The 71,716-nt window shown below is 42.9% G+C and overlaps 2 protein-coding genes and 1 long non-coding RNA gene across 4 annotated transcripts; 2 read left to right on the top strand and 1 right to left on the bottom strand.

Annotated features, from left to right (window-relative positions):
• The first annotated feature begins 5,931 nt into the window (after positions 1 to 5,931).
• ARPC5 (actin related protein 2/3 complex subunit 5) lies at positions 5,932 to 9,889 on the top strand. Its single transcript, XM_019530980.1, has 4 exons — positions 5,932 to 6,199; positions 6,741 to 6,813; positions 7,829 to 8,005; positions 8,586 to 9,889. Exons 1-4 carry the CDS (start codon positions 6,057 to 6,059, stop codon positions 8,646 to 8,648), a joined length of 456 nt encoding a protein of 151 aa, XP_019386525.1. The 5' UTR covers positions 5,932 to 6,056; the 3' UTR covers positions 8,649 to 9,889.
• A 39,702-nt stretch (positions 9,890 to 49,591) lies between these two features.
• Positions 49,592 to 52,363, top strand: LOC109307208. Its single transcript, XR_002100201.1, has 2 exons — positions 49,592 to 52,080; positions 52,126 to 52,363. It is a non-coding gene; the product is annotated as an uncharacterized LOC109307208 (long non-coding RNA).
• TSEN15 (tRNA splicing endonuclease subunit 15) lies at positions 52,284 to 67,426 on the bottom strand. Of its 2 annotated transcripts, none has more exons than XM_019530978.1 (4): positions 67,312 to 67,426; positions 64,249 to 64,330; positions 63,034 to 63,169; positions 52,284 to 53,031 (listed from the first exon to the last, which is right to left on the bottom strand). In XM_019530978.1, exons 1-4 carry the CDS (start codon positions 67,402 to 67,404, stop codon positions 52,827 to 52,829), a joined length of 516 nt encoding a protein of 171 aa, XP_019386523.1. In that variant the 5' UTR covers positions 67,405 to 67,426; the 3' UTR covers positions 52,284 to 52,826. The 2 variants fall into 2 exon arrangements, with proteins under 2 accessions (XP_019386523.1, XP_019386524.1); XM_019530979.1 differs by lacking the exon at positions 67,312 to 67,426 and adding an exon at positions 67,160 to 67,221.
• Between the last annotated feature and the right edge of the window lie 4,290 nt (positions 67,427 to 71,716).

Raw genomic sequence — 71,716 nt, 5'->3', positions numbered from 1 at the left:
GCTGCCTCAGAGGCTCAGACCCCGCCTTCCCCACCGGTCAGGGCTGGGGGTTTCCCCCCCGTTTTTGCAATCGGCTCTTGCAGGCTGGAGCTATGCCAGCTTGCAAGAGCTCTTTGCAAAAGCAGAGAATCTGCAGATTTCTCTGCTACAAAGAGAAATCCATGTTTTCTCTGTTTTTCCATGGGATATGGAGTGGCAACCATGTGAGAAGAGGCTCAAAAAGTCTTGGAAAAGTGACTGAAGATAATATGGTGTCAGTGAAATCATTAACAGAAAAAGTGGACAGGGAGCTGTTATTTACTGTCTCCTGATGCAAGAATTTAGGGCCACCTCATTGAATTATCCAGCAGCAGGTTTAAAACAACCAAAAGGAAGTAGTTTTTTCACACAGAATTAATTAGTGAAACACATCACCACAGGATGTTGTGGAGGCCAGGAGTATAACCAAGTTCAGAAAAAGATTGGAACAACCCTGTATAACTTTGTCAATCTGGGGCTGTTAGTCACAGGACTTAGGGATGTACATATGCATGGTGACTACATAGCATCATGATAGAGGATGCATTACTCTATTCTGTTTCTTCTACTCTTTCTCTAAAACATCCGCTACTTGCCACTTGTGGAGGCAGTGTTCTGGAATAGCTGGATCTCTGGTCTGACCGATATGGTAAATTGTTACATTCTTATGCATCATATCTATACACAATAATGGGAATTATTCATGTATGTCTGTGGGAAAGCAAGGCGAGAGACTGACAAACCTCAAAAGCTGTACCAACTGCTTAGCTGAAATTTATCCACTCAAATAGGCATTTCTTGTGTGTGTTACACTAGGAGAGAAACACTGTTAGAAGTGGCCCAAATGCAGCAATAAAAAAAGAATGCAAGAAAAGTACAAAGTGATAAAAGCCAGTTTGTTTTGTGGAAAGGTTGTCTTTGGGACAGGACGTTTGTGTTTTGCCTGGGTCTCCCATCCTTTGCTTGCCGTAATACTGGATCAAATTGGAGGATTTTAATACAGAAATTGTTACGATTGTCCTAGGTTTTGCATTGCAAGGATACAATTTAACCCAAGAGAGACTGGAAGGTTGACTTACCTGAGCCAGGCAAGGCAGTCACATAGATCTCCCAGGGCTGTAACGGGTAACCCCGAACTGCTCCAGCAAACCTTGTATTTGGTAGGCCAACTGTAGCAGCAATAGCAACAGCAAGCTGCGTGGCAAATTGCCCTAGAAGAAAAATGGCTACCGCAGCAGGCCTGGACTCAGAGAAACCAACTGGAACTGAAAGTCCCAAAGATGATGCCCCAAAACAATCCAGAAGCTTTCCTGGAAAGCTTTGAATGAGCAGCCCTAGCATCAGGGTTGGATAGGATCTGCTGGGCAGGCCAATTAGGTGTGCTCCTAACCAGAGAGCTCAAGCAGCATTGCCCATTGGGCAATGAATCTGGGAGAAACCATGGACCATAAGAAAGAAATATTGTATCGGCTGGACATCAATCTGGAAAGATACTGACAGACGCTACAGGCTAAGAAAAAGAAAGAGGATAATTCCCCGTGAATACTGCTTCAAAACCTAGTCGACCTACTAGACAAGTGACTGCGACCCCAGGAGCTAAGGTGTATATATGTGATCAGATCCTGCTGGAACAGTTTCTCCTAGACCTTGATGAAAACACGCAAAGGTGTGTGAGATGCCATTGACCAAAATCATCATCAGAAGCTTTGCAACTGTCTGAGGATTTCGACAGTGCACAAGGAGAAAGCAACAGGGAAAGGACCTCAACCTCAAAAGCTGGACCGAATCATCTTCAAAGAGAACCAGAATGTAAAGAATCCCGAAAAGCTCACTGGACACAAGGAAGCCATTTGGTGTGTTTTTGGTGTGGCAAGCTGCGATACATGGTAAGGGAGTGCAACAGTATGCCTCGACCAGGACTTCTTTCAGTAGATTCACACTTTGAAGCACAGATGCCTAGGAATGACACAAAGGATAATGATCACATAGAAATGATGGACTGTAGCATAGGAAAGAGTAACTGGGAAGAGAAGAAGGAGAAACCCACCATTTGAGCCAAAGTGGAGGGTAAGAGAATTCAAGCCATTATTGATACTCCTTGTGTTTGTCAGCCAATCAGAGCGTGAATAAAGCGTTATGGACAGACAGGCTTAGGCTTATATATTAGACTGTATTACATAAATGTATACATTACAGAGACGCACACAGATTTTCCAGCACACCAAACATGATGCTGGAAAGGCAGGTGGCCACTCTTCTGGCTTTTAAGGAGATAGGTGCAGGGGTTTCTGGGAAACTGCACTGTCATGGAATAGGGTCCCTAGAGATGGCTGTGATATGCCTAGGGCCCTGTGACCATGCTAACGCTGCCCTGCAGGCACCTTCTCTTGTCGCTGGCTGCCACATCTTGTTGGAAGAGATAATAGATAGGGAGGCTGTCCTTGAGCTTCAGTTCAGTCATGGTCCAAATGGACCCCACTAAACTGTCTAGGTTCTCGGACCCCTTGCTGGGACCTGCTCTAAGTAGGTGCCTCAAGGTGCACAGCAACAGAAGCAGACTCAACTGAGACACTTGCCTCCATAACTTCTACCTCAACCTCCTCCGAAGTGCCTTCTGGGGAAAGAGACCTGGCTCTAAGGGCAACTTAAGGGGTATGGAGCACAAACTCAGCTGATTCCCCCTCCTTCCCCAGCATTTCCCTTGCTATGGCACTCAGATGCAGCTCCAGCTCTTCCTCTGGCACTGGAAGGCTCAGGCTGGAAATTAAAATTGGAAATTAAAATTGGGTTGGAGGAGACTGCAATGCTGGTGCTGCTTGTTGATGCCGTGGTGGTGGTGCTCAGCATTGCTAGGAAAATCAAATCTGTTCATGTCAAGTTGACCAAACTCCCAGAAGTCTTTTTGAGATGACTGAAAATTGGCAGTGATTGTGGCCTAAGGTTAACCCCAGTAAAACGCCAGGGAACATGGAACATTTAAAACAATGGAACAATAGAACCTTAAAATAAAATGATAGCATGGTAATTTTTCGGAGTAATTAATTTGGGGATGGGAAAAAAACAGGAAAATATTCTCAAGGTGCAAGGATGTGCTATTGTATTCTTAGGATCTATGAGCCAAAATATTATATAACAAGCTTGGCTAGCATTAATAAAGGTGACATCACTAAAGGGTTAAATAGTCTAAGCAAGTAAAATCAGTGTTCGCTGTTCACTGTTCGTTGTATGGATTTCTGAGGGAGACACCTGCATGGCTCTCTAGAGGAGGACCAAGCCTTCGGACTTGGAACAACAGCGTAACCCAGGAAGCTTTCCCAGAATGGCTGGATGAGGGAAATAACTCCTGCGTAATAGCTCTAGACAGACTGTGAAGTGGTGAAGAGTCACGATAACACATGCAGTCTTTGGTAACTGTCTGCTTATATTCTGGCAATCCCAGTAAAGTTGACTACTCATATTCTGGCAACCCCATTGATGAATTGCTTTGTGCTTAGTAGATGTTTTGTAGTCAATAAAGCTTCTGACCGTTTGTCAGACGAGTGCTGGTGGTAAATCACAGAGTTCTCCTAACCCACAGAGAAGTAGGGGTTAAATGAGTTACAGCCCAATACTTGGGGTTGTTGTTATTATGGCAGGTATTATTGGAGGGGATGCAGACACTGCTCCTATCTCCCTGGTGCTGCTAGTAGCAGAAGCGGCATGGCTGCTAGTTGTTGGAAAGAGACTGCCTCTAAGTTTTGGCGGGGAGGGGAATTTAGAACTCTTCCTCTACCCCCTTTTCATCTGAAACAGTGAAACAGGTTTGGCAAAACGGAATGGAACAGCAAAACAAAACACTGTCCTTTTGAAATGGCAAATCAAATCAAAACAAAACATTGCCATTTTGTACAACCCCTTGATATCCACAATAACAAACGATTGCCGAGTTAACACTTCCCCAGTCCCACTTTCCCACTCTTGGCCAACTGAGAACCTTACCCCATCTTAGCATACTTTTCAGTTACTTTTTAGGAGTCCCTCACTCCCAGATGGGTGAAAATCCTTATAAACCCTGTTCACTTCACCACCCCTCATTCCACTAGCTGGCTTCTGCCATGACAACAACGGCTTATGGAGCTAGCTGGCCCCTTCCTATTTCCCAACGTGAAGCAAGAGAGGAGAACACAGGGCAGATGGCAGGGGTGGTAAAAGTGAAAACAAATCTCCACTTTTGTACTTCAAGCCAGAGAAACACAGAACAGAACAAACTCTCGAAAGTAGTTAAGATTCTTATTCCCAGGCTTCTGAATAACTAGGTGATGCTGCTTTCCCCAACTTGGCTCCAGGAACCCCATGTGGCAATGATATACGAGGAAGGAGCTGGCTTAGCTGGCTGTGGAGCACTACAAGTCACCACTACTTGCATCAGAGATGAAGCAGTATCTCTTCAAAAAAGGGGGCAGTCTGCACTACTAGACATGTTTAGGCAAAGGCCTTTGCTTTTACAGGCAAACTTGGACTGAACAGAGCCCTTAAAAAGCATATGTATAGGATAACCACCAGCTGTTCACTAATCAGAATGCTGCACTTACCTGAGGAGTGATGCCACACCAGAAATTAGGCAAACATTCCCTTGTAGCTTTTGCATTAGTCATGAATTAGAAAAAAATGCTCTAATTGTCATGAATCTCTTCTGCAAATAAATGTGGATTTTTGTTCTTTAAACTGAATAGCATCTCTTTAATCATATTGTAAATCACCATGAAGAAAATGTTGAAGACAGCTCACTTTCTGGCTGGAAAGTATTGGAATATTTAAAACCAGGGACAGAGTTCTAATAAGGGTTGGAGAAATGGAGCATGATTTCCCTGACTCTCCGCAAATGAAGCACCAAGCTTCCTTGAACGTTAAATGTTCCTGTAAGAATTCTTGGCTGGACAATGAATGTACTGCAGGCATCCCACCACTAGGTGGGTGGGGGCTTGGCTCAGTGGCGGGGCACATGTGATACTGGGCCACTCCCAGGGCAGGTGCTGGGATGATCAGCTCATCCAGGGCTGCATGGGGGTACACCCGTCACTAAAGCCCCCCAGCCCACCACATGCGTCCCACTGCCAGGCGGACAAGGTATAAGGTAGGGGAAGGGGAGGAGCACATTAGATGGCGGGGGCAGTGATATGCCTGTCCCCTGTCCCACCTGCTAGTACCTCTCGCTCTGGATCTGCGGCCCCTGCTGGTGCCCGCCCCGCACTTCAGACCACAGCTCCTTCCCATCCAGGCCCTGCCAGCACCCCACACTCCCAACCTGCAACTGCCTCTGCCCTGCACAGACTAGGGAGGGGCACATGCCCCTGTGCCTCTGCTGGGGTGTGTACAGCAGCAGGAGCTCCCACACACTCCAGGTCCGTCCCTCCCACCGCTCAGCTGGGCCAGGGCCCCCTTCACCCCCCCACCCCACTCCCTCCCGGGGGGGGGGGGGGCTCAATCGGCTCCCCCATGAAGTGGTCTGTCAGGTGGGGGTGTGGCAGGGGGAGATCCTGGGTTGCCCCTTTACTTCAAGAAGTGATCTTCACCTTAAAAAGGGTGGAAACCACTCACGTAGCGCATGTAAAAGCGACACAGACGTCCGCCACCCGGCGCCCCCCAGCCCTTCCCCCACAGGTGACTCGGCTAACGAGCGCCCGTTTTGCCCAAGCTCCCTCCTGCGCGCCTCTCGTGGCGGCCTGAGTTCAGGGCGAGGGACGGGGCTAGACCCCACCCCAAAGTCTCGTATCTGCCGCGGGAGCCGGCGGAGCAGGGAGCGGGGCCCAGGGCCTGGCACCGCCCAACCGCCAACAGCCTGCGAGCCCCGACTCTTCCAGGACCAGGCCTTTTCTGCGCATGCGCGCACCGAGGGAGCCGGCGGCTGGAGGCGGGTGCTTCGGTACAGCGCGTGCGCGGAAGTGCGAGGCGGAAGCGGCTGCAGGAAGCGACGGCGCGGGACGCCGGCAGCGCCCTGCAAGAACGGAGCGAGCGGCGCGGCCGCGGCAGGGGCAGGGGCAGGGGCAGGGCGCAGGGCGATGGCGAAGAACACGGTGTCGTCGGCGCGCTTCCGCCGGGTGGACGTGGACGAGTACGACGAGAACAAGTTCGTAGACGAGGAGGACGGCGGCGACGGCCAGGCCGGGCCGGACGAGGGCGAGGTGGACTCGTGCCTGCGACAATATCCTTCGGCGCTTGGCGAGGAGCCGCGGGCCTGGCGGGGGCAGGGAGGGGGCGCGCTTCGCGGGGGCGGGATCATGCGCGGCCCTCTCCTTTTATGGGGAAAACGGCTGCAAGGGGCGGGGCTGCGGCCCTCGGCTCCTCCCCCGTCTCCATGGCGACGGAAGCAGCGTGGCCCTGCCGGATGTGGGGTTTTTCCCACAGAGGCGGCTCACCTGAGGGGAGTTGGTGCCAGCATAGCCATAGAGGGACGCACCAGCCTTGGTGCTCGCCCACCTTGTGGGCAGATGGCTCTGCCGAGGCTCCTAGAGATTTCCAAATGCCCAAGTTGTGAGTGCAGCAGTAATGGGCCAGCCCCTCAGCTCCCAGCAGCTCTTTCCACTGGCTGCCTCACAGGGAGCCCCCATAACCTCCCCTGCGCTCAATGCCGCCTCAGAGATCCTCCACCGGAGGGCTGTGGGGGGAGCAGGTTATTCATGCCTTGGGGTCAGCTGCTGCCTTCCAGGTGCTTGTTTCCCCTCTTTGCCTTAACCTGTGTTCACAGGGAACATGATGGCTGCGCTGCAGGCTGCTCTGAAAAACCCACCCATCAACACCAAGAGCCAGGCAGTGAAGGTGAAGTAGGAAACAGCTGTTCACCCTCACGCTCGCTTGTGAATCCTCTCCTAATACTCTAATACCTCCCCCACCGTCCATCTCCCTCCCTCCCTGCGTCTCTCTCTGTGCATGTACAGCTTATTTACGTGCTGCCCTCTTAGCTAAGCTGTTCCCTGCAAGCCTAATCTTACCAAAGAGAAGTACAAATTGATCGGCCGCTGCATAGTCAGCATATCTCCCTTCCAGTGCAGACTGCAAATGTCAGTGTTCCCACATTGAACAGTGCTTTGAATATATCATATGCTCCTACAATTTGGCTGTCAAAAGGCTCCCCAAAGCAAATTTTGAATGGATAATGATCCCTTGCAGATACCCAATGCAGAGGTGAAAGATGTGCGGTAGGTGTAGAAATCGTTCAAATTATACCACTGCCCGCTGCTGTGTTTAAAGTAGACTACTCCACTATCATTTCAAATTGGAGTTCATTGGCTGTACCAGATTCCCCAGTCAATTGATAAAGAATTTTTTTCCCCTCACAGTCAGCCACATGAATTTATGCGAGACTTGAGAATGCAGACATCACCACAAAGATGGCCTCGCAGGTAGTTTTGTAGCCTCAGCAAACAGAAGCAGAACTTGGAGAACAGACACAAAACCCAGAAGAAGACAGAGCTGTTGCTCTCTTCATTTGGTTTGTTCTGAGACTGGCTCCATTATAATCAACTGATAAGACCAAGTTTAAGTAACTTGAGTACTCTTAAAGCTAAATTTGTATTACTTATCTTTAGGTTCATTTAGAATTGTAGATATGTGGCAAAGCCAGCTGAGTTAATGTTCTTCTGTTGTATGCATCTGTTATATAGTATGATTTGCAGCTTTGTGTTTCAGCTGTCTTAAATGTGTTTGTCAGTAGTTGAAAATGAAATGTGGTACCTCCTGGAGTGAAGAGATCTTTAACATTTGGGCACATGCCATATGAGTATGGGTAGGTTTGGTTCCCAGTAGTGACCTTTTTTCCTTCACTTCTTTACAGGATCGGGCAGAAAGCATTGTCTTGAAGGTCCTCATCTCTTTCAAAGCCAACGATATTGAGAAGGCAGTACAGTCTTTAGACAAGAATGGAGTCGACCTGCTAATGAAATACATCTACAAGGGCTTTGAAAGCCCCTCTGACAACAGCAGTGCAGTGTTGTTGCAGTGGCATGAAAAGGTATGTTTATAGGGGAGGAGTCCTGGTGGTCTGGAAATTCACATGAGTGGACACCTTTGTATATAGGACTTGGTCTTTTGGTTGAGTCCAATAACAGCCACTGTTTCTTCCTCCTGAAATACTACTGTCTGTATGACAGCAGGAAAGACGAGGTTCTACATGGAAAAGTGTGAATCATATACAAATGTACTACCATATCTTTGAATATAGCCTTTAGAGCATCTGATGTTTGATGGCATTTGATGAGACGATGAAGGTGAAGAAGTAGTCTACCCTAAAAATTAAAGCAGAAGATTTAAATGGGAATAGAATGCAGAAGTTTTGATGCCCCTCCTCCACCACTGACTCTTAAAGAATTAAGAGCTTGCTTCTGCAAGCTCTCCAGTGCCACTTCCCCATCTGTAAAATGAATGTAGTAATACTTCTATATTTCACAGTGCTACTGGTTTAGTGTTCCTAAAAGCTTTTGGAGATGCTGAGAGGAAGTGCACTGTGGAATTTCAAAATACTTTTAGCAGTTAATTGTTCCAGTTTGAGTTTACCTTGGCTCTTATTTATTGTTATTTTTCTGTTTTTTCAGGCCCTTGCTGCTGGAGGTGTAGGGTCCATTGTCCGTGTCTTGACTGCCAGAAAAACGGTTTAAGTCCAGCAACAAGTGGCTGTCTGCTATTGGTGTGGGAAATGGTGGTACAAAGACCAAAAGAACCAAATGTCGTCGCTGCCCTGTGGGTAGCATCTGTCTCTCTCAGCTTGCCTTCTTGCTGCTGCTTTCATATCTGACAAAATATGCATATCTCATTTCCTTTTGTTAACCTTTGGATAGTATAGAGGTGCAATTTAATTTCTAATGGGAATATTTGGTACTCGGCATTTCAGTGGCATCACATACAGTATATACACATGGATAGTTATACACAATTTTTGTGTATGATGGTTTGAGTTCATGTAAATAATTGTGGCAGATTTTTGACCTTACTCTCCATGCAGAGGCTGAGGGACTTAAAGGCAGTGTATTAATTCTCTAGCTAGCCCCACAGTGTTTGATGTAATATAGATATATGTTTGAGAAGTTGACAGCTATTATTAAAGGTAAGTGGATCATTCTCTTGGTCAGTTCTGAGCTCTACAGCAGTGAGTTGGGTGGAAGTAGGGAGGCTCTGTCTTCCCTCAGAACCTGATTATTCATTCAGTAAGTTGATATTTTTTTTTCCTTTCTCATAAGAATTTCACATCTATGGAGTTTGTTTGGTTTTTTGCTTTCTTTGTGATCAGCCAGGTGCTGATCAGAGAGAGCAAGTCATAACAGTTAAAGAATAGTCTAAATCATTGGAGATAAATGTTGATTTTCACTGGGTCCTAATTTAGTAATCTTATTTTGGGAGCAGAGCAGATGTAGATAAGGGCAAGTAGTAAATGCCCTTGGCAACAAGCTGAAAGAGAAACAGTTATATAAAATGCAGCACAGTTGCTGCCTTTGGACATCAGTGCACATTTCTCAAGATTGCCAGTGTGGCCCTTGTAAAATGTCTTGATCAGTATTTTTCCCCAGGTACATGGGACCTAGAAAATACCAGTAGGTTCACATTCATAATATAGCTTAGTGCATTGTGTTAACTAACAGATAAACCAAGTGAAGTCCCAAGAGAGACATGTTCTTTTTAATTAAAAATTGTCCATAGAGTCCAGTGTATCCCTGACCTCAGATCACCCTGAATGTGTGTAACAAAAACTGAAATGCACCAGTGTTCTACATTCACATTTTACACCTGTTCGGTTGTGTAAAATTGTGAGGAATTTGTGAAGACTTTTGCTGTTTTTGATACTTGCTTTTTTTTGTAAAATGATAAAAGATCAGAAAATAAATTGTTGCTGTTGACATCTGAATTTTGTTTTCTAATTCCAGCATAGTACCTGTCATGGTTTTTCCCCCAAGGTAGCTATTTGCATATACAATGAATAAGTTGACCCCTGGATTTTATCATAACAGGCTTAACTATTCTAACTATCAAGATATTTAAACATAAAGAACATTCTAGACCAAGGAAATATATTTTTGAAAGGGAAGAATTTATGATTTAAGTGTCTATCTAAATGAGAGTGCTAAGAGGGGCTATTTAAATTCATTTCCTTCACACACATGCCACATTTAAAAAAAGAAAGTAAAAAGCTTAGGGTTAGATACCAAAAAATCATTACTTTGAAAAATCAGAACTGCGATCATGAGTGTAAATGGAATCATAGGGAAAGAGGCCATGAGAGGTCACCTAATTCATCTCCCTGTCCTAGGGCAGAATCAGCTATTTCTGCCATTTCTGACATGCTTATTTGTGCACTTACAAGCCTCCAATGATACTGTAACCTCTTTATAGCCCCTTATACTGCTCAACTGTTGAGTTGGGGGGGTTTTCTGATGTCTATCTTAAATCCTCCATGTTGCAATTTAAGCCAATTATTTCCCCACAAACTAGGATAACAGTTTACAGCCTTCCTCTTTCACCTTTTACATATTTGAAGAAGTGTTCTTGACTTCTGATGTTCCTTTCCTCCAAACTCTCCAGATGGTGCACATCTTTCTTGACCAAACTGTATTGGACACAGCACTTCAGCTTGGGCCTGACCAGTGCTAAATAAAATGGAAGGATTATTTCATATAGCTACCGCAATACTTCTGTTTATACATCCCAATATAGTGTTGGAGTTTTTACACAGCAGTATAACATTATAAACTAGTGTTCAGTTGACAATATACTTCAACACCTAGAACAGATTGCATTTTATTAGTAGATGTTAAGAATCATGAACCAAAAAGATGACAAAGCCATAAGGGAAATATAAAGCACCCGAGCAAGGGAGTAATATAAGAGGGATGAGAGTAAAGAAGGGAACGCAACTAGGTTACAGAAAATACAATGTTAGTTAACTAGGCCTGGGGGTGGCGGAAGGAAAGGGAGAGGAGTCAAGACACAGAGAGAAAGAAGATAGATGCACAGAAACCTGTACAATGGTCCACAGTGGTGGAAGGGGTAGGTTGAAGAAAGTTTCTCAGTCTGTAGAGTCTTACAGTCAATCATTGCCCATTGTATGAGGAGGAGCAATAACAACTTATCCTTATAAAAAATATTCCTGGCTATGTCCGAATTAGGATAGCCAGTGGGTGTGTCCACATGTTCATTAATGTGCTTTTGCTACTGCCCATTAAATTAAGTACTTCTGGGCACTTTTACATGTGCTCAGGGGGTGGGAGGGGTGGTGCTTTAATTAGAGTGGTTCTAAGAGCTGCTCTAAAGCACTGCAGCATCTCATGTATCAGCATCCCCATGTTTAAAAATGGTGGTGGGGGCACTTGAACTAAAGTTCATTTTACAAGCTTTAGTTCAAGTGCCCCCACTGCCATTTTTAAGCAGGAGGCTTAAAAATGGTAATTACCACATTCCAGCAGACTTAATTAATCAAGTTTGCACCCACACACTGTAATTACAGCAGTCTCCATGCTTGTGCACAGGCACCTTCTAATGTGAGGTACTAAATATATATGCATTAGGCTGCCCTAATGCACACTAGTGAAAGCTCATGCTTGTTTAGTGATGCTTAATGTGTGGTAGCCTAATTTTCCTTCATATTAGCAAGGATTTTGATATGGTGCTCTAATATGCAGTAAAATAGGCTACTGCACATTAAAGCGCATGTGTATGTGCACATGGCCGCCAGGCAGGGCTGGGGCTGGAGTTGCTGCCCAGCTGGGTGGTCTGTGCATATACACAGACCAACTTGTGAAAAGGACTGAAATAGTCTCTATTTTGTAGCTGCTGGTTGCTCCCCAGTGAAACCACAGTTGTTGAATAGCAACTAATTAGTGCTTCACAGGCACTGAAAACAGTGCAGGGGCTATGGGAATATGGTATCTTTCCTCAGCAGCCAATTGAGAAATCCTTTATGGAGGGGGAGTGACAATTAGGAATGGCATTTTTCTGCCTTATTCTCTCTAGAGTGCAGAGACTTCCCAGCAAGACTGTTTTTAACATTTTAAGATCCTGTTTAGTAACATAATATAGAAACAGATATATTTGATTCAATGAGATAAACGATGCCTTTATGCTGGATTACAATTTCAACTGAGTTTTTCTACTAATACTAAAGGAAATAAGGTAAGTTTTTTTCAGTATTAAATGGTCCTGTATAACCTAAGTATATATGAGGCAGTCTTTCCTGCAGTGATCCTTCATTACAATGCATTATCAATTTTAGATTGAGCATGTGGAAGAAGCATGTTGCTTTCTGCTTTTTTTTCTACCTATAATTATTTCATAACTATCCATGACCCAATTCTTTTGTGTGCACCAACATTTCTTGGGTAGAAGCAAATGCCTGGAAGGCGACAGTGTTGTGTTATAGATCAGGTTTTCAGGATGATTATTTTCTTCAATCTCTGTCAAAAATAGTTTTTCAAAGCTGAAATATTACAAAACATTTTAAAAGATGGATGACTGAAGGGCTGGTTTAGTAAAGCAGCCTGCGCATCTTTCAAAAGCAGAGCCAGTAGGAAATGAAGCTCTGCTGCTACTTAAATTTTTAATAGTGGGTGAGAATAGTTAACACAGCTGGGAGGTACGGAGCTAGTTGGTCTCTCGCCATCAATTATTCAGCGATGGCAAGCTTGGTGTAAACTTCCATATGGAGATGAACTGGTAGATTTGGTCTTGAAATACAAAAGCCCCTCTTTCAAGCACAAAACTCCATTAATTATCCCATCTCTTTCTCTCTTGCTTCCCTTTTTTTTTCTGTCTTGTGTTTTCAGACACTTGTTGACAAGAAAACGTGTTCAATAAAAAGATTGATAATATAATCACAATAAACACAATTTAAGAATACTGTGGCTTTTAACCTTAATATAAATTGTTTAATCACCATAAAATAGCAAACTGGTAACAATTAGGTAACAATAAGGATACTAAGGTTAAAAGCCAAAGTATTAATAGCCTTAATATAAATATGCTAATAGACTGTATGTAGAGTGTTTGTGTAATAGGCAACAAAATAATTGGATTTTGGTTCTAAAGTCTATGTTGTTACTGGGAGCAAGAGAGTGAAAAGGCCTAGGCACTGGCACAGCACATCTACACTACAGGTTCATACAGGTGTAACTGTATCAAGTCAAAAAAAAGGCCAAATACATGGTATAAATGAAAACTAAGAACACAAAGCAAAATGTAGCTTTAAATTGATCTATGGTTCAGGTAATACTTTTGTTACTAAGCTATGGATGATCAGGTACCAATAGGAGGAATATACACCAGAATATATCCCCCCTACTGCAGTGTCACCTCTCCTAGCTCAAGATTAAGAGCAACAGAAACTCAGATTTCTTTATATATGAATCATGTGAAGAAGGATGAAACAGAAGTTTTCCCTCACTAGATCTATCTCCTCCCAGTAACAACTGCATCTCTGGGGATGAATTTAGGCTTGTCACAAAGTTACTTGCTTCCAAAGAGCATTGTGTCTAAAGTGATGATTTTGACTATAAATCTGATCAGAAATGTGTTACTATATTCATTTTTTGATCATAGGCTCTATATGCTTGTAGATCTCTTTTAGAAGACTTATTTTCTTGAATTCCAGGACTGTAGCATATCATTAGTGTTTCCAGACATCTATTATTTGAAATATAGACTTAACATGAATAAATAAATTCCTATACCTCTACAAACTATACTATTAGAGTTCTAACTATGGGAGACCATTTTTAAAGGGGCCACTCTCCCTTTTTCCATTCCCTCTCCCCTCCCCCTATTACCACTACTTGCATCTTTTTCTTAAGTCTTACAGAATCTAAAAATCCAGGCTGGAAGGGTGCTCTGTAGAGGTGTGCAAAGCGGGCCCTATTCAATTTGGATTCGGCCTGAATCAGTGACAGTGATTTGATTCATTGATTCGGATCACTGTACCTAATTCAATTCAGCCAAATCCAAATCTGAAGATTCGAAGCTGATTCAGAGAATCAGCAATTCAGACATAGACACAGCTTTAAGTGGTTTTTCTACATACCTCAAGGTACCAGTGCAGCTTGTGAATGCTGTGATGCTGGGGTACATGGAGTGTCCCACAGGAGTGTGGGGGAGCCCTCCATGTGCTTGGCGGCTAACTCAGAAGTGGACCAGAAATGCTTCTGGTCCACTTCTGGGTCTGCTGCCAAGCACACTGGGGAGCCCCTTGTGCTCCTGTGGGACACTCCATGCACACCAGCATTGCAGCATTCATGGATTTCATAGACATTAGTGGCTGGAAGGGGCCTCATAAGATCATTGGGTCCAGCCCCCACACCAGAGGTGGGAAGTCATGTGGGATCAAGTGACCCCAACAAGAGAAAAGCACAACTCTGCTGGGACTTAAACCCAGAGCCTTTGAATCCCTTTACCCTCTAGAAGTCTAATGCACTATCCATTGTGCCACAGAACCACCTACTGTATAGAGCTGCCTGCTACCTAGAGGTATGTAGAAAAAGCATTTAAAACTCTGCCTATATCTGAATTTCTGAGTCTTTCCAAATCTCTCCAAATTGATTTGGAGGGTTCCGATTCGATTTGGAGAGATTAAAGGGTCCTCTGATTCAATTTGGATTTGGAGACTCGGCTACCGAATCGAGCCAAATCTCCACCGAATTGAATCAGGGACCAAAGCTTCATGCAGCCCTAGTGCTCAAATGGTTATCTAGTCCAACACCCTGCACAGGGGGGAGATGTCTAAACCAGTCAGACAGAAGTTTATCTGACTTGTGCTTAAGCTTCCAGTTATGGTTAATCGACAACATCTCAAGGTAGTCTGTTCCACTGCTTAACAGCCCTCAAAATGAGACATTTCTTTCTAATATCTAACCTTAATTTTCCTTGTGACAACTTCAGACCATTACTATATGTCCCTTACTTATTAGAGGTGGTTTGACAATCCCATCCCCAGCACACACACATTTCCACAGTTGAATGAATGAAATTTGATTTGGTTTTGGGGAAAACTAAAATGATGCTTTGTCATTCTTATGGATCCCCTTTGTCTCCCTTTTTTCCCTTCTGTTAATAGCTGAGGGAATAGCCTTCATGCGTAGGCCCCAATTCAGCAAAAAAGGCTTGAGCACATGCTTCAAGTAACTTGGCTAAAGAGAGATGGACTTAAAATTAAGTACGTGTTTCAAATTGCTTGCTGAATATGAGGTCTCAAAGCAGTGTCTGTATTACTCTTGAGAGAATTCTTGGTTTACCTGACGTGCGTAAAGGGGTGTATTGGACTAAGCTAGTTTGGTGGTCTTTCTATAGTGTATGACTGTGATTGTGCACTGTGTGTATATGTGGTTTTATTTTCCAACTCATGGACTGAAAAAAATATTTGCTGTTAGGCCAACCTGGTGGTGACATTGCTGACATGCCACAGGTGCATGACAATCCATTCTCCAAGGCCCAGCCACAGACCCAAGTGCAGCTTAAAAAAAAAAATCTTTTGTTTGTTTGAATGGATCTTTCTCCCTAACCCAGGCAATTATATTTTTCACTTGTTCGTTGTATACATAGCAGTGAATGTTGTTTTTTATTTTTTAAATGCCCCTTCCTATTCTGAAGTAATGCAGGCTAAATAATCTAGTAGGACACTTCTATCCCTAATGTATTCAAGCAGAAGGTAAGGGATCTGAGAATGGTTTGTTTATCTATAGATAGTACTACTGCTTTTGGATGACAGCGTGTATCAACAAGTAGGTTGACACAGTGTGGTCTTGTGACAAGTGTACCAAAGATGTCAGGAGAACAGATTATTTTCCTGATTTTGCCACTGAGTCACTCTGTAACTTTCAGCAAAGTACATAATGCTGTCTGCACCCCAGTTTGCCAGTAAGATTGGGATAATGATAATCTCCACTAGTAAACTGCTTTGAAAGGTAGTCAGGAAGCCTTTTGCATATGTTAGGTATCTATGGTTATTAGACAGACAGTTTGTGCGCCACCTTTCTTAAAAACTATAAACTAAATCATACAATACCTACCCATTTGTGTAGTACTGACCTTAAATTGCATGTGTAAGATTATTAAGATTTGCAAAACTAGCCTTTCAGTTGAAGGTATAGAAGAAGGTCTGCCTCTTGTTTTAAGGTAATAGAAGAAGAGAGAAAATGGTTTTGTGGTTTAGAAAGAGTTCCAAGTGGGTCACGAAAGAAAGAGCTGCCACTGAAATATCTGCATAATTAAAAATAATGGATAAATTAGTAAAAGTCAATGAGTTCATGGATGACACACACCAGAAGAAAGAGTTACATTTATTGAATGACCCATTTGCCTTTCTAGTGAGCAATAACAGGTCTTATATGAAAAGTGAACCAGAAAAAAACTTTAAGGTTACTAAATTGTATTGTCAAGTTAAAGATACAAACTTTATAAAACTGTATTTACCATTTAAGGAGTTTTTAAACTTAATCCACTGATATCATTTTTAACTTTCCTTGACTGAGAAACTATCAATACATTAGTCAATACTGTATTTATGTATCTTTACATTTCTGGGCAATCCTGCAGTCAGACTGAGTAAAAGGCATCTTTCTGAGTAAGGACCACTTTCTATTTATAAAAATAACAATAATTATTCTTATTACTTATAACAACAATAATTATTATGTTTAATATTATTATCAACTTAAGTGTTTAAAATTATTATGCTTAACCTCAGTCACATTTCTCTATTTGGATATTTTATGTGCACATTCTTGCCAGTGAATCCGAGTGCAACCCCACCATGTTTTGCTTGCAGAAGAGTGTTATAAAAGAAAGAATGACATGGACCTACATGGAATTTTCTTAAAATGGATTTTCCAAAAGTTAATTTTTCACCCAAATTTGATTTGTTAGTAGCATCCCTTTCAACTAAAATAGAGGCCTCATTATCTTAGTACTCAGTAGTATAAACTCTTTCACCTATTTGGGAGGTGAACAACAAAAAGATTCCACAAAGACTGAAAACTAAGGACTCCAGTGTTCAAACAAAAAGAGGCCACTTGCCCTTCACTTTTAACCCCAGATAGCTGCTATGTCAATTCAATTCACTGGTTTCTCTATAAAAATGGCTAGCTGTCTTTTTAATTTAATCACTTGCACTATTTGCTTCGATGGCTTTTTACTTGCTAAATTGTTCCATAGGCTTATTACTTTTTCTGTCCAAGTTAAACGTAAAATTCAGAGGCAGAAGCAGCTACATAGCAGCATCTGATCTACATAGCTGTTTGGTGTGCGCACACCCTGAAATGTGATTGTGCTCCGGCCTCTGACTATTTTAATCTAATTTTCATTTGGACAGTCCTGGCTTCAGCTCTTCTCACTCACACAAACCTGTCTAGTCTTGTATGTTTCTCATGCTGACTTACAATGAGACTGTTAACTAAGCATGGCTGTGGGCAGTGGTTGTCCTAATCCATTATTACTTCTATACCATGTCATAAATTTGCATGGTGCCCTGCAGAGAATCATAGATTTGGAAAGGACCTCCTGGGTCCTATCCCGTGTCTAGATGTTGAATTTGCTATTCCTAAACCATCCCAGACAAATGCCTATTCAGCCTATTAAAAAAACTCCATTGAAAAAGACATGACAGTGGCTTCACCCCCTTGCTTTACATGTAGTGGGTTAGGGTGCTCTTGGTGTTTTGGAGCAATATACCTTGTAGTTGTATGACAGCGTTGTTTGTGTAGTTTTAGAAATAGTTTAGACAAGCACTTTGTAAATGTCCATGTGTTACCATAGTCTGACATCTATGTCTTGAGTGGTGGTTCTTGGTGCACCCACCTTTAGGACCAGACTGTTTGGCCCCAGATGTAAACTGCTAAAGGTGCAAACCATGTCTCACCTGCCATGCCTTGATGTTAACTTTAAGACGAGGGAGGTTTCCTATTCTGCTGTGCCGTTAACCGTTTGGTCAAGCGATCTTCCACGGGGCTCTGCCTCCCCTTGCACCCTGCCCTAGCGCCAACCCAGTGTTGTTGGTCTTAATCTGGTTATTAGCATCACAAATGAACCATCGAATACCTGCAAGTACTTGGTGAATATTCAGCCTAAGCTAAAGAGACCTGATTTAATTCAGTCCTCTGGGCTGTCAAGCTACTTCTATTCAAAGTGCTACTCCCCTGGATAGGGTTTTACTCCTTATTAACTTAATAATGGTACGACAATTTACATGTACTTTGAGGGATACAAGCGAATTCTTTCTCCTTGCCCCCAACAGCTCATGGTTAGTTGTCTTCCTCCCCACCACAGGACAACAAGGGCTCTTTGCTGGTCAACTAGCTCAGGAGCAGGTCCATGTCTCTCATCCATCATCCCACCGGTAAGTTCAAAGACTCCTCCGAGTCTTTACATGTAGGAACTGAAAATAGTTCCTTCCATTCACCCCTTCCAGGGCAAGCTGTATATGTAGCTGGCTGCTTCTTCCCCATTGGGCTTCCTCTTCCTTGTTCCCCCTCTGTAGAGGCCAGGTGCATCTTTATGACATTCTCTGGTGCACTCCCCACCAGCTGGAGTCAGCATACACTGATAAAGCGTGGCAGCAATGGCACTGGGATTTCCAAAGACCGTGCTGCCAGTGTGCCCACTGGTGAGCCCTGGGACTGTGGGTCTCCCAATGCTTCCTGGCCACTGACTGTCTTGGCAGCTTGCATCTCATCACCACACACTTGTATGGGATAGTTTAGATAGGGATGATTTGACCTTGACCAGGGAGTTAGAGTAAATGGCCTCCTGAGGTCCCTTCCAGCCCTACTTTTTTGATGATTCAATGACTTCACAGTTTTCTGTATGCCACTTGTTCTGCTGTTCTACTGTTCTTACAAAAAGTATTTTTTTACCCTGAGACTTAATTGCTACAATGTTGTTGTGTTGTGTCCTGCCCCCATGGCAGGGGAGAACACGAATTTTCCTTCATTTCTATGGTGGCCTGCAAATATTTTTGAAAATTGCAGTCATGACCTCCTGCCATCCCATCTCCTTTTCTCCCAACTGAACTCACTAGATCTCAATCTCTTCTCATGTGGCTTGTGTTTCAAGCTCTTTTATCTTTGCTGTTACTTGCCTCTGGATCTTCTCCAGTTTGTCTATATACATCTTAAAATACATAGCTCAGAACTGCACACAATAAAGGCATGGTCTCTGTCCTCAGGATCTTATAATGTAGACAAAGATTTACAGTGGGTGTGTCTACATGAGATGCTTTATTGCACTATAGACTATGCAATAAAGCATTACTATTTAACCTTGTACTAGGCTACTGCACAGTTAAATAGGCTAATTCACAGTTAATATACTACCTGAAAATACAGGTAGTATTAACTGTGCATTAGCTACTGCACAGTAGTGCATGTGTAGATGCTGGCTGGGAGCAATTTGATCCCAGACAGCAGGGGGCCTACTGCTGCCTGGCTAAACCCCATATGGCCCCCCATATGCCCGGCTAAACCCCATTGGGACTGTCCTGATCCTCATATAGCCAGGAGAACTGCTCCAGCAACTTGGACTTCTGTGTCCCAACTAGGTGGGGATCAGGTTGGGACCTGATCACCATGTGGTGAGGAGAGGTGCCCCCACCTGATGGGGACAGCCATCTGGGGACCAAGAGGGTCCCAATCCTCATGTGGCTGGGAGAGGCATCCCCACCAGGTGGAGATGCCTCTCCCAGCTACATGGGGATTAGGTCCAATCCCCACATGGCTGAGATGCAGTAGTCTCAGCTGCTGGGACAGCTCTGCCCCCTCCCCCAAGTGGGGATTAGAACCATGCCCCAGCCCCCTGCCAGCCCCAGGATGGCACCTGGGGGAGCCTGGACCTCCCCTTGGCTGCTACAATGGGGCAGAGCAAGGCAGGGGAGCAGGAAAATCCCTGGTCTCAACTGCTCTGGTTGAGAGCAGATTTGCTCCCAAGCTGGCACATGTGTAGATGCTTTTCCGGGGGACATTTTACTTCACCTTTTTTAATGGCAGTAGCTTTACTATGCATGAATTGCGTGTGTAGATGTGCCCACAGGTGCTTAAAGTGGGAAATTCTGTTTAACCTATAGGACTATTAGGGCACCTATTCACATGATGAGCCTCTCCTCCGATGCATTGCTAATTAGCACACATTGGAGCAGACACAGTTAATTGAGTCTGCTGCAAGTCTGCTGGAGTGTACTAATTAGCATGCTCCAGCTGCCCCTATGTCATGTGTATTCAGTGTCCTTGCATTTCAGAATGGTAGCTGGGGTGCTTTAATTAAAGATCATTGAACAAGCTTTAGTTAAAGTGCCCCCACCAACATTTTAAAGAGCAGGGTGCTGAATACCTGTGATGCTGCAGGTGCTTTAATTAGAGCAGGTTTCCAAGCCACTCTAATTAAAGTTTTCCCCCTCCATCCCATAGCACATGTGCCCTTAATGTATAATTATGATAGCTTGGAGGAATCTGAGTTTTCTAGACAGATAATTGGGGTGAGATTCTGAAGACCCTGTTATGCACAGCCAGTTGAAACTGGACAAGGAGTAAAGCAGATCTGTTGCAAGCTTTTAAAGCAGTGACTGGTTGTGGAAGAGCACAGTCTGTGACTCAATGTGTTCTTTCTACTGAGGAGAAGCCTGTTGACTACCAGACATGAGCCAGCTAAGAAAGGGTTGGTGCAAAGCCAGGTTTACGCCAAAGGAAAGCAAAGTCTTGAGACCTTGATAAGACTGAACAAAACCCAGTACTACATGTGTATTTTAAATGACCACAATCTTTTATTCCAGTTTTTTTTCTGCTTCATTTACCACAATTGCCTGTATGAGAATCTCTGTATTCAGTTCTCTGAAGCGTTCTCCTTTTACCCCTAAAAGTAAAATACTTGTAAGGCTTTTCATGAAAGATGTTAGAAGTAACCAAATATTTTGGGACCTTTATAAACCCAAAGATTAACCATGTCTGTTGTGTTGATTTTTATTTCAGGGCTATATTAAGCTAACAAATTGTATGCTAATAGAAGGGGATGCTACATAAAATTCTGTTGTTATAGTTACTGTCCTGGCAGAAAGCTGTCATGTGAAAGGTACAATTGGCTTTCTTAAGTAAGGGGAAAGTAACTGGCTAGGGGACAGATGCCTCAGGGCACTGACATAAGTGACATTTGTCATGTGATAGGCCCCCTGAAAGCGATCTACAGCCATGTCATGACACAAGCACAGCTGCAGAGTGCTTTAAAGTAGTGGCCAGTCACATGACAAACTAACCCTCATCACTTGAGGGATCAGAGGAAGGCACTCCACTTTGCAATGTCTTAGGGAACTTCTGTTTCATTTGTGTTGTGAATGCGGCTGGGCTGCATCATCCCAGCCCTGCCCCCTGTACCATAGTATCCAAGTGCTTCACAGTCTTTAATATAGTTCCTCACAACATACCTGTGAGATAGGGAAATGCTATTCCCTATCTCTACAGACAGAACTGAGGTAGCATGACTCAAGTATGTCCATGTGAACTGCAGTTATGCTTTTCTGTGGTAGTGTGGACATACCCTGTGACTTGCTCAAGATCTCACAGGAGGTTTGCAGAGGAGCTCAAAATTCATCACAGCTTCTCCAAGTCAAAGGCCAGCACCCTGCCCTCAGATTCAGCCTTCCTCTCCAGTTCTTCACTGGTATTAAAAAGCTATGGAGGGCTTCAGGCCTTTTAATAAAAAACCTGATGGGAAAGTTGACTGAAGTTCTGTCTTTCTGGTAGCTACAATACTGCGTGTTAACTACTACAAAAAGATCATTGCAGTAAGCAGAGCACTGTAACCATGGCAAACTTAGCTTTAGGCTTTTAACAAATAAAAAGACCATGGTTTATTTCTTTATAGTTAGTTTTGTTTTATGTAATGTATGTTACATTTGCATACATTAATTTATGGGTTTTTTAATGACTGATGTAGGTGGTGTTTCCAGGCTGGTAACCAAACAGTCACAGAGAAGGCCTTAGTGTTGGTGGTGGTTTTTAATTCAGCTGTTTTTTGTAAGACACAATGCAATCTCTTTCACTACTTAAATCTGCCTTATGTATGCTGTGCATACCTTCTAGAAAAGCCTCATTCAGCTCCTATTGAGGATCCTGGGATTCTTTCCAGTCGATTTCAATGAGAGTTAAAACAAGCCCTTTCTGTGCATCTTGCTTATGTGCAAGCTATCTGAATTTCAAGATGCATTGTCCAGTTCTTGAGTGTAGGCCAAATGCTAGCATCTCCTGAGTTCTTCTCCCAGTTGTGATAATCATTATCCCTTTCTGTAGGCAAGTCTCTGGCTCTCTATAAAAACAAGGATGCTGTTTTCCCATCTGTTAAATGAGGATGTTGTGAGCATTAATTAGCTAATGCCTGCAATACACTTCAAACGTGAACAAATTATATGCAGGCTAAGCATTCTCCTAATAATTAGGGAAGTTCCATTTTTGCAGTAACGTAACTATCAGGGACACCTGGGGACTTTGACTGAACAAGAGCAACTACCTGACATGAGATAATAGTAATTATAGGCAACCATCAATCCAATGGTGTACACATAAAGGGTCTGTGACTGTTAAACAAAGACCATCACTGAGTATGCCTAGGCAAGCAGGAAAAAGAACTGGTTGAAAGAACAATGGAAACTGCTTGCATCCAGTGAGCAGCTGCACATGCATTTGGGTGTGTGTGGTGCATGTGTTATATTAATATAGTAACAATGTCATGTTTGGGCTAATCCCATGTAGCTTGGTATCTGTGAATGTAATGGGTGCTGAAAGGGAAATATAATTAAGAGTCCTGTGATGAAATTAAAAATAAGTGAGGGAGCTCCGTCATCTGGCATGCTTGAAACTCAACAGAACAGAGCCATATTTCATATGCGCCATACGGAGCAGCTATGTAGTAAACTGTAGTTAGGAAACTGTAATTAATCCCTCTGAAATGAACCTGAGTATTTGAATATGCTTTGCCTCTTGCAGGCCAGTACAGAGCATAAACTAGTCCACGCAGTTGCAAACCATTTCCCTCTGTCCATGCTAGGCTACCATTTCCCTCTATATAATGTCCTTATATATAAAAGGGGAAACTTGGTTTGAGGGGTGCAGATGCTGTTGCTTGGAGAACACCAGTCACAAGCCTGAACTACATAAATAACAGGAACTGGTCAAAAAACCCAAGACTGTTTTGGTTCAGCTATACAGGACCACTACCAGCATTGCTTGTAATAAAATTGTTTAACCTTATAACTGTTCCCATTATCGCAGTAAAGCAGAACCTAATGCAACAGCAGTCCAGTTTGTAAGAATTAATGACAGGCTCCCGTTTGGCAGCAAACAGCAGTGCATTCTTATGCTCAGAATGGTAAACAAGGAAAACGTATTCCTCCATATACCACAAAAACTGAAGGAAACAGAAAGAAAGCAGTCTTCCCATCAGCATCTAAAGCAGTGGTTCCCAAACTCTGCCAGATTGTTCACCACCAATGACGAAGCTGTATAGTTTTAAACTGGTGGTGTACAATCTGTCAGAGTTTGGGAACCACTGCTTTAGATGCTGATGGGAAGACTGCTTTCTTTCTGTTTCCTTCAGTATTTGTGGTATATAGAGGAATACGTTTTCCTAGTTTACCATTCTGAGCATAAGAATGCACTGCTGTTTGCTACCAAATGGGAACCTGTCATTAATTCTTACAAATTGGACTGCTGTTGCATTAGGTTCTGCTTTATTGCAACAATGGGAACAGTTATAAGGTTAAGCAATTTTATTATAAGCAATGATGGTAACTACCTAGAGATACGTAGAAAAAACATTTAAAGCTGTGTCTATGTCCGAAACACTGAATCTTTCTGAATCTCTCTAAATCAATTTGGAGGGCTCCGATTTGATTTGGAGAGATTAAATGGTCTTCTGATTCAATTCAGATTCAGAGATTTGGCCACCGAATTGGGCTGAATTTCCACCAAATCAAATCAGGGACTGAATCTTCACACAGCCCCTGATCTATCTATAGATATATATAAATATATAATGTATGCATGTGTGTGTGCATAAGTAAAGCATGTGTGTATAGATATAGATATATATATTCATACATATATAGAGATAGATAATAAAAGGACATTATAAAGAGGGAATGGTAGCCTGGCATGGAGAGAGGAAAATGGTTTGCAGTTGCCTGGACTAGTTTATGCTCTTTACTGGCCTGCAAGATGCAAAGCATATTCAAATACTCAGGCTCACTTCACAAGGATTAATTACAGTACAGCTTACTAAGAATTTAATACTAGAAAGCTAGAAAAATAATTTATCCAAACAAGAAATGGAACAACAGAGGCCCTTTTATAGATTTTTTTTTGGGTAGTTACCACCTGGGAACTTTCCCCATGATTACATCAGGCACTTGATATATCTTTAGAGCAAAAAAGTTCCATAAAAGAGGACTTTACATGCTGTATTGGTTCAGCTATAATTTAGATGCTGATGGGAAGACTGTTTTTCTTCTGTTTTGCTTCAGTATTTGTGGTATATGGAGGAATAAAAGTTTTCCTACTTTAACATTCTGAGCATAAGAATGCACTGCTGTTTGCTACCAAATAGGAGCCTGTCATTAATTCTTACAAATTGGACTTTTGTTGTATTAGGTTCTGCTTTACTGCGACAATGGGAACAGTTATAAGGTTAAACTATTTTATTATAAGCAGAGCTGGTAGCAGTGCCTGTAATTAATGTTGCCTGACACTACTACAAGAGCCCGGTTTCACTAGCTTATAAAGTTGTCATGCTGTAACCATTGGGTTGAAATTTTCCATGCCAGGTGCCTGCCTCAGGCTGAATTTTTTGGGAATGTTCTGCTACAAAGACCCAGTCATTTCTGAGAGTGTAATTAAGGGAAAATAACCTTTTGGCCATTGTGGAATTCTTACAAGAGTTGGGCTGAAGTGCTATTTCCTCCATGTTTGGAAAAAGAGCATCAAGGAGGTGACACTGACTGTTCCCATAAAAATTCCCCAGATTGGAGCAGGCTATGATTATTTTTAAAACATTTCAATTGCACATGCTCAGTGGAGCCTGATAAAAGAGCAGTAACTAAGTGCTCAGAATAACGTATTTGCACCAAGCATGCCCCCTTTCTTTGGGCTACAGGGACTGAGTAGAACATTTCTGGCAATTGTGCCACGTGGCTGGCAAGGGACCCTCTGGAGTAAGCTACAGGAACTGGGAGCAGTGAGATGGTCTCCTCTGTGTTCTTAGTGGTTCCCCTATCAGGGGGAAGGAGGGGAAGTTGATGGCACCTGCTCCCCATAAAGTTTAAAATAAACTGCCAGGCAAGTATAGCTGTATTTATTATATGCAGGCAGAGCTAAGGTTGCCAGTTAACTTAATAGCTTCATTATTATCATCCATGTGGTTCCAGCTAATCTCTTCACCCTGTGGGTGTCAACATGCCTAAATATTCCACTAATCAATCTATACTTTCTTCTACAATTATCTTTCTGTTATGTACTGCTTCCCTGCTCACCCCCCAGCATATCCAGTGATGATGTGCTGCTACCTAGGAACCTGCACTGGGTGGCTTCGTTCCTGGAGGATTCAAACCCACAACAAATCAGAGACAGGAAGGGGAGGGGGCAGGCTGAGCTAATCAGTGGCAGAGCAGGAAGAAGCAGGAGGTAGCTGAAAATGTGAGGTGAAGAGGTAAGGTACCACAGTAACATTTTCTTGGGCTATTCATTGCAGCAGATTATAGTGGCTATGTGAAGCTGAACCAGTGGCACAACCAGGGAGGCATAAAGCCAAGCATGGGCAGATCTAGAGGGATTGGTTTTCCAAGGTTGGGGCACTGCAAGCAGCTGAAGTGAGTCCTTCCCCTCCGCCAACCTCAACTGTTTCTGTATGTTGACAGTGGAAGCCAGCTATGGGCACACTGTAAGGAGAAGAGTAGTGAAGCCGGGGTGGGGGGGAGGGGACAGTCACTGCCCTGTTCCATCACCATAGACCACTCACATAATAACTGACTTAAATCATCAGACTGCTAAAGCCATTTGCTTCCCTGTTTTTAACCAAGCTACCTTAAGAGCAAGCAGTTTCCTTGGCATATGATAATTAGTTCCCTTAGTTTGTTTTCCCTTAAGGATAGCCCCCACTAGGCCTGTGCAAAATTTCACCGGCAGATGCTGTTTCAACTCGTTTTGAGCTCGAAACAGCAAAACTGAAATGAAACAGAGAGCTTCGAAACAGCCTCAAAACAAAACAAGGTAAGTCAAAATATTTTGAAATCTTTTTAAACGTTTTGAGTTTCGAAGCTCAGGCTGGGCTTGCCTGCAGGGAGACAGAAACTAGAGCAAGGAGAGGGAGGGGGAAGAAAAGTGGGGAAGGAGGGGGAAGGGTTAGGGTTATTGACTGTGTAGCTGGCCATTGACTGTCATCCTTCTCTGAGGTCTCTTCCAATCCCAGTGCTCTGGGGGTGGGATGGAAAAACTGCAAAGAAGGCAGCATTGTTTGAACTACCCTGCTTTCTGCCTTGGTGTCAGTTGAGTGAGGGTGCACCTTAACACACACACAGTGTCACCCACCCATGTCAAGAGTTTTGCCTGCCAGCAGCTAGAGATGCAAGGCCCCAGAACCCAGACTCCCCGTGTACCTATCTCCTTGACAGTTGGCAGGCTTTGTGGTCTCAGCAGGGCCTAGCAGGCCTGCAGTTTTCACTCCCCTCTGCCCTAAGAAAGATAGTCCCACAAGCACCCATGTCACAAGTTTTGCCTGTCAGCAGCCAGAGGTGCAGGGCCCCAGAACCCCTGTACCTATCTCCTTGAAAGCTGGCAGGCTTCATGGCCTCAGCAGGGGCTAGCAGGCCTTCAATTTTCACCCCGCTGCACCTTAACACACACACAATGTCACCCATGTCGCAAGTTTTGCTTCTCAGTAGCTTGAGGTGCAGTTTTCCCAAAGCCCCTGTACCTATCCCCTTGAAAGATGGCAGGCTTTGTAACCTCAGCAGGGGCCAGCAAACCTGCAGTTTTGACCCTGCTGTGCCTTAGCACGAACACGTCACAGTTTTTTGCTTTCAAGACTTTGAGGTATAGTTTCCCTGAAACCCCTCCACCTATCTCCTTGAAACATAGCAGGCTTCATGCCTTCAGAAGGGGCTACCATTTCTGCAAGGTTCAACCAAATCAGGCAAGAAATGACAAAGTTATAGGCTGTTTTGAGCTTCCCCATGATAGCCTATGGGCAAAAAGTTGAAACAGCATTGAAACAGCAAAACCGTTTCGACGAAGGGAAACAGAGCAGCAGTTTCTAATCAAAACAAAATTCAAAACAAAATGCTGTTCTGTCAAAATGTTGAAACGCAAGTCAAAATGGAATGGTGCCATTTTGCACAGCCCTAGTCCCCACCTAGAGAGCCCCATGTGACTTGTATTAAGCAGAGTGGACAAATATGGACAAGACACAATTCCTGTTAGGTGAATGACTAGTTGGCTGAATAACTACAAGGAATGGGTAATTATAAATGGATCAGTGTCAGAATAGGATGAGGTTTTAAGTAGGGCTTCTTAGGGGTCTGTTTTGGGTCTGCTGGTTTTAACATTTTATTAATTACTTGCATGTGTGAATAGAGAGATTACTAATCAAGCATGCTGATAACAAGCATTTTGGAGGATAGGAGTAGAAATGAAAAAAGATCTTAATGAATTAGAGAACTATAGACACCAGAAAGTTCAATAAAGACCAATACCAGGTGCTACACCTAAGGAATTAAAAAGTACAGATACAGGATGGGGATAACTGGCTTTTCAGTAATGTTGCTAAGAAGGAACCAGGGGTTATGCTGAAGGACAAATTCAACATGTGTTAGCTATTTGGTACTATTGCCAAAGAAAGCAAATATAATTTTGGGCTGTGATAACAGAAGCACTGTATGCACGCATTATAGACTGGGAATAGTATCACTCTACTCTGAGCTAGTTAGGCCTCAGCTGAAGTACTGTCTTTGTTGACCTGTGGGGTCAGGCCAACTCTCAGGATCTCAATATTGTGCTGTTAGGCAGGAGGGTGTGACACAATTGCACATATACAAACACACAAATCAATTAGGTGCATACACACACACACGCGCGCACTACCAACTCAGGCATATATACACATCCAAACCAGCCTAGGCACACGCATACCTATCAGCAATTCAAGCACATGCACACTACACACACCAAAAATTAGACGACAATCAGTTGTCAATACCTACACATTCCGTACACAAACACAGATCACTAACTCATATATTACGCACACAATGACATATATGTATATTCACCAATTCAGACACATATCACACACCTACACATACACACAGGTGAGTTCCTAACTTGGATGGTATGGTATGTATGTGTGTGCTTGGGTTACCTGGGGAAGGTTAAGAAGAGAGAGTGAGAGAATTAAAGTGTAGGGAATGGAAGTTGCTGGAACTGGGATTACAACCAGTAGACTAGAGACAAGCTAACTGAAGAACTGAGCGTGGGGTTACTTAAGGTCAAGTGGCCCCAGGGTTACTCACGGTCACTGGTGCAAGGGAAAAAGCCCAGTGGCAAGGAGGAGATACTGAGGCAGAAACCTGAGAGCTCAGGGGAAAAGGCAGTGGGGACAAAGCAATAACAGTGGCAGAGATCAGGACAAAAGGCAATAACAGTGGCGGTAATGAGGGGAAAAGGCAGTGGAGACAAAGCAATAGCAGTGGCAGAGATCCAGGGAAAAGGCCATAACAGTGGCAGAGATCAGGGGAAAAGGCAGTGGGGATAAGACAGTGGGTTTGCAGGCAGAGAGGAGCTCAGGACTGGTGTTGGAGGTGGCGGTGAGCCAGAAGCAGGAAAGGGAGAAATGAGACAGAAGTTAGAGGGGCGAGGAGCAGGGATTGGAGCAGGGCCAGAACCGTAGCAAAGCAAAACCCAACTCAGGGGGCCAAATAACAGTTTTATTAAACAGACAATACAGTACACAGCCCCATTAAGTTATTGGTTTTCACACACACACACACACACACACACACACACACACACACAATGGCAGCAGGAGAAAGAGACTCAGTAGAAGGGCTGGAGTCCAGGTAGGGAAGAGAATCAGAGTCTAAGTCCTTGGTTGAAGAGGGGGTAGGGGTGATAGCTACCTATCCATGCTGGAAAGTGGTCCTTGTCCAGCAGGTGTTGTCCAGAGGTGGGTCACCAGTAGGGCCTCTGGGTGGATAGGTGGTGTGGCATGGTGCTGGTCCAGATGGAGATGGAGTCCCAAGAAGTCAGTTTTCACTACCCCTTTTTATGGGGCAGACTACCTCTGATCTCCTATAGGGAGGGCCTGTCCAGGCAGTATCAGTCCTGTTCCAGAGGGCTCCAGGTGTTCTTACTGAGCATGTGCAGCCCAGCACAATGGTGGGTTGCCTCATCTTCTGTTTCTTGAATGCTGAGGATGGTTCCAAAGGCTGGGCCGTTGTTCCAGGTATGGGTGTTGATGGTTCAGTCATTCAGAGAGAGGTATTTTAGACCTACCGCCATTGTCTCTCAAGCACCCTCATTCATCCCCATTCATTCAGGAACCAAGTTATATAGGAGGGGTAGTTATGAGTCATGGGTTACACAATCAGGCATGGGAAACAAGATGGAGATTTGACAAACAAAATGGAAACTTGACATGACTTGCACTAACTTACATATGTAGGCCTAAATCATATAGTATCAATAAAACAGTAATATAGAACAGTAAAAATCAATATAAATGTAATAATTATACAATATAAAGGAGGAAAAAAACAAATACAACTTTCTACCAAAATAAAATGCTGAAGCTTATCCTATGTCTTAGCTTGCTTATACTTATCTATAGGGAATAGAGAAGGAGAGACAAGGTCAGAAATGGTTGGGGAAGGGGAGGGAATGCATTTTAAAATAATTAAAAAAAAGAAAAACAGGGGGTTTTGCTACATCTTCAGTTCTAGTCACCGCTTTTTAAAGAGAAACAGGAGAAGAATCAAGCAACAAAGATGATAAAGTGATTGAAGATAAGCCATATTGAGGAAAGGTTAAGAGAACTAAATGTTTAGTTTGGACATGGGTGTTTTTGTTTTTTCCAAATATTTGAAAGGTTACAGTAACGAAGAGAAAGAACAACTGTTCTCCATGAAACAATGGGGTTAAACTGTAGCAAAGTGTACATTAAGTCCCTGCCCAACTGTAAGAATAGTAGGATGGTAGAACAAGCTGTATAGGGAAGTTGTGGAATCACATTCATTGGAGGCTTCAAAGAAGAAGTTGGATGAGCAACTAGCTGAAATGGTTTAGAAATCCGGCACCCAGATGAAGAGTTGGATGGATGATGCTTGAACTCCCTTCTGGCCCTATTCTCTAACACGCTTTAAAGCACCTTTGTGTCTCTGGCATCCATTTTAATAAATGGATGGCACCTTTAAATTACAGAAGACATACCACTGTTTCACAACTGGTATAGACACCTGTCGGCTTTGGGAATTCTGTCAGATCATAAGGCAACATTTCAGTCAGTCATCATCAGAGAAATCCAGATATTCAGCTCCAATGGGTACATAACTTAAGGAATAACGCAGTAGATTCTTATCCTTTGTGAGTTCATCATGTAGAATTTTCTTCCCGGTTTTCATTTCAACATAATCTTCGGGGAAACACTACTCACTTATGCAATCTGTTACATTTCTTCCATAACTAACAATTACCAGTGTGAATAAACAGCACTTTATTTTTATTTAATTCTATGAAAAGTGATAGAAGGGAAGCACATATCGATTATTTCCTGTTCCTGATAGTAGAAGTCTTACGCTAAAAGCCATATTGGCACAAATCATGTGAGGACCTAGTTAGGGAACTTCTGGTGGGACTATACGTGTTCAAATCAGCAGGTCCAGATGCTCTCCACCCAGAGTGCTAAGGGAATTAGTAGAGGTCATTGTGGGACCCCTGGCACAGCTTTATGAGCACTCATGGTGCTCTGGTGAGGTGCCAGAGGACTGGAAAAGGGCCAATGTGGTCCCCATTTTCAAAAAGGGGAGGAAGAAGGACCCAGGAAACTACAGGCCCATTAGTCTTACCTTGGTCCTGGGGAAGCTCTCTGAGAAAATTATCCAGGAGCACATCTGTAGGGTCAGCAGGAGAGAGCATGCTTAGGGGCAACCAACATGGGTTCATTCAAGGCAGGCCCTGTCAGACCAACCTGGTTGCCTTCTACGACCAGGTCACAAAATCCTTGGACGCAGGTGTCATGATGGATGTAGTCTTTCTGGACTTTAGGAAGACCTTCGACACTGTATCTCACCCCAATCTCATTTAAAAATTAGGCGACTGTGGCATCAATGCCTACACAGTCAGATGGGTTGCAAATTGGCTGGAGGGCTGCACCCAGAGAGTGATGTGGACAGGACTTTTTTGACCTTGAGGGATGTGGGCAGTGGGGTCCCTCAGGGCTTGGTCCTCAGGCCCGCACTGTTCAACATCTTCATCAGTGACTTGGACGAGGAGGTGAAAAGCACCTTGTTCAAATTGGTGGCTGACACTAAGATGTAGGGAGAAGTGGGCATACTGGAGGAGAGGGACAGACTGCAGCTAGATATAGACAGGTTACAGGGGTGGGCGGATAAGAATGGGATGGGATTCAACACTGACAAATGCGAGGTGATGCACCTAGGGACGAAGAACCAGCAGCATACCTACAGGCTTGGGAACTCCCTTCTAGTGAGCACAGAGGCAGAAAAGGATCTTGGAGTCATAGACTCCAAGATGAACATGGGCCACGGTTAACCGCACCTTGTCATGCATCCACAGATGCATCTCAAGCAGGTCCAAGGAGGTGATCCTCCCCCTCTATGTGACACTGGTCAGGCCGCAGTTGGAGTACTGTGTCCAGTTCTGGGTGCCACACTGGGAGGAGGGAAGGATGTGGACAGCATCGAGAGGGTCCAGAGAAGGGCCACGCGCATGATCAGGGGGCTGCATGGCAGGCCCTACGAGGAGAGGCTATGGGACCTGAACCTGTTCAGCCTCCACAAGAGAAGGCTGAGAGGGGACCTGGTGGCTGTCTATAAAATTGCTAAGGGGGACCAGCAGGCAGTGGCAGAGTCCCTTTTCCCCCTGAGCACTACCAGGAGTAACAAGGAATAACGGCCATAAGTTGACTGAGAGTAGATTTCAGGCTAGATATCAGGAGGCGCTACTTCACAGTCAGGGCGGCTAGGATCTGGAACCAGCTTCCAAGGGAAGTGGTGCTCGCTTCTATCCTGGGGGTCTTCAAAAGGAGGCTAGATAATCACCTAGCCAGGGTCGTTTGATCCCAGCATTGTTTCCTGCCCATGGCAGGGGGGTTGGGCTTGATGATCGGCTCAGGACCCTTCCGACCCTACCAACTATGAAACTATGTTCTGCAGGTGAAACTGGATGCCTCTTTAAAGACATTTCCAATTATATTATTTTGCAACTGGCTTTATGAGTTCTAAAATCCTGCCTGTACTTTTTTTTCCCCTTTTCAGACTTAAAAATGGTACAAGAGTCTGTGTTATCCCTCATGTTCCAAGAAATCTTTATCTGCATTAAATCACCAAAGCCTTGTGTCTCCCAAGGAGGCCGGACCTAGTTCATTTAATCTTTCTTTCTATTGAAACTGTTTGTCATAATATTTTATTTCTTTGCATTGTGCTCCTCCAAGGTATGCACAGTGCTCTAAAAGGAGGTAAGAGTATCTGTTTCAATAAGCTTTTTGACTGGTAGAATATTTTTTAGATGAGCTCAAACTCAAACCTGGATCTGAACACTATGAAATGTACAATTTATGTCAATAGGACCCAGAACCAAATATAAATTTAGCAAATGGCATGCATATGATCATATGTGTATGTACATGTGTGCATATATATGTATACTTTACACTGTACATTTAACCTTAATATGTACACTGAACTTTAAAGAACTCAGTCTAGATTTGTTTTTTTTGAGACTTCAACTTATCTCTAACAACAGTATAACATGCTTTGATAGAATCTACCTTCTTTCTTTAATACTTCCCATAGTAGCAAGCTGTTTCTCTGTTCCCAGAGTCTCCAGATGGAACTGAAGCCTCTAGAGACTGCCTTTTTATTTGTTTGTTTATTTTTAGATAATCTCTCACACTTCTTTCCTAATCAGCATGTTACAGTGCCTTGCCATTTAACAAATACTGTCTTTTTAAATTTTCTTTGCTCTCATTTTAGGCCCTTATTCTGAATGCAACTGTATCAGATTGTGTGTCACTTACTGATGTCAATGTTGAAGTTTATCTAAGATTTTCAGAATCTCATTATGATTCCCAGGATTATTTGCAAATATGCAGTCTTTTTGGTCAGTATCATTGTCTCAATTGCATGCATGGCTAGGGACAGCCATTACACATAAACTGGTTTAAGTGGTCAGAAACTGGCTTAAACCTGTAACAGAACAGAAGTTCAGTGCACATAAACCAGTTTGAAAATGGCTGAAACTGCTTTAAGATAAACCTGGTTGAATGTAGTATCAGACTTAACTGATTTGGGTCAAACCGGTTTATGAAATGTCTGTCCCATTCCCCTTCCCGGATTAAGTTAGAGTCCCCCAGCATCCCAGATGCTTTACAGCCCTGAGCTGGGCTGTCTGGTCCAGAAAACAGGGCTGGCCTCGCGCCTCTGCTCCCTAGCTGGAGCTCCAGTAGAGACTGCAGGCATAGCAGGGTCTGCCTGGCTTCCCCCTACCCCACCCTCGCCTTACTACTCCCTGCTGAAGCAGGGATCCCCCCTCCTCACCTCCTATCTCCCACAGCACAGACCCCAGCCATATGGATCCTAGTCAGCATGTGGTATACTAGCTAATGCTGAGAGGGGTCTGTGTGTGTGTGTGTCCGATTTCACTGGGACAAGACAAAGGCAGACAGGACAGTGTCCACTTAGGGCTTTTTGGAGCTAATCAACAAGTCAACTGGTAATGTCCCTCTGTTCCTTCCTTGGAAAAACCTGTTTAAGAGCTTGAACTAATGAGAGAGACTTCTGTTTTCTTGATGGGCTGATAAATGCTGTGTTATCACCTCCCTGATGGCTTGCTCACCTGTCAGGTTTGCTGCAGACAGTGTGAAGAAGCAGGAGGAGGGAGATTAAAAACTCAGTATCATCAGCAGATGCATGCACTGCATACCACCCCTGCTTTTTCTCAGATCGCTAGCTGGGGGCTGTGGTCTGGCAACACTCCTGCCCCTTGAGTACCAAGTGGGGAAAACCCTGGGACTGTGCAGGCCAGGGTGGGGATTTACACCCTTCCCTAAGCAGAGCATCCTGCCAGGGCCTGGCCATGCCCCACCTCAGCTCAGCATCGTGAAAGGGAAGGAAGGGCTGCTCTAGCAACCCCCAGCTTCTAGCCTTATCCACTGTAGGCATATACCTGCATTTCTTCAGTCCAGAGGGAATGTCTGTGCACTTGAAAATTGGTTCAGCCTAGGCAGATTAGACTAACCTGCAAATATTGAATCAATTCAGGCTCAGGCTTTTTGAATGTCTGTCCCTAGCCCATGTGTGTAAAACCAACTCCAAGAATGATTACTTAAGCAAATATGTTTTTTTTTCCTAACTGGATAGTGGTTACCATTAAAATAAACCAATCTAATATGTTTCCCATTTATATGTGGGTTTTTTTCTCTATTTCTTATTGATATTTTAGGCTCTTTGTTTTTTAAAAGTTGTACAACCCCATATCTTTGAAAGATGGGTCAAAAAGAGTTAGTGCTTAACACAGATGGATTAGAAAAAGAAGTGAAACTTTTACTGCAGTATATGGGAAAGTCTATGAGCTAAGGCATCAGGGCCACCTCTGATCTACACATATGATCTATTTATATTATCCATTGTATAAAAGTGATAATGATTCTACACCTAAGTTTGAAGTTTCATTATCATTAGAAACTCACCCTTCAGAAGGAGTCTTCCTGAAGTTTTACATAATGGATTTTGGGGGGGGTGGAAAGAGGCAGGGAAGAATAGCTCATTAGGTTTCGGGGGGTTTTGCTGTTAAAAGGGACATTATAGAGGGCATTGGTAGATTCTAAGTCGAGTATATCTGGAAAAAATGGATTGAGTGTCATGGAAAAATGGGCCTTTTTACAGCATTTCCTACTTCCAGTCTCTCCAAAAACAGAGCAAGAACATCCTCATCATGATATTCATTCAGTGCTTAGCATCTGGTTCCAGTTGTAACCTGAAAGTGCAAAGCACACAAGAAACTATCAATGTAAAAATGTTTTCCATCCTTATTTGAACCTCAGAAATGTGGTTCAGTTAATCTTCACTCTCTCTCTCTCTCTTACTCACTCTGGCTCAATCAACATAGCTATACAAAGAAGAACAGGTCTAATAGAAGAGAGAGATGTATGTATCTCAGAGTGGCCAATAGCCAGGGGTGAAGTTTGGAGTGAAATTTTGGCCTTACTGAAATAAACAAACACCAATTAATTTTAATTGTGTTATTTGCAAAAATAAACATAAATGCTCATAAATATCCATCTTTCCTGCATACTGTACCTTCTCCTTTCCGCTGTATGTCATCTAGCTTAGAAAAGACTGATATTTTTAAGTACTGACTTGGCACTGATTCATGCGCCTGCTTGATTTAGGGCCTCAAGGGTCCATGAATCTAACGCTCCTACATGTGGATCTTTAACTTCTTCTTGGTTTATTGCTCTTCTGTCCATTGTTCCCTGTACACTTACTAACACAAACCTCTTGCTGTTCAGAGTAAGTGAGGAAACTTGTCTGTTATAATAGGGCCACATCTCTTTTCCTCTACCAGGTGCTGAATGTTGCACCTCTCTGTCAGCTTCTGCCAATGCTTGAGAACTGCCAGGAACACCTCTGCTAGAATTCTGAAGGGCTATTCTGAATATTCAGGGACAAAGACGTTGTGCCATCCTTGCCCAGTGTGTTACCTTCTGCCAAACGTCCCATCTGTAATAGCAATTGCCATGGGCTTGAAGTATTCCCAGGTAGTTGCTTATTGGTGCTACAGAAGTCAGGAGCAAGTCCTAATCCCTCAAAGCACCTGCAAAAACTGTTGTGTTTATTTGGGTCCTACCACACTGTCATTCCTGGCTGATTCCACCAACCAGAAATCTAAAGTGATATTGTAACTTGGGGACTCCATGATGTCTTTCTAGCCTGTGGTCTTCTCAGGCTAGCTTCAGTCCATTTCACTGCATATTTTCCATTAACTACCAGTGTTTCAGCCTTTTGTGGATACTGGCCAGATTTCAAGTTAACTATAGAATAGCAGATGTGGTACATGTTAAATTTTAAACTGTTAGAACTATTGACACAACTAGTAGATCAAACTCTGGTAAGGGTCTTTTCCACTTAGTGGGTTCCTCAACATTGGTCTCATCTAGATACAACATGTTAGTTATTTTCTGTTGTATGTTCTAACCTGGCAGATAGTATACTGAAAGATTTTTTTTGCTCACTAAGCATGTGTTTTGCTGTTCAAACCATTCTCCCCTTGTAAATAACCATGGTTATTAATCTGTTCCCTTCATCATGTCATCCACTGCATTTTATTAGAAGCTCTGACCACTTTGCAAAGGCAGCCTAATAGCTAGCTGCTTTTGTCATGAAAACAACAGATAAGCATTTTCTGTCTTGCTTAATTTTCTTCTGGCAAATTGACCTTCATTTCAAACTAGTTCTATTAGGGAGGGTTGTTCTTTTATTATTATTATTCTTGCATGCAGATGCTAATTTGAAGGAAACTGTCCATCTATGAATAGTGAAGGGCAGTTGGTTTACAGTGTGCAAGGCCAACAGTCCCAAATATCACATCATACTGATGGGAATAGGACAGACTTTTTTTTTGGCATTCCAGAATATTATAGTCACTGAATAGTTGTGGTAATATATGAACTGCTACATGTCAGTGCCATCTGTGCTAGTGTTGAAATAATCCCAGACATTTTATGTTAAAAATATATGTTTAAATCAATCTCTCTGTTTTCTGTGCTATTGTTTTGCAGCATTATCCAATAACGGTTAAACTGTTTTATTTTTTTTTAAAAACAACCCAAAAACCTCTTTGTGAGGGAAAAGGAAAGAAACATTGTTTTGTTTTTGTTTTCTTTTTTTCAAGAAGGCTCCACCTATCTATATGCTATAAAGGACATAAATATTGCAATTGCGAAATGTGCATTTGAGTGATGATAATGTTTAAAAACTATTTTGTTGAGGGGAAGGATGAAGAATGTGTGTGTACACAGACTTTTTTTTCCTCCAAAGAATTTCAGAAGGATTGTAGGACTGGTGACTGAGTACCACAAATCTTGCTTGAGTTTGAAAAGGGCAGTGATTTGGGGTGGAGTAGATACTGGGGAGCAAAAGAGAAAACTGAGGTAGCAGGGGAGCACTCCAGAGATGGAGGAGACAATTTGGGGCTTAGGGGGCAATTTGGGGAGCAGCCTGGCAGCTCCACACCCATTGACTTACCCCCTTGCATCCTGACTGTCCCCTTACTCCTTCCCCATGCTTCCCTCCCCAATCACCCTATCCCCATCTACCTGTTGCCCAGATATTCCCAGCTGTCAGTCCAAGGTTATAGAGTGCTGGATGATAGCTAGTCCACCTTGGAGCAGTGCCTTCTGGGATACTAGAGGGTTTCAAATTAGTGGTTTTATCTCAGGTGAACACCCAGAAGTTAACTGGAACTAGGTAGCACAGCTCAAAGATAATCCTCACCCAAAGTCGTATAATTTTAAGATTACTAGAGGGCACTTAGCACTTGTTAACATGCCTTATGTGTGATTATTCCAGTTTTAAATGCTTTTAAGGTGTCTAACTGTAACGTATAATCTCACTCAGAGTCAGAGTTTCTCCATGGTATTGAAGAAAGATGCAGCCTGCAGTCTGCCTATACTTTTCTGATTCTACTGCTTGGTTTCCTCTGACTTGAAACAAAAAGTCTATATGCTGAAAACTGAATTGAGAGCACTGGGCCTGCCTTCTCCCCACCCTCAGGCCTGGTCCTCCCCCACATTGGGCCCAGGCCCACTCCTCCCTTCCTCTCCCCTGCCGCTGCAGTGGGGAGGTAGGGAATGGGCCCGGACCCCAAGCAGCAGGAGGAAAGGGGGGAGTGGGCCTAGACAGGGGTTGGGGTGGGGCGGGGCACAGGGCTCCATCCCCACCTGCTTCCCCCACTGTCATCTTGATGGGAAACTGGCTAGTGTTTTATGACAGTTTATGTGTTTGTGTATAGCTAATGCAATACTTCACTTGTCTGGGGTAAGCTAAGAAGATTTCCTAGGAAAATTTACAGTTTTGTTTAGAAAGTGTTTTATTTCTAGATTTCATGGCTAAGCAGCTACACTTCCAAATATAATCTGAATCAACACTAGTTTGGAGTAAATGTTCAGAAACACTGGGCAAAATTTAATCTTTGGTCTGAATCTACTCTTGTTAATGAAGTAACACAAAAAATAGGTTTGGTTCAGTAGGTTTAAAACCTAAAATATTCTCATCATCTTCATTTGGGGAGAACAGACTTCATAGTTAATGATATTATTGTTGATCAGTGCACCATTTGCAGTATTTTGTAACTGTGAATATAGCAACATACTGGACTGAAAATACCTACCATTATTTTCTGTACCTTCCTAATTTGAAGTCATTCTGTCCATTTCATGAATTTGAATGAATGTTCTGATTGGGATAACATTTTAGAACAAGCATGATTGCTTCCTAAAAATACAAAAGCCAAACATTTATTGGCTAGCTACATCATGGATATAGGTGAGGTTTTTGAAACCGCTCTCTGGTTAGTTACAATTTTTCTCCCCCGGCTATTTGGTATAAGTAAGAGCTTTCAATTAAATACATGTATGAGTGTAGCAATCTTACTACAGAGTAGAAAGATTCTGGGTAACAAAGGGAGAGATGCATTATATTCATGTTATAGCTAAAGCATCCTATAATGTAGGGGTAGGCAACCTGTTTCAGCTATGGGCTGGAATGACCCATGCTGGGTTAGATGTGGGCAGACACTGGAACACAGTGGCTGCTGATGCTTGTCCCTACAGAAACACGGGAAGACTGTCCACAGCCAAAGTCCACCACTGAAGTCTCATGGGTGCAGGCCAGATCTAGCCAAAGAGCAGTAGGTGATCATCAGTCCTGTGTCCCCCCCCCAAGATCCTTCCCTATAATGCATTACTTTAAAAATGTCTATATTGTGGTGGGGAAATGGTTTAAGGAAGAAAATTCATCCATTCCTTGCTGCAATAACAAAAAGTAGTGAGGTCCCTAAATAAGCATCCAGTACAATTCACATAATAGAGATATGCTGACACCAGACCTGGAATTTGGCCTGAATACTTGTACAAACCTCTTACTTGCAGCATATAAATGGCTCTTGTTTTGAAAAATAAATAAATAAATGGGAAAACAGAACAGTTTTTGGAGAGAGAAAAAAATCACTGCACTGGCTATTTTGGTTAAAGGATACCACAGTACCAACCATATGCAAACAGCAAAAGTGAAATATGTTTTCTGAATAAAAGAATCTTTTGTGGAGTTTAGCTGTAATGCTTGGCAAGGCTGCCATTTCTTCACACTCTGCATCCTTCGCTGAGGCGCTGGGATGGAAAAATCTGCCTGGGAGAGGAGTCCAAAACCTGCCCAGTCAGGGGACCATAAATATTACAAAAGATTTATTTTGCATTTTCTTCGTAAATTAAGAAGTTTGAGGAATTCAGTGCCCTGAACCTTCTGCTATTCAGCCTAAATAAGTCACATCACACTGTTAATAACCACAGTCTAGTCAAGGCTTCTGAGAATATAAAATCACATCCTCTCTGAGTCCATTATTTAAGGTTCAGCAGCAATAGAAAGTTGTCACCAATCGAATTACTCCATAAAATGGGTGATGGTAAAACAGTGACGTCAGTCTAACCCTCAGTGGACACGAACACCTCGTCTGTCATAGAGAAGTCAAGAGCTAAGAGGCTGTATACTCTAATCTGCCCTCTCCCTGTCAAAGGTAGTTCTGGCTGATTAGCTACAAGGCACTGTTAGCAAAGCAGGAAGTGGGATGTTTGCTTTGCTGCACATATTCTGTTAATGAACAAGGGACTTTCAGCCCAGATCCATAAATATTTTTAATTAGTGAACTCTTACTTGGGCTCCAGCCTTCTTTTGAAATCAATAGGAGTTAGATACCTAAAGATTTTTGTGGATCTAGCCTTACTTTTCAGGGCTGTCATTTTAGCAAGTTTCAGGAGCACAACTTCACCTTTAATTACACCCTTCATAGATTTGTAAGGGACCAATAGTAAATTAACCTCATGTCTTGCATAATACAAGTCATAGAATTTCACCTAGCGAGTCACCACCTTGTTGGATTAGGAGACAACCCTCTTGTCTACAGAGCTGACCATGGCCTGGCCATAGCTCCTGAGACCATTCAGCTTCAGTCAAAGCAAGGAGGAGGGGCTGTAACTGATAACTTCCTAATTCAAACACATTTCATTTTTAAATTTCAAAACTATATCTATTTATTATCAACAGACACTGTAATCTTACAGCTGCATTCCAACAATTACAGAACAAAGATAGCAAACAATTGAAACATTATTTATACTGTTGGCCTCATGTAGTATTTATATTGAAGATCCTAACAAACCAAACAGACTGAAATTAGATTTTTACAAAGAAGACATTTCCTACATGAAGCAAATCTTACTTTCTACTATCTGAAAGCGCCCTCTGCTGTAGCTACAGGGTCTTTCACAGAGTGATCCTACGCAGTTTGATAACAATGAGTTCTTCCACTGAAAATCTCAGTGGTTGTGTTGCTTTCTTTGTTGTAGATGGTGTCGCATTAGAACCAAGCCTCTAAAAGTTAACATATTGATTGGTTTTTTACTCTTGGGTCATTTGCCTTTCATACAAGACAAGAGCAAACCATGCTGAAGCTAGGATTAGTTAGTGGTGCCTAAGCCCTTTGAATTTCAGTGGGCAATGACATTGATACAGGGGAATCCTGGTGTTATAAGTACCTGGAGACCAAAAGAATAGGAAATGGAAGTATTATAGATGTGTGTCTGTTCCCAGAGCTGGAATGAGTTTTCCAGTGGAAGAAGGGAATAGAGGGAGTGTAATAAGGAAAGGCAGGGGACCCAAAGGGCAGAGTAGCTAAGGAGGCAGGTTATGTTTGAAGATGGTGGTCAGGGCAAAATACAGAAAGTTCCAGGATTAAGGAAAATTACTCCAAAGATGATGTATGGGAAAGCACAGAGGAAGGAGGAATGAAGTGGTAGCAAGTGAGATAACTGGAGGGAAAAGAAAGGGAAATGAAGATACAAGAAAGGTGGAATGAAGAAGAGCTACAGAGCACGATGCTGACATGAGTAGGGAAAGACTATATGGCTGGCTGATGAGGCAAAGAGTGATTAATTAGGTGGCAAATCAACGGGACAATAAGTGACGAATTAAGGAGAGAGAACACAAGTAGTGTGTAGATAATCAAGAGCTAGAAGGTACATTAATTCAGTTACAGAAACAAATCAGCTGTCATTTAGCTTTGCTGAAAGTATTGTTCCTAGATTCTTTATCCCACCCAAAGTAGACAGGCCCTGAAAAAAATAGGAGGCAATGGGAAGGGCCATCATTCACTTGAGACATCTTGGAACAGCAGGTTTCAAGAACATGTAAGGTTAACTTTGAGTGGCAAATGATAGTGTCTGTTAAAATGAAGGGTCCCACCTTCCTGGTTCTGCTACCACCTTTAGACTTTTTGTGGCTGATGCAGGGTGGAATTTGCCTTAAGTGTGCACCAAGTTCATTAAATTAAAGGCTTCCAGGTTTCTCTGTCCTATCCCCCTTCCCAAACCAGTAATACAAAGGTGCAAAATACATTACCAGACCAAAGGATCTAAAAAGCAAGGAGGAAAATGTCCTATAAATACATTAGAAGTGAGAGGAAAACAGAAATTTATAGGTCCATTACTTAATGGGGAAGGGAAATAACTAACACATGATCCAGGAGAAACTGAAACATACAAGATGTTTTGCCTTAATTAATTTAATTTGTGACGGCTATGACAAGAAATGTGATACAATCATAATTAATAACAAGAGGATAGGAGCACAGGTTACAATACAGAGAGGACATGTTAAAGAATGTCTGACTAAATTTACCCTGGAGCATGAAAGGGAGTAGCCAGTCATCTTTGAACCATTAGCAACTGTCATAGAGGATGCTTCAAGCCTTGGGTGGGGACTGAAGACTGGCAAACTCAATATCTTTTGCTAGAAAGAGAGGAAAAAGGAGGATCTGAGGAATTATAGACCTGTCAGACTTTCTTTCTACTTACTATACCTGGAAATGTGGTGGCATAAATTAAGTCAGTTTGTAAGCACCTACAGGTTAATAATGTGGTAAGAAAGAGCCAGTGTGAATTTGTCAAGAAAAAAATCATGTCAAACCAATCTCATATTCTTCTGGCCTAAGTACCAGAGGGTATGCAGTAGATCTGATATATCTCAATTTTAATAAGCCTTTTGATATTTGTCATTACATTCTGTAAGAAAATTAGGCCAATATGGTTCAGATCAGGAGTGTCAAACCTGTCTGGCCCCTGGAAAAGTGGTGTGACACTGGTATACAGGCCAGAGGAATGGTATGGAGCTGACCCTATGAGCTGTATCAAGTCAATGGCCCCTACCTTCCCATGCCAGATCTGGCACAAGTGGCACCTGCTTCAGCTGGCAGGAAGAGGTCTGGTGTCCCAGGCATTTGGCTGCCACCACAGGAATAAGTAACAATCCTGGGCTCTATCCCATGGTGCTACAGGGACTTCAGCACTGCAGCTCTCGCCTGGGCACTCGGCAGACAAGATGACAACAACTGCAGTACTGAAGTGCCTGCAGTACTACAACTTCTTCCCATGGCAGCAGCCAATTACCTAGGTGAAAGCTACAGTGGTGAATCTCCAGCATTACCGTGGGAAGGAGCCTGGTACCCTAGATGCTTGGATGCCGCTGCAGGAATACACCATGGTGCCAGGCTTTATCCCAAGGTGTTGCTGGGGCTCCAACACCATTTGGTTCTCACCTGGGTGCTTGGATACCATTGTAGAAAGGTCACCCAAACCAGGCAGTTAGTGTAAACTTCTGCAGGCTGGATCACCTGCTTCTCTGGGCCAGATTCAGCTCGCAGGCAGTATGTTTGACACCCCTGGTTTAGATGAAAATACAGTAAGATAGGCGCACAACTGGTTAAAAACTATATTCAAACAATAGTTATTAATGGCTCACAGTCAAAGTGAGTGGACATATCAAGCGGGATCCACACAGCTCTGTCCTGGAGCAACTACTATTTAATTATGAGAGACAGCTTAGATAATGAGAGAGAGTACACTTAGAAAAACTGCAGATGTCATGAAGCTGGTAAGAGCTGCATGCGCTTTTAGGAAGATAGGTTCGATTCCAAAATGATCTTTTAAAATTGGAGAAGTGATCTGAAATTAAGAATAGGAAATTCAATAAAGACATATGCAAAGTATTACTCCTACAAGGAAATTCCCATATGGAATGAGTGGTTGCAAAACTGCAGAAGAGGATCAGAGGATTTTAGTAGACCACAAACTGTATGCAAATTAACAGGGGTGGATTCATGGAGGAGTACAGTGCTACAGTTACATTCTCCTTTGATTCCTGGTCCACCCAGATTTTAAAACCCACTGCCTAGCAGTGGCAGCAGCTTTCATATTCAGGCAGCAGTGAGGGAATCAATTGACTAGCTGGTACTGGTAATATAGCTCAGACTTAGCAGTCTTGCAGGCTGTTTATTAACTCTAGCTAAAAAAATTTATGTGGGTATAGAAATATCGTTTAATGAGGTATTGTCAAGATGCTCAGGAAGGCTACCTTTTGTTTTATGAATCTGAAAAAAAATGTACATTTAATTCTAAAGAAACAATAACCTTTGATTATTTTTGCCTAGTTTGTTTATACATAATATATGATACAACAAATTAACACATATTCCAAAAATAATATTTATTTTTGCTTCAAACTTAAACTAGTATATTAGTAAAGCTTCTTGGGTTTTTTTTTAACTGGAGGAAAATATGCACTGTTATGTGATGATGCACTGCACCATTCACACTCACCTTTTCAAAATCCTAGATCCACCCAAATGAGTTAACAGTGGGATCTTGTTGCGAATGTCATTCTGGGATGCATTAACAGGAGTTACTCTTTTTCTAACTGAAGTCTCAATAGCACAGAGTATTCAGTCCTGTTTTGGACATGTTACTATAAGAAAGATGCCTTTAAAATTGGAGAGATTCTACAGCAGAATAACAAAAGTGCTAAGAAGTTTGAAAAATGACACTCATGGTAAAAGGTTTAAAATTGGATTAAATTAGTCCAGAAAAAAGAAGACTAAGAGGAGCCATTACAGTCTTCACATACATAAAAAGTTGTTATAATATGTGATCAGTGGGTGGTGATCAGTTTTTTTCCCAATAATAGTAATATTTTCCATGTCTACTGAAGACAAGAAGCTTATTGGTTCAATTTGCAACACGGGAGAATTGGGTTAGATATTAGGGAACACTTTCTAACCATATTACAGTTGCATTTATATAGACAGCTATATTAAATGTGTTAGTCTAAGTACCTTAACCATTCAGTAGCTGAGTAAAGGACATTGTGCAAGTTAATGAAGGAACCAGATAGTCCCTGTTCAGAGTTGTGGCCTGCATCTTCTATCTAGTCACTGCTCTAATAGGTAGAATGAAAGGGTGCTCACTTAAATTTATTTGCAACACCTCTGACATGACTGATTTTTAGATAGGGATGAGGTGGAAGGTCAAAACCAAGGGGATGAAATGTTGGATCTGTCACAAGATCTGCTTAAAATGTATTCTTGCTGTGAGAGAGTGCTTATGCTAAGCAAGGCCTAGCATTAAGAACAATGCACTAAAACTCCCAGAATGCTTCAAGGAGGTTGAGGAGTCAGCAACTGACATTCTGGTAATCACCTTCTGACCCTTAGATAAAAATGCTGACCTTCTGACCCTTGGACAATGATAAAAATTGCGAGCAAACAGCTTATATTGTTAAAACAGGAAACTGCATGGCTAAACTGTAATGACGAAAAACAACCGCATATTATGTAAGCTTTGACATTTTAACCCTGCTAAAGACAGCAAAACATATAGATGTAAGAATTAACATAAGAAACATAAAGGTTATTAAGAATTAGCATAAGAAACATAAAGATCATTAAGAATTAACATAAGCAGCGTAAAAATTATAATACAGAGCGTATCACCTGATATTATAATATAGATAAGTTAACTAAATAAGCAATAGAAGTAAGAATTAAAAATACATATGTATATGTGTTATCATATAAAAGTAATAGTAAAGTTATGTTAGATGCCTCACTGCCAACATGGGGACAGTTTTGTATCTTTTGTCTAAAAAAGGATAAGGGACCCCTTTTAAATGAGCTGTTGACCAGTTCTGAGACTACTGAATCAGGCAGCCACACCTAGCCTCTGGGTTAGAAAGCAAAGGCTTGATGTGGGAACCTTGTGAACCAACAGACCCCCTTTAGTTTATGACTCTGTGAAACAATAAAAGTTTTTTTTAAATTGAACATCCAGGTCTGAGCCTGTGCTTAATTCAGTCCTTATATAATTCGGCATCGAACTCACACACTTGTCACCTAGCATGCCAGATGCAGATGACATTAAAATTCTTTAGAGGAACTCTCTAAATGGGGTGCCCTGAGGAACCAGATTCTCCTCTATGCTGCATTGGTCAGACCACAGTTGGAGTACTGCATCCAGTTTTGGGCGCCGTACTTCAAGAAGGATGTTGATAGACTCAAGAGTGTCCAGAGGAGGGCTACTTGTGGGAGGAAAAAACCTGCACCATGCTTACAGGCTTGGTAGTGCTACGCTGGTTAGCACTACAGATGAAAGGGACTTGGGGGTCATGCCTGACCACAAGATGAACATGAGCCTTCAGTGTGATGCTGCGACTAGTAAAACGAGCAAAATGCTGGCTTGCATCCATAGATGCTTCTCAAGCAGATCCCAGAACGTCATTCTCCTGCTGTACTTGGCCTTGATGAGGCCGCAGCTGAAGTACTGCGTCCAGTTTTGGGCTCTGCAATTCAAAAAGGATGTAGAGAAGCTCGAGAGAGTGCAGAGGAAAGCCATGCGCATGATCAGAGGTCAGGAAAACAGACCTTATGATGAGAGGCTGAGAGCAATGGGGCTATTCAGCCTGGAAAAGCGCAGGCTCAGGGGTGATCTGATGGCCACCTATAAGTTTATCAGGGGTGCTCATCAGGATCTGAGGAAACGACTGTTCACCAGAGCGCCCCAAGGGATGACAAGATCAAACGGTCACAAACTCCACTGTGACCGGTTCAGGCTGGACATAAGAAAGAACTTCTTCACTGTCCGGGCTCCCAAGGTTTGGAACAAATTGCCACATGAGGCGGTTCAAGCACCCACTTTGAACACCTTCAAAACACATTTGGATGCTTATCTTGCTGGGATCCTATGATCCCTGCTGACTTCCCTCCCTTGGGGTAGGGGCTGGACTCGATGATCCTCCAGGGTCCCTTCCAGCCCTAAAGTCTATGAAATCTATGGTTAGGGGCTTACAGAACAAGCCCAATGAGGAGAGACTAAGGAACCTGGACCTCTTCAGCCTCCGCAAGAGAAGGCTGAGAGGTGATCTTGTGGCTGCCTACAAATTCATTAGGGGGATATAACAAGGGATTGGAGATGCTCTGTTCACCAGAGTGCCTCTTGGGATAACACGGAACAATGGTCACAAACTGACAGAGAGCAGATTTAGCCTAGATATCAGGAAAAACTTCTTCACGGTAAGGGTGGCCAAAAATTGGAATGGGCTTCCAAGAGAGGTGGTGCTCTCCCCTACCTTGGGGGTCTTTAAGAGAAGGCTGGATAGGCATCTGGCTGGGGTCATCTGACCACAGCACTTTTTCCTGTCTAGGCAGGGGGCTGGACTCAATATCTGTTGAGGTCCCTTCCAACCCTAGCATCTATGGATAGATGGCATTTAGTGTCTGAGCACTGGTTGGTCAGGTTGTTTCTCATCTTACCTCAGCAAGGCCTTGGTAAGCTGTTCCTTCCAAGTCAAGGTATCAAGGAATGTCATACCTCTCTGGACCTTTTTGTGATGCACCTACTAATGCATGACAGAGTGCAGTTAGCTTTGCCAATTACTTCATCTTGGAGTCAACAATGACTGAGATCTATGTAATCATCTATGGCACAGCTATTCAATTTGTTTATGAGAATAGGATGGGATACTGTGTTGAAGTCCAAGTAGATGACATCTACCTCGACTCCTACATCTAAGCATTTAGTGACCTGGTCATAGAAAGAAACAAGGCTAGTGAGGCAGGATCTACCTGCTCTGAACCCGTGCTGGTTGCCCCTCGGCATATTACCTGCACTCCTACAAATGTGATCCTGGACAATTTTTTCAACCGTTTTCCCAAGGATAGAGGCGAGACTAACTGGTCTATAGTTACCCATATCCTCCTTCCTCCCCTTCTTGAAAATAGGTACCACCATTGGGCCTTTTCCAGTCCTCTGGGACCTCACCTGAGCACCACGAGTTCTCAAACAGTCATGCCAGTGGTTCTGCTATGACACTGGCTAATTCTTTTAGGACTCTTGGATGAAGCTCATCCGGTCCTGCTGACCTGTGTCTCTTTACTAGATCAGTGCTGACAGTTGGTAGACTGGTGTTCCTCCTGCTTCTGTAAGTAATGCATTTGGGAGATTTATCCATGATCAAGAATAGAGGCAAAAAACTCATTGAAGAACTCTGCTTTGTCCCTCCTATCTGTCACCAACTGTCTTTGTCTAGCCTGTAGGGGTCCTATGCTGTCCTGCACCACCTTTTTGCTCCCTATATACCTGAAGGACTTTTTGTTATCCTTAATTTTTGTAGCCAGCCTAAGTTCTAATGCTGCTTTGGCCTTCCTGATTCCCTGCAAGTGCGAGCCAAGGAGGTATATATACTCCTCCTTGGTAGCTACTGCCTGCTTCCACAGCCTGTATGCCCCTTTTTTGCCCTTAGGCTTTCCTGGATTTCCCTGTTTAGCCAAGAGGGCTTCTTGGCCCCCTTGCCCCCTTTTCTATTTAGTGGGATTGCCTCCTTCTGTGCCCAAAGGATTGCTTCCTGGAGGAACGACCACCCTTCCTGGACTCCCCCATTTTCTCAATGCTCTTGAGCTTTAATGACCCACTAACTAATCTCCCAAGCACACTGAAGTCAGCCTTTCTGAAGTCGAGTACTTCTGCCCTGCTGGGTACTTTTCCCAGTCTTTGCCAGATAGTGAATTCAGTCAATTGATAGTAAATATCCCCTAGGTTACCTTGTATCTGCAGATCCCCCACCAGGTCATCCCCCGTAGCCAGCACCAAGTTCCCCCTAGTGGGATCATATATCTCCTGTGTTAAGTGGAGGTCCTGTATGCAGGTTAAGAACCTACGTGAATGGTTAGTTCTGGATGACTGATCCTCCCAGCAGATGTCAGGGCAGTTTGGGTCACCCATGACAACTGTATCTCTTGGCCTCTGAGAGCTGCCCAGAGAACATGTTATACACTTACAGCATGTTTGCTAAAGTGTAAAGCTTTAGCCATTTCAAGGGGCAGAGTCGACATGCTAAATCCTCACATTTCTGCTTGCTCAGTATTTAGCAAGGAAGCTTGTGGTAGTTGTTCAGTTTAGGCACCTTACTGACCACTAGAGAGCATAGTTTTCAGACACATCTAGCCACCCAACCACTAGAACAGTGTTTTCACATAAATATCTGTATCCAAGACACCTGCATTACAAATGCATGGAACATGCATGAAACTTTGGGAGATGAAGCTGAAAATTCCAGGAAGAATCTGCCACTCTGAACAAATCCAAGCCTATAGTTATATTAATGGACAAACCATTATAATGAGAAATTTTCCAAAACCAAATTTTCTCCACTACTCTACAAGTAGGTTATGTGCAGGGAAAAAAAACTCTGAATAGACGCATCCTTCTGATGTGAACAATGGAGTGGTACAGTAATCCCAGTGGAAAAGTATACTTTTGCTCCAAGTCTAGAGCATTTACTCTGTTAATTAAAAATGGTCATGTAAACCAATTAAGTTGTACTTAGCAAATAAAGCTGCTTTTTAAGAAAGCAAGACAAAGACTATAAACTTATCTCAACATCTATGAAAGGTGAGTTTGAAAAGTTGCTAAAACTAGAGGTCACAGTTCAGTTTATCATGCAACCACAGATATTCCCAGAAACACTTCTAAGGCACAGGAAATGGCATGACATTTCTAAGCCTACACATATCAGCTATGAATTTTGAAGAGTTTAAAGTATCAATGATTAGGTCCTCAAATGCTATCAGTTGGCACAGTTCCATAAACAGTCTTTTTTCTGTTTCTCCAGTGCCTGGTACAATGGGATCAGGCTCCGTGAGTGAGATTTCAGAGTACTGCCATAGTGCTAATACCCAAGACATCTGTGGACCTAAACCTGCTGTGGGTTTGGCATTAGGTTTTTTCTAAGCTTTGTCTATTCTTTGTTTGCCGTTAGAGTCAACATACAGGATGGAGTGAGAAGCACACAATTTTTCTCAGACTTAGACATCTGGAGCTAACTCTAGTCTGACGTCTCTGTGTTATTACCCCTCAGTATGATACACCACAGTAATACACACACATTAGACACCACGACTGAAGAGGAAGAGTTTGGCTAGGGACACACAAACAAGCTATTACAAAGTATGTTAAAGTGTGACTTTACAGCACCTGAGCTACTCTGTGGCAACTGTCCACGTGCACCTTCTTAAGTTACCTGGACACACTCGAAGCAATTTCACATCCTACTTTACCTAAAAATAAACCTGTTAATGTGCCCTTGCTCTTTGTTTTTCCAAGGCAATTTTGGAAGTGTGGATAGCTTATAGTAGATAATTGAAGGCTTCTTTTCTATGTTATTTTTTCTTCCTTTTATTATTTTTAGCTACAGGCAGAAAGTCAAACTAGAGTGTTAGTTTTACGGCAAACTACAAACTATAATAATTTCTCTGAAAGCAAGAAAAAGGCAAGAGCTGGCAGCTGCAGTATAAGTATAAATTCAACATTATATAGAGTATGTCACAACTTCTTTACACAAAAAATGGAACTTTTTCCAGTACATACCCACACTCAAATTTAACTGCTTATACAAGGACAATTTAACTAGTGGTATGTAGCCAAGTGAAGTGTGAGATTTACTTTATGGACTAAACAGTATATGAAATATGGGTGCAGCAAGTCAAAAATCAATACAGAGCTACTCTTTAATGCATCATGGCTTCAGACCAAAAATAATTGCTTTTTTCTCCATGAGCAGAGCAAGTTTAGAAAGAGATAATTCTTCTAAATTCTTTCCATTTCTCCATGACCAAATCCCATACAAATGGAATCCTACATGCTGCATGTACATGATATGAGATTTTGTAATCCTAACCATTTTGAGTCAAAACTTGAAAAAATACAACACATCCTGTAATTCCTACAGTGCTTTGTGTTTTGGTCTGCTACCCAAAAAAGATAAGGGCACTTACCAACATGATCCCAGTCCATCATCCAAATTCAACTTAAAATACGTAGAAGGTTAAGAGCAGAGAAACAAAACCTTAAGATGGTGGGTATATATACCTGGAAGCTGGATGTAACCAAGTAAAGTTTTGATATCAACAGAACCGAATGCATTTCCACTACATGAGAATCAGGCCTGAGAAACTTCAATAATACAACAAATAGGAGGGGGACATCAACAAATACTTATTTCCAGTTAAGGCCAAAGATTACTTTGAAGATTGTGACATTCTAAGATAGCGGTTGCTTAGATAGGCAGGTATTTCAACTACATTTGACAGATGAGGAAATAGAGATGCAAAATATTAATGCCAGTGTATAAATCAATTTTTAGAAAAGGAATTGTGTGCTTAAGTCAATTTAGTCCCACAGACTTCAGCAGGACTTGCATACAGCCCCACAGACTTCAGCAGGGCTTGTGTACATGTTTGTACTTTACTGAATTGGGGACTTAAGTACATTATCTAAGGTTACACAGGAAGTCCCTGGCAAAGAAAATGTTACAAAGACTAGTGCTGTTAGCGTCCTGTGCTCTTCCTGTTAAACCATGCTTTCTCCCTAGAGGAAGCCACACTCAAAACGTTATAACCAGAAAGTGACCATGTGTTTCCAGTCATCCATCTTGTGAAGACTATAGTTTAATTAGCTTTCTGTTGCCAGCCTGGTGTTGGATCCTCTCCCATTCTTAAATTCAAGAGAGAAAATGTTCTTGCACCTCAAATTTTTCATGGGTGGTCCCATGTAAAATTGTTGCAGAATTTCTAGGTGTAGTGGACAAACCATTTCAGAGCTATGGCACAAGAATTCCCAGTTAAGGTTAAACATAAAAATTTACTGTGTGTAGGTATGGAAAATTCCCCAGAGAAGGTAGTTAAAACAACTTCGTTTCCCTCAGTCTACATCTAGGTGAAGCACTGTTCAGCAACTACCTTAACCAAAAAAGGCAGAACTGGAGGGAGATGTGGATTAAAGCCAGGATTCAGGCCTGTGTATTTTGTACAGCACCAAACTCACAGGGGGAATACATGGTCCTTCCCCTAGGGAGCTAAAGGTCCAATTATACTGAAAATAATCTGCCCCATGCAGAGATCAGAGATGTTTTCCTACATTGCATAGGCTGCTGGTCTGCCAGTTATTGGTTTCTGGATTATCAAAGGAAAGTACTGTTTTCATCTTCAACAAGGCTTTAAAAAGTAACATGGATATCAAAGTTAACTAGCTAAGTCATTTTATAGATAAAGAAGCTGAAACATGGAGCACAAGGTTCATTCAACCAGATATTTATCCTCTCGTAACGATAGGTCCTATGTGGCTGTATGTCTGGGACAAGATATCCCTGTATCCACGCTATTGAACCCTGATCTTTTAGCAGGGTGTTTCCAGCTATGTGGGTAGTATCAAAACTGTACTTGGCCAATTATACCACAGTCTCTGGACTCATACTTCTGTTTGTATAAATTACACTTTAGCAGCTGGCCCCCCTTTCAGATCCAGGAGTTGCAAGAACAGAACACAAAAAAGTTTAAATCCTAGACCACACCTTTCTTTAATAGTTACACTTGTCTTTAGTTCTGTTTTGCTCCAGATACCATAGCAAGGACCTAAGAAGTTGAGCAGTGTAAAAATAAGAGGTCCAATATAATTAAAAGTCCTTGGTAACTTAAAGACAAACAGATACATAGCTGAATATTTTGTTTTTAAAGTATCTGTTCACTCTAAACAGGTTACTTTTTTTTGTTTCAAGATTTATCTTTAGAACTTACACTGTAGATTTTGCCGTATCTACTTTTTACATTACTGCAAGCAAATATATATGAGGAAACAATGTTTGGAAACTTTGGCTTCTCCCAAAAAAAGGTTATTTGAGAAGAATACGCTGTCCTCTTTAAAATACTAGCTCCTGAAACATTTTAAATACCATTTTATAACAGCATATGCTGCAGAAACCTTACTTCTCTCCTCAACAAGTGAAGATTTGTAATGCAGATGGTGAATTCAATAGTGCTCTCTCATTTACATGTTCAGAAACTTATATTTGTTTAGACTGGAAAATAATGGTCCAAGAAAGTTCATTTCTGTCTTAATCATCTGAAAAGCTTCTTTCTTTTCTTTCCCCACTGTTTACTGTCCTTGTCTTCAGTATCATCAGGAGGGTCTGGCATTATGAAACCATCAGTCAGTTTATAATACACTATTGTGGAATCCGATTCAACTATGGCCAGGATGACAGACAGTGGTGAATCTGGTTTATCTAGCTGAACACATGCTTTCTTCATGATCTCTCTTATCCTGACAGAAGAGAAAGAGAAAAGAAGAGAGTCAAGGAGCAATCTAGTCATACATTTAAAAAAACAGCAAAGCCAAAAGGTGCAATACCACCTCTTTCTCAGGGCTTATGTAGCAGCAAATCATAAGATGTTTTAGCTTACTGACACTCTTATGTTAATAATCATTGGCTCCTACACATGTGGGGAGCCTGCTCTGACGTGCTGAAAATCCAGTGCATCAGAGCACTTAATTAATCAAGTCTATTGGAGCATGGAAATCGATGTGCTCCAGAAGCCCTGTGTCATGTTCATCAGCATCATCTTGCATCTTCATGCTGAAAAACTGGCAGCGGGGTGCTTTGAACTAAAACACGTCCAATGAGCTTTAGTTCAAAGTGCTGCATTGTCATTTTTACAGTATGGGGATGCACAGTGATGCTGATACATGTGATGTGCGGGTACTTTTAATTAGTGCAGCTCGCTAATTAAAGCACCTGGCACTGCATCCAGGAGCATGTGTAAAAATACCCTATATTTCTGGAGTTAAAAGAAATTAATTTCCTTTCTTAAATGCTAGAGAAAAATTAGAATATGTTAAATTTTAGCTAAAAATTCTCCAATTGCATAGACTGCTGCAGGGAATGGATTCATTTAGACATGTCCAGTTACACCACCCAAGGATATATCAGTCAATTACATTCCTATCTTAATCATCTCTACTTCTAGAGGTGCTGATACATTTGTCCCATATTGAATCAGCACTAATATAAGGAAAATTGACTGTATCGGCAATCAGCGTTTTTTGGCTGATGTGACCAATACTGCCACCGATAAATGCCCTTTGCATGTGCGCAGCCGCAGCGCAGGATACAGCTGGCCAGGAGCACAGCCTGGCAGCATGGAGAGCAGCCAGGTCTAGCTGGTAAGTCTGTTGTGAGGGAAGGAGCGTTGTGGGGGAGGGAGGGAATGACAAATCAAGGCTCCAGTGTGAGAGAGGGAGTGAGGCTGGGGCTGAGGGAGGTGCTGCCCAGCCAGGTCGGAGTGGGGCACAACTCCCCCCACTGCACACGCCCCAGGAGGGCTTGGGGGACATGTGCCACGCAGATCTGCATGCGGGGTGAGGGCAGGCTGCTACTGTGGGCTGGGATGGCACTGGGCGCTCCTGGCAGGAGTTGGGTCAAGCAGTGGCAGCACTGGGATGGGGCTATGGGGGGGGGGGGAGGGGCCCTGCAGCCACACCAAAATTCACTGTAGCTCCTCACTCAGCACAGCCGCTGCCCACCCTGAGTGCACTTGAGCAAACAGAAGTTAATGAAGGCGCTTCTCTTTGGAGCACCTTCATCTGAACTCTCATACAGCAAGGGTTAATCTGTCATGTGATTGGGGACTTCTAAAGCTCTCTGCAACTGTGCACTTCTGTCAGGGTATGATTGCAGAGCACTTTCACAGGGTTGATCGTGTGACAAATATAACTTCTGTCTGCACTCCTAATTATGCTACTAACAGGGCCTGCTTCAAAATGAGGTGTCTCTCAAGAGGTTTGCATACCACAAAACTAGAGTCACAATGGCACCCTCTAGTGACAGCATTTAATATAGTCAAAACCATAAATTATGATTACTATTTTGGACAGCAGTATGGCATTGTTGTAGTAAGTGCCAGTTTTAAATAGATTAGTGAATACAATCTTTTCAAATGAAGCATATGTTTATGATAGCAGAATGACGCCATTTCTCTTTGCCATGTCAAAAATGGAACTGTACAGTACAATATATAATTAACTCAGTGCCTCGGGCTCCAGAATAGCCCTGTTCATCTAGAGGTTCAGGCTGGCTAGAAAGTTCAGGGACAGATATCCTACACATGCCACCTTCAAGGGATTCATGCCAACAACTGCTTACTAAAACTGAAAGGCAGCTACATCCCCAAGAGAGCCTAGAGAACAATCAAGTATTTGTGCTGCTGGGAGCACAGTGGGAAGTCTGCTGAGCTAAAATATTCTGCAAGCATTTTCCCTCATTTTCTGAAGAAAAGTCATTGAATGTTAAAAAACAGAAGCAGCTAAGGTTTTGGGTTTCACCAGAAACAGATCTTGATCTTCAACAGAGGCATTGGGGCACAAAAATGCAGGGACAGGTAAGCTAGGGGGAATTAAGCTCTGGAAGTGAGAAAATAAGAGAAACTCATTTTTCTGAATTATTGGAATATTCCCAGAGCAAGTGGTATTTTACTTTTTTCTAATTAAAAAAAATCTTCTGGATTTGTAAACAAAACCCTACTAACCAACAGGCCGTCCACCTTGCAGGAGGTGAAATGGATTTCATCAAAAAGGCATTCATCATGGCAAATCCCAAAGAGATGTAACCTTCCTGAAGCTCATGAAAGAGGCACTGCTGTACAAATCTACAATCTATAACAGTTGGCCTTTCTGAAGCCCTTTCCAGCACAGGATCTTAAAGGGCTTTATAAATAATGAATTAAGACTAATAACTGCAAAGTAGGTATTCTAGGCATTTTACAGAAGAGTCAACTGAAGCAGTGAAATTACTTAGCTTAACTGTCAAATGGGATGTCTGTAGCCAAGGCAGAAACTCTACCCAGAACTGTGAAAGAGGCTAAACACAAGTCAAGGGCTTAATAGACAAGATATTTTACGTAGAAACTGGAAAGTGCTAGTATTACTGTACAAAGGCATTAGTAAGGTCCAATTTAGAATACTGTATACCACTCTGGTCACTTGTAATTACAAAGAAGAGGAAGAATTTAAACTGGAACAGGTACAAGAAGGGTTGTTAGAGAAGCAGAGAATCTGTCTTACAAAAAGAAAAGGGGAATCTGGCTTGTTTAACTTAAGAAAACAAAGATTGCGAGGGCAGGATTATGTTTTTAGAAATACAGTTACAAGGTGTATATACCAGGAAGGGAGAAGAGCTATTAACCTACAAGAAAAAGAAAACAAGACCTAATAGCTACATACTGGTCACAAAGAGTGAAACTGGAAGTTAGAAGGTGGTTTCTAACAAGCAAAACGAGTTAACTTGTGAACAGACTGGTGGTGGCAAAGAACCCAAACTGTTTCAAGATGGAGCCTGACATGTTTATGGAAGGGATAGAATAATATGATTACGGTATTCTTAGAACAAGGAGCAGTGACCACGTCTACACGAGATGCTGACTGTGTAGTTGTTACTGTACAGTCATTTAGTACTTTTATATAGAAGTACTAAATGACTGTGTAGTAACTGGAGTTACTGCACAGTTGCATCGTCAAACAGCTTTAGGTGATGCTGATTGTGTAGTAGCTCGTTACTACTGTGCAGCAGCCTCGCGTCCTGCTTCATGCTACACGATGCTACTGCACAGTATTAACGAGCTACTGCATAGTCAACTTCTTGTGTAGACATGGCCAGTAGGCTCCTAAAAAGCACTTAGAAACCACTCAGGGTCCTGGCTGAAGGGTCTTGCTCATGTACTCAAGGGAAAAGTGACTACCACACTTGGGGGAGAGGGAAGAATTCCCTCTCCCCCAAGTCAGCCACAAAAATATACTCCAAGAGATCTTTGCCATTCTTGGTATTGCAGGGCATGGCCTTTTATTACATTAAAATACATTCAAATAGCCCTAACAAATTCCTTGCCATTGCAATGTTCAAGGCCTTGACAGCTCCTTGTTCCCCACTTTTGACCTGTTGCACACACCTGGCTTTTTTTCTTCTCTTATGATACTTTATGGCTGTGATGCAGGAATGGACAGAGTGGCTGATCTTGTGGAGCACTTTGGATAATTAGTTGCCTGCAAATGAAGAGGCAGTTCCCATCCAGTCCTATGCCTCTTTTTTGATTTCCACTCTCACTGAGCCACATCCTTACTAAGCAATTTACCCAAAGCAACCACTCTGGCTGCAACCCTATCCTTCATGCACAGTTACTGCTGTGAAGCAAAGTGGGGAAAAAAGGGTATTAACATTCCTGTAATGTTTACTGGTGTTAAAAGTGGCAGCTAAAAATCACCGTCAAGATTAGAGGAAAACATTTCCACAATTTAGTTTCTGTATGTGACAGCAGTTTTTATTTGGGGAAAACAGTGACAGAAGGTACAAGCCATCACTTTCACCTGTTACGAGTCTTTTACAGGATAGGCAAAAGTGGCAGTGAAATTGAGTACTAGGGGGAAATTCATGTCATTCACTCAGTAGCATAACTGAAGGGGGGCAATTTGGGCAGCAGTGCCGGGCACTGGCTTTGTAGGGGGCCTCAAAAGCAGCCATTGCTGCAGCAAAACTTGATTGTCCCGAAGAATTCAGCAGAGCAGAAACCAGCACTGCCCTGGGCATGGGGCTGTGCTGCTATACCTCTGCATTCACTCATGGCAAATACAAGTTGCCAGTACTGACCGCTTTATTTTAATAAACTTCTTGAAGGCTCTCGGGTACCACAATGCGAGGTATGATCCTGAAAAGCAAGGGCAGGGTCTAGAACCAATTTTAAAGTGAACTAGATTTCAAGTCAATACATCCATTCAAAGGGGCAGAAGGGTTCTTCTTGGAGTGGGTAGGAAAACATGATGGAAAGAAGCAGTTCAATAAACGCAAATGGACTCCAGACATCTTCAAAAAAAATGCACTGGTTTCCTGTCCAAACCATATTTAGTGAAGTTTTCAAAAAAGTAAACTGGCCAAGCACGAGTCAGAATATGGGCAGTGATTGTAACAAGATAGAAAGAGGAAGACAAAACAACTTATTGTAGTGAAATTCCCTGTGCAAAAGCCTCTGATAAACAGAGGAAATACTGAATGCTCTAAGCAGTTCATATGATGAAATGATAGAGTGCCAAAATGAGCTATTACCTTTCTTAACAAGGAAGCTAAAGGCTTTGAATCTGTCTTTTATAGCTAAGTGAAAATTCATCAGAAGCTTGACCGGACTGAACAGTTCCCTCCTCTTCATGCATGAGAAGATGCAATTCAAGGCTGGTGATTTAATGGAAGTTGGTTTCTGTACACACATGAATTAGTGCTTTATCTGACTTGTACAGGAGAGACAGGCTGCTTGCTTGTAAAAACCAAATCTCCACAATACTACAGAGGCAACAGAGCAGCCTAGCCTGAAAACAAATACTTCAAATATTGCTCTCAAATCAGATTTTGACCCAAAGTGTGGTATGCTGGGGGGGAGGGAAGGGGCAGGATTGTTATCCTTTAAATCTGAGGCCCAATGCCCTTCATCTCAATTTTGAGGAAAATGAGGCAGGAGGAAAAGGTTACATTTTTAATATAAGAATAGGCACCACCCTATTTTTAAGATGTGCCAGAATTATGGTTGTGAAGAAAATTCAAGGTAAAATGAACCAGAGAAATTCCAGTATTCATATATAGTGGAGGTGTAGAAAATAGTGGAGGAAAAGATGACTGATCATTCTGTATGTGAATACCCACACTTACAATTCAAAGGGATCTGCACCTCAGTATTCATAAATATAACTAAGCAAAACTGCTTATGTATCAGTCGACAAAAACTTTTCCCAGTTACAAATTCACAGATGTTTAAAAAAAAATTAAAAAGGCTGACATTCTTTTTTCTTCCCAAATTTTATGAAAACAAACTTTTCCAATTTATGACTGAACATTTCTGCATATATTCCTTCATGGGGAAGCTATTTTTAAGCAAATGAGTTCTTCCCAGTCTGCCTGAAACTCGTAAGTATTGAAAAATTGGGAATTTTATTTTTCGAAGTTGCCCTAATCAGATAGGGCTAGGAAAAAGTGATGCCCCCCATATCAGTAACATAAATAACATTCTCCAAGCCAGTCATCTTCAACCTGTGATCCACAGATCCCTGGGGGTGCACAGACTATGTCTAAGACAGGGTTTTTCAATCTTTTTTAACAACTATACCCCTTCTGTCTCAAAGTTTCAGCTCAAGTACCCCTTTATATTTTTTTCTCCTTTTTAAGGGGGGGAGGGAAGGGCAGATCGAGGCCCCCGTGGTGATGGAGCGAGTGGAGCTGGGGCTGGGATGCAGCCACAAACACCTCATCCGGGGGACACGGGCGGGGCGGGGGGCAGCTCACACTGCTACACGCCCTGCAGAAGTGCATGAGGGGGTGTCCCCAGATCAGCATGCAGGGCGAGGGCGGACTGCCACTGCGGGCTGGGGAGGAACCAGGCTCTTCCCAGCTGGGTTTGGTCCAGGATGAGCTTGGGGTGGGTGGCAGCAGTGCGGAGACAGGGCTATGGGGGGGCGGAGCCATCCGAAAATGTGTCATAGCTCCCACAACCCCTCTCACAGTACTGCTACCGCCTGTTCTGAGTACAGCCTGGCCCAACATCCCTGCCGGGAACAGCTGGGTGCTGCCCTGGGCCACAACGGCTTAGTCCCATGCCCTGCCCCAGCCCCACTCCCTCCCCCACCGCAGGGATCTCTATTTGCCCCTCCCACACCCCTTCCCTCACAACAGATCTACCAGCCGGACCTGGCCGCTCTCCACGCTGCCAGGCTGTGCTCCTGGCTGCCCACGTCCTGTGCTGTGACTACGCACATGCACGCAGCATTTATCAGCAGCATTATCGGTCACATCAGTTTTGCATACCCCCTATGACCTTTTTAAGTATCCCTACGGGTACACGTACCCCCGGTTGACAACCACTGGTCTAAAGGGTCCGGGAAAGATGACTACGTTCAATCTGTATGCAAGTACTCACACTTACAATTCAAAGGGGTCTCTACCTCCATTTGAAATTTTTTAGGAGTCTCTAAATAAAGACAAGTTTGAAAACCACTGCTCTAAGCAAATACTTGCTCTGACAAACCTGCCCTGACAACGACCTTTTAATTCTACAGAAGCTAAAAAAAAAGAATGAAAAGCTTTTTAAAAGCTCACTGAAATCCTGTGTACGCTTGTAGGCATGCTTCATTTTGTTTGTAAGAGCAATGTCATTGACTGGAAAGGGTTTGCCTGTGCTTAAAAAGCTTTGCCAATCTGGGAATTTAATTCTGAAACACTGACAATTAGACACAGGCACAGTTGCCTGGCTGCATTAACTGACAGACAACAAGCAGAGCCAAGGAACTAGGTGGCCAAGATAAATGGATTCCTTTTACAGGGCATAAACAAGAAGGAATGACTGTTTAATTCAGCAGGGATCAAAAAAAAAAAGTTTGTCAGGATGTGGAAAGCCTCCATTTGGTTGGGGGAAGGGATGATGACAGGGGAAAAATAAAATCAAATAATGAAACAGAATCTTGTTCTCAAGGTGTTCACTCACAGAACTCTCAATAGGCCCCATTTTAAGTACACAGGCAGTGGAGTGGGCACATCCTCTGCCTATAGAGCCCAAAGCTGCTTGTCATTTTATATAGTAAGATCAACTATAGGATTGTAGTCAGCATGGGCCAGACCCTCCTTCCACTGAGGTCAGGGAGCATTTTGCAAGATATTAGTACTGGGCTTCATGCAGGTACAGTGGGGTGCCCCGTCTATGTGGAGCTGCTTGCTGGATTGAGGCCTTGGACTATAAGCAGGGCTGCTTTCCCTTCTGAAATTGTCTGAATTAATGTGATGAGCTCAGTAGCACAAGGAAAAACTTGAAATCAATTATCAAACTTCAAAACCAAGCTTCAAGGTGATGTTCGAAATTGTTGTAAAAAGCTATACCCCGATCCTTCTCATTTTTCTTAGCGATGCCTACTGCACTTTCAGTACAGTCCCTTCAAAGACTTGTTTCCCAGACAAGAAAGAATCCACATTCCCTGCCTAGTCATCTGGAGAAGCAGAGCTGGCAGGTCTCTAAAGCTGTTTTGAGAGGAAAAAATCACAACTTGAACGGCTCCTACCTGCCCTAAGACCTGGTGCTTACTAGCTAAATAAGTAAATACTGTCTGTTTGGTAACTTCTGTACTGAGCTCATTGTTTCCGAGTCAGGTGTAGTAAAAACTACAGACACTTGCTGCATTTCAAGCCCTGATTTCACCCTTTAAAACAACATATTTTGAATTTACAAAAGCTCCTTTGTCCTTTCCCATCCAATAAAATGAAATGCAGAAGGAAAAAGAAAAGCATGCACATTTTGCTCAAAAGAAAAGCATTGCTTCTCAAAGAGCAAATGCTTTTCTTGTCATGAGCTAACTGTGAAGTGGTATTGTAAGAAATGACAATAGGTACTTGTGACCAGCAGCAAGCTTGACATTTTAGTAGAAAAATGGGCCATTGTCAGGAGGAGGAGCAGGGTCGGGGAAAAAGAGTCAGAGATACTGCAGAAATAGCTGCACTTCCCACCTACTTTAAAAATGCATTTTAGAAATAGCCTGTATACGTGCTGCATGACTTGGGGGCTATTTACAGTATAATGATTTCTCTAGACCAGTAGATCTCAACTTTTGAGACAACCCTCCTGTAACTTCTGTGAACTGAGCTGCATCCCATTTCAAAAACTAATTTATTATAGTACTTACATGTTTGAAAAGGGGCAGGGAAGGAGAAGGAGCAGCTGATGGAAATGCCAGCACTGTAGTGAGTTGGGGGAAGAGGAAGAGTGGCTGTAAAGGAAGACTGTGGCCCTCATCTTGCTTATCTCCTCTCTTCCAGCAGCACCCCACTGAGGCTGTTATAGCACCTTGGTTGAGAATTACTGTTGTAGAAGCTGTACTTAGAGCATTACCTTTTGCATAATATATATCCCACCAAGAAAACTGACACTGAGCTGCATTATGCACATCTTCAGATGGGAAGGGGCAGGCCTTCCCATCAGCAGGCATTCATGAAATTTCAATATAGGTACATCTGGGAATGAGCTTTGTGCCCTTTTTATGGTGACTCTTGAGGCACCAGTCATGGTATACTGGAGGCACAGAATCATATGTTCAATTGTACCAATACATTGAACATACTATTTTCCTATTGGGTATAAACAAATACAAAGTTTTAATGAACTCATCTACCAGTTGAGAACTGTATTAGCCAGAACATATTTTAATGACAACATAGCTGATATATTTACTCTGCAGCAAGGACTGGTCACAAACTGTACTTTTAGTCAATGTAATTCATTCACTCTGCCACTCAAACACATATCCTTGCAGTAATGGATTCCATCCACGCTGATGCCAGAAACAGAGCAAACAGTACCACCATAATACAAACAAATTTAAACTCCATGAATGTAAAGCCCAATGAAAACTAGAAGATAGGATGCAAGTTTGTGCAGCACTTCCCAGATATATGCATGTTAAAACAAGAACTGCTGGCATCCACCTAACGCCAGAGTGGAAACCTTGATTCTCTGATGGAAAACCACCACACTCAAGTAAACCAAAAAGGTATGTGTATAAGTAAGTTCACTGAGACTAGCTAACATCCCTCTCTGCTAGCTTTCCCTTCCCTCCAAAAGAAAAAAAATATTGTGCATCATTTTCCAAACCCCAAATCTTGAATAGCAAGAGAGAAAATCTTTCTCTAAGCAAGAGAGAAAAAATGAAGGGATTCATTCTTATGACTCAGTATCTGACAAAAATAACCCCAACTGAGTGAGAATAAATATTCATTTTAGGTACTTTAGAAGTACTGACTTTTCTGTATAAACCCCTTGAGAGGTAGTTCTTACCACATTACAGAGGGGAGAAAAAATGACACACAGAAGGTAAAAGGAATCAATGGCACAGATCCTTTGTTTAAATCCTGCCTCGCAAACACACATCACTGGTTGTGTTTATTGTTAGTTCAATTTTATTTAAAATTTACATGTGCTTCCAGAGTTTACAAACGCAGACTCTTCATCCTGTATTAGATATCATAAACCAGGAGTGGGTAAGTCTTAAGAAAATAATAATCTATGAAATGTTCCAAATACTAGAAGGAATTCTGCTCACATTAGATTTTGTTCTCTCTCTGCCATTTTTTTGGTTTTAAAAAAGAATCCGTTTCTTTCAGACCTTAATCCAAGTTGCCAGCCGCCCTTTCGCTATTTCCTCCTTCCATTTTATCTTACTAGTATACCAGCATGAAGTATCCAGTAATCACCTGCTCACCTCTCATGGCTGAATGACATGTGCACAGGTGTGGGCACCACCACTTGGAAGCTCTCAGTTTCTCTCTCGCGTCCCTGGAGACATACTAGCTGTAACTCTGCTAATGAAATGCATGTCACCTCTGGCCAGTTTCTTCCTTGAAGTGTCCATTATTGAAAAGAGAGAATAAAAACATAGGTCTTACTCAGTTTGCATTATTGAGACTAAAGCTAAACTTCCCACTGCCTTTTTATATTTTACTCCTCTAAAAAATACTTCCCCAAGACCTTTTTCCCATTTAACTTCAAGTTATCAATTTATGAATAATACTTCTGCAAAGTGACTGACAGTCATTAAAAGCCAGATCTTCAACTCATTTCATTCCAAATGCCCAGCACCGGACTGCTGGGCCACCTTCAGCAAGACACCTCCCCTTTCTATACCTCCATTTCCCTCCTTCCTTTCATTTTTATTTATTTACATGGTAAGTTCTTTAGGGCACAGGATGTCTCCAATAATGTACCCAAAAAGCACCTAGCACAAACTGACGTCAATCATAGTTGAGGGCTACAGTTACCACTGTAATACAAAGAATAAACTTTCCACCCCAGGGCACTTAACACTAGCTATCTCCATGTGCCCCACTGGTAGTTGATAGGCATAACACTAGGTCAGGAATCTCTTAGAAGGGGCAGATCAAAATAACAGTTTAGTCTGAGGTGGGTTAGCACTTCCAACGTGGCCACCACTGCTTCTCTATGCTACTGATGCATGAGTGAGCTGACTACAGCCAAATACCCCCAACTGCTGAATTGCCTTGTTGCTGAAATGCCACCAATCTCTCTGTAACTATAAAAAAAAAAAAAAAAAAAAAAAAAAAAAGATACTGGGCTAGATGTTTTGTGGTCTGGCTCAGTATGGCATCTCTTAAGACTTGGCTAACCTCAGATTGTCATATGTTAAGCCAGAGGAGGTCAACCTGCATCAGCACAGTTGTAACAAGTGGCAAGGACTTCACAGGCTGAATAAAATTGCTTGGCGGCCTGGATCTGGCCCATGGGCTGTAGGTTGCTGACCCCTGGTGTAACCAATTAGTCCTGTGCTTAATTTTGGAGGGAATACTCAGGGCATGGGATCTGTACTCTTAGTATGTAGATTTTAAGAGTCACAATGCCTACTGTGTCAGTTTATTGCTCACATTTCTCATCCCATACTGACAAAAGTTCACTGATTTACCTTCTAAGAGGTCCAAATAAACCAAGAAGGCAGCATAGACTTGAGTGCTGTCTGCTACATCCATCGACATCATCTCTGTAAACTGAAACCCGACATGCAACAGTGAACTAGAAGCTCTATATATCTAAAATAAAAGTTTTCCATAAAACCCCCAAATACATAAACTCTTCCAAAAAAGCATGAGAAAGCATGGACCCTGTTTAAAGTACTACTAAAATTCAGATAGAGGGTAAGTGCAAATGAAAATTGGCCTCTTATAATAATATATTCTTAAAGTTACACTTCTGGTGCACTCACAAAAAGGAATAAAAGAATCTTGACTGTTCATGGAACAGAGCTGTGTTTGTGGAGAAAAGTAAAACTCTCAGAACCTGTTTCTTCTGTGTTATGTCAACATAAGATGGCCAGTTTATACAACTCAGTGTTTTTGTATGTTAAAAAATTAAAATTAATTCAAAAAGCTGAAAGTCCCAGTGATTTAAAATTGCAAGATTTACAGTTGCAAGCCCTCATAATGCACACAATAATATTCTTTAATGGCTCTGATCACAGAATGAAAACAATACACAAGATCCACTTAAAGATTTTGGAAAACTTATGACATTAAAATCACATCATTGCATTGAGTATCCCTCCTCAGGAAAAGGCATAACTTTGACAACACCAAGAATTAGTTATCAGAAATGTGTTACTTCTCTAGATCAAATGTTTTAGAGCCATCTAAGACAGAGTTAATATCCTAAGGCAGTGGTTCCCAATCTGTGGTACACATACCACCAGTGGTACGCAGACAACCTGTCAGTGGTGCATGGCAGCAGCAGGCCAGTGCTGCACATTGCAGTGAGGGGCGCCACCTCTGCCTGGCTGACTGTATCGCCAGCAATCCCCATGCGCACATGCAGCTCTGGCATTCATTGGGCATGGGAGGGAAGCCCTGCATGCTGGGGCCATCTGCTTTTCCAGCCAGGGCTGCAGGGCACAGGAGGGAAGCCCGAGGCACCCTCACCTGGGAAGTGGGGAAGGCAGCCAGCTCCAATGTGCAGAGCTTCCCTCCTGTACTTGGCAAGTGCAGGAAGCATTGGCAATACAGACTGCCCGACAGAGGATGCGCCCCTTGCCACGATGTGCAGCGCTGGCTGGAGTCATGCCTTGCTGAGCGTGCTGAGCACCCCCACGTGCTGCCGCACCATGGAGGGAATGCGGGGGTCCACCCTCCCCGCACACCCAAACCCTGCCCCCAGAACCTGCCACATATACACAACCTCCCAACATAGCCTATGTTCCCCGCACACACCCTCACAAACCCCCAACACACCCTACCATATACACACCCCACACTCCACCTGGTGGTACTTAAGATTGTATCGTTTTAAATTGTTGGCATGCAATCTGTCAGAGCTTGGGAACCTCTGTCCTAAGGAATTTACAAATAGAAGGTCTTCAGGATCAGAATGATACTTTAAAAAAATGCCTGCAAAGCAACATGCAAATAAATAATATCAAAATAATAATGAAAATTAATTATAAAAACAGGAGGAGGAATGAGTGAGTGGAAAAAAAGGCACTCTGTACCACTGTGTCTGGCTTGGTTCTATTTAAGTGCTCATCACATAAACTATAGATTGAAATATATAACTGTAATTGACCTATCCTCTCTCCTCTCCCAGGGAAATCCAGTCATTGGTTTTCTTTTATTTAGCTGAGTTGCATCAGTAGAGAGGTAGAGACTGAGAGAGACTGGTGGGGTAAAGCTACTGCAGAGCAGCCAGCTTAGATTTGTCAGCTGTCAAAAAAAACCCCAAAACAACAAAAAACATTTCTTCAAGAAATCGAGCAACAGTCGTTATGAACTAGGAGGCAGCGGTAGGGGAAAAAACCCCAGCCAGCTTTGGTTTTAATGAACAGGCTTTTAGCCACCTGAGATGCATGGAACAGGCAAACTCAAAGTAAAATTCACTTTCAAGGTTCTGAATAAGCTGCTGAAGCGGCTTGTGGGTTGCTGTTACTAGGCACGCCAAACACATGAGCTTTAATGGGCAGTAGCTTATTTTACTGTGCATTAAAGCATCACATAAAAAAACATGCTATTTCACTAATGCACAGTGAAATAGGCTACTGTGCATTAAGCATCAACTAAAAATTACACAGGATCTTTACTGTGTATCAAGGAAACCTAAAGTGTATTTGTTTAGTCCTCAAGCGCATTTGTAGACGAGCTGGGGGGGCCATGGGGGCTAACTGGGGCAGCTCTTGATGCTCTGGTGCTTTGAATTAGCTCAGCTCCATGTGCATTAGTGTCCTCACACTGAAAAACGGCAGCAGAGCACTTTGAACTAGAGCTTGTTGAATGAGCCCTAGTTTAAAGCGCCCCACAGCCATTTTTCCGCATGGGGACGCTGATACATCTAACACTGGAGTGCAGCAATTACCAGGACCAGCCTGTCCTATCCTGTGAAACCTGCAGCTGCAGGGGGCCCTGCAGCCAAGAACTCTGGCGCCACCCCCTCCTGCCCCAGCTTCTCTGCATCAGGGGGTCCCAAAACTATAATTTGCAGGGGGGGCCAAAAACTGTGGCCTGGCCCTGGTGATTATCACACTCCAGCAGACTGCTCCAACACCTAAAATTACAGGGCGTTGGAGCAGCCTCCCTGCACGTGTATAGGAGTCCTCAGATTGGAGGCACTGCATGTGATGCTCAGTAGGAAAAGCACCTTGATGTCCACCTGCACAGTACAAAACAAAGCAAAGCAAAGCAAACCCCCCCCCCCAAAAAAAAAAAATAAAAACCACCCCTCAAATCCCAGTTTGGGTACAGATGGGTGAGAAACAAAACACTGTTTGTTACGTCTCTCTTTAAAAGGCAAATAAAACAACATAAAATAAACCCAAAGCAAACGTGACTGCAAGACGCCCGCTGCCCTCTCGGGCAGGGGGCGGGCGAAGCAGCCGCAGGTCGGCAGCACGAAAGCGCGGGGAGCATCCTTCAAGGCCGCATCCAGCTGTGCGGCAGCTGCAACGGCAAGGGCAAGGCCCCGCCCCCGGCCACCAGAAGGCCCCGCCCACCTTGGGGTGAGTCACCATCCAGTTGCCACGGGCGCCCCACTCTTGCCCCGCCGCCGGGCCCCGGCCGCCGCCGTCCTCCTCCTCCTCGTCCATGTCCTCCTGCGTGCGCCGCGGCTTCGCTCCGGGCCGGGTCCGTCGCTAAAACGCTCCCCGCGGAAACAAGCAATCGCGCGCTGTGGTTCCGCCCTCTCTCTGCAGCCCCCTCAGCTGCGGCAGGCCGCTTCTCTCCGGCCTTCTCCCTCGCTGGTGGTCTGGGACTGCTCGGTACAATGACTCTAATTCGGTGTTTTCCACGTGCAGCGCCGCGCACCGAGAGCTGCCGGGTCTCCTCGCTGCTCCTGGGATGCCCCACGGCTCCTGCTGCAGCTGGGAAGGGTGACGTAAGGAGGGAGGGAAGTGGGGACTAGAGGAGAGCCTGACTGCACAGGGCAAGGTAGAGGGATTGAGGTTGAAGATGAAGCAAGGAGAAGTTTAGGTTACATAATAGAAAGAACTTTCTCAGCAGAAGGGTAGTAAAGCACTGGAGTAGGTTACCCAGAGAGGTGGAGGTGGATCTCCATCCTTGGACATCGTTAAGGCCCAGCAAGACCAAGCCTTGGATGGCATGATCTAGTTGGGGCTGGTCCTGCTTTGAGCAGGGCCTTGGAGTAGATGACCTCCTGAGGTGCCTTCGTACCCTCATTTTCTATGATATTATGAATAAGAAGGAAAGGAAGGACCAGTAGTTCAGTGAAGCAGGGTTTTAATTATGGGGAGGGGGAAATAAACAGAGCAAAGAGTGATATGCTCAAAAAAATAAGGCCAGTCAGAAATATGTTACTTCTCTAGATCAACCGTTCACTGATCTGGGCAGCAGAAGAGATGGGGAAGGAAGGGGGGGGGAGGGCAGGAGGGAGAGATGATGTTGGCAAAAATAACAAGAATAAGCCCTGAAAAGTAGCATGACAAACTCAGTCCTAGTGAAAACACCACTAGGAAAGAGGCTAAGCCAGCTAAAGAGAAACTTTAAGGCTACTATGCACTTTCACATGAAGTTTGTATTGGGTGTTTAGTATCCTTAGCCTTTTAGTGAAGTTATACAGAGCCACAATGAGTGTTTGGGGGAGTGAGAACCTGTAAATAAAGGATCCCTGCTTCCCACTACAAAATGGTTTGCACAATCTGGTGTCCAGACTTAGCAGAAGTCACCTTCTCTGCCTATTTTGGCATCTCTTTAGTTGAATTTCAAACAATTATAAAGTCAGCTCCCTCCCTGTTATGAATTGCTAAGTGCTTGTATCTGCTGGTATTTAAGAACAAATATAGGCTTCCTAGATTTAGGGAGTAATAGGGAATATATTGCAACAACATTAGATGAAACAATGCAGGGTTGCCAGCTGGGGCATTGTGCTCAGTTTTAGTCAGCCTTTCTCATGAAAAGTTTGGCAGAGACTGAAAAGAGCAGGAGGCAGGCAACTAAAGTGCTTAGAGGATAGACATGGACTGGAATTATTTAGTTTTGCAAAGAGCAAATTAAGGGGAAACTGGTGGAGCTGTTCAAACTTAGCCAGGGCACAGTGAAAAGTTAACAGGGCCATCTTTTACCTTGCCCAGTATTTGGCAGGAACCGGTTTTGTATATTAAATATATTACAAACAAGTCTTTGTTTAATTGGGCAGATAACCAATGTGGATTTCAACTGGTGCAGAAGGTCACTGAGGGACCAATCCTACACTTGTTCAGGCAATTCTGATGAGTTTAGTCTAAGGGCATAGCTTTGATATTACACATACACCAAACTCCTTTGTGACCATAAAAGTGATTAAAACTCTTCTTTTGGCAGAAAAGAGATGACTGATTTAGCACTTTCTGAGCTATGAGGCCTGTAGGAAAATGCTGGCAACTGTGGCTTATTCTGCTGAAGAGTAGAAGAACAAGTGGCTGTCTCTCCAGCCCCCTCTGCAGAACCAGGTCAAACTAATGTGCTGGTTCTTTCAGTAAAGCAGTCCCCCCCACCCTCGCAACATCTGATAGCACCCCATAAGCAACACGAGCAAAAGAATTTGCTGAACTAACAGGGACAATGCCTAACCTTCCAGAAACAGTACCTGCAGCCAAACAGGCTTCACATTTTAGAAAGGATGTGGAGAAATTAGAGTGGGTGCTGGATTCTTGAACATACGTTAGATCAGTAATAGACAATACCTGGCACACGTGCTAAAGTGTGGCATGTGAAGGCATTTTGCTTGATGGATGCCTCGGCGCACACAGTGGGGAAGGGGCCAGGGTTGCACTGCCACCACAAGGATTGGGCCCCTCATGATTCCCCCACCAACCTCCTCTAGCATGCCAACATCTTACAAGTCGAGGTTGCAGGTGTTTTTGGTACTGCCCAAAAATGTTGCCAAACCCTACCTTAGATGGTCTCTTTCCAGTTAGCTCTATTGTAGGAGGGGATGTGCAGCCGAAAGCAAGGATTATGGCCTTCTCTTCTGTGCTTCCAGGAAAAAATAATCGTCTGGCCCTGAGCAACAGAAGATTGCTGTTGCTTACATTGAGCATTAGCTCAGTTGTGTTGAATCTGTGTTATGGTACAACAACAAGGTCTTACCCACTTCCCTAAGACGGATAGAGGAGCAGGTGTACAACTTCTGCTCTTCCCCTTTACCTGCAGCATAGATGTTGGGAGGCTGCATGAATGCAGATGTGTAAGTAGGAAGCTTGGCATCCTGGGCAGAGCTGCTGTGGAGTGTCTAGGGCAGAGGGGGAAGAGGTGCTGAACAGTGTAGAGGGGCAGGGCAGAGGTGTATCAAATGTTGAAGAGCAAGGGTATGAAGTTCTGCAGGATACTTCTGACACCCCCTCTAAATTAGTGTCCCTCTAAATCAGTGATTCTTAACCAGATCCTTTCAAGGGTGCCATGGGGTGCCACACAATGTTGGCACTGCTAGGTGTGCAAATGTGATTCACATGATAAACCCAGGGTTTCAAATAGGAACCTGTAGCATTAAAAACATGCTGCCCTGTGGATCTTTCTGAGTCCTTTGCAACAAAAGAATTGCTCTAATTTTTTTGTAGTCAAAAAATGAAAACTAAGAACCAGAATTTTCCAAGTGGTGCTATGGGTCTATCTATGGTGCCTCAAATCTAAAAAAGGTTGAGAATCACTGCATAAATCATCCAGCCCTAGTTATGTTACCATAGTGGGGATTCCTGCTCCCCTTTCTGCCTCCATGAGCATAGGGCATAGGCCCATACTTGCTGTCTAAAGTTCAGTGAATCAGTTAATGTGTACTTTGAGATGTCCATGCCAAAATTGGCCTGATCCTCATAATACTTCTGTATAGGAGTAGTCCTAGTGACCTCAGTGCAGTTTTCCAGGAATGGGTCCATTATTTTTTCATACCCTACAGAGTTACTCCTATTCACTTAATGAATCCAAACATATAAGCAACATGTGGCAAACTAACCATAAAAGGAAGTCTTACTAATGTATTTCTTAGGAGCACAATTTAAAAAGTGTTATGAACTGCATCCCTGGTAAAGGAATTCCACATTAATAGTTGGGGGAAATGCCTGCAAATTCTGGGCATCTCCAAAAGCGTTTACTGAAGTTTGTTGTTCATTATTCCTCTGGCTAAAAATATCAATCATTTGACCAGGAAACTGAAACAAATATCGCCTGACTAAGATGACAGATCTTGCTCCATAAATAATGAACAATATATGCCCTTGGCCTATAAGAAGCATAGCAGTCTAGAAGTAACCAATAAATGGATAATATTTCATTGAAACATTGGTGGATGGCTCATGGATCAATCTTGCAAAGGCATATATTTAAGTGTGTACTGTGATGATGTGAAACCACATGGAGTATTCACTTACAACTGGAGGTTAACTGTAGAGTAAGGATTTATCTTGAGAAGGGTTTTAGTGCTGCCACTGACTTCTACAGAAACTGAGAGTACTCTATAATGCCCCTTTTTGAGATTATGATCTCAACATTTTAATGTAGGGCAGTGATTCTCAACCAGAGTACCATGGCACCCTGGGATGCATTGAGATCCCTTCAAGACTGCTGTGGGATGTCACATAATGTTATCACTGTTAGGTGTACAAGCATGATTCAAAAGCTAAACCCAGAGATGTCACATAGGAATCCATAGAGTAAAACATGTTTTGACTGGTTGTGGCCTTTCTTAGTTCTTTGCTATAGAAGAATTACTCTGTTATAGTAAAAAAAGTAAGTGAAAATTAAAAGTAGGCATTTTCCAAGAGGCACTTTGTATCTAGAAAATGCTGGGAACCACTGATATATAGAGCTTTTTGTGGCAAAAGGCTAGCTTGTTATGCTGATGACATACTTACATTTACAGGAACATTACTAATGGGGTGAGGAGAGAGTTCATGAAGTGCAGTTGAATAT

Source organism: Crocodylus porosus, unplaced genomic scaffold, assembly GCF_001723895.1.
Source record: "Crocodylus porosus isolate Cpor-Errol unplaced genomic scaffold, CroPor_comp1, whole genome shotgun sequence".
Lineage (NCBI taxonomy): Eukaryota > Metazoa > Chordata > Crocodylia > Crocodylidae > Crocodylus > Crocodylus porosus.
This window is presented reverse-complemented; position numbering and strand designations above follow the sequence as displayed.

What these genes read in the sequence shown, in the direction of transcription:
- ARPC5 (XM_019530980.1), top strand. Translation starts at nt 6,057, where the DNA reads ATGGCGAAGAACACGGTGTCGTCGGCGCGCTTCCGCCGGGTGGACGTG. An exon ending in CCAAGAGCCAGGCAGTGAAG is followed by an intron (nt 6,814 to 7,828) that starts GTGAAGTAGGAA and finishes ACTTCTTTACAG; the next exon opens with GATCGGGCAGAAAGCATTGT. An exon ending in TGTTGCAGTGGCATGAAAAG is followed by an intron (nt 8,006 to 8,585) that starts GTATGTTTATAG and finishes CTGTTTTTTCAG; the next exon opens with GCCCTTGCTGCTGGAGGTGT.
- TSEN15 (XM_019530978.1), bottom strand. Translation starts at nt 67,404, where the DNA reads ATGGACGAGGAGGAGGAGGACGGCGGCGGCCGGGGCCCGGCGGCGGGG. An exon ending in GGATGGTGACTCACCCCAAG is followed by an intron (nt 64,331 to 67,311) that starts GTGGGCGGGGCC and finishes GTCGGGTTTCAG; the next exon opens with TTTACAGAGATGATGTCGAT. An exon ending in ATGTCATTCAGCCATGAGAG is followed by an intron (nt 53,032 to 63,033) that starts GTGAGCAGGTGA and finishes CTCTTCTGTCAG; the next exon opens with GATAAGAGAGATCATGAAGA.